This window comes from Vulpes lagopus, chromosome 2 (genome assembly GCF_018345385.1).
Source record: "Vulpes lagopus strain Blue_001 chromosome 2, ASM1834538v1, whole genome shotgun sequence".
Lineage (NCBI taxonomy): Eukaryota > Metazoa > Chordata > Mammalia > Carnivora > Canidae > Vulpes > Vulpes lagopus.
Window position 1 is genome coordinate 81,578,787 of NC_054825.1, and position 72,089 is coordinate 81,650,875.

The 72,089-nt window shown below is 35.8% G+C and overlaps 2 protein-coding genes and 2 pseudogenes across 2 annotated transcripts; 3 read left to right on the forward strand and 1 right to left on the reverse strand.

The window, feature by feature from the left end:
- The first annotated feature begins 5,751 nt into the window (after positions 1–5,751).
- On the forward strand, positions 5,752–6,676 carry LOC121479553 (annotated as a pseudogene).
- An 18,522-nt stretch (positions 6,677–25,198) lies between these two features.
- LOC121484893 (olfactory receptor 4N5) lies at positions 25,199–26,493 on the forward strand. The gene has a single exon (XM_041744685.1). The coding sequence runs from the start codon at positions 25,567–25,569 to the stop codon at positions 26,491–26,493; it is 927 nt and encodes a 308-aa protein (XP_041600619.1). The 5' UTR covers positions 25,199–25,566.
- A 15,899-nt stretch (positions 26,494–42,392) lies between these two features.
- On the forward strand, positions 42,393–43,328 carry LOC121477630 (annotated as a pseudogene).
- A 26,210-nt stretch (positions 43,329–69,538) lies between these two features.
- LOC121484892 (olfactory receptor 4F6-like) lies at positions 69,539–70,477 on the reverse strand. The gene has a single exon (XM_041744684.1). It carries the CDS (start codon positions 70,475–70,477, stop codon positions 69,539–69,541), a length of 939 nt encoding a protein of 312 aa, XP_041600618.1.
- Positions 70,478–72,089: the final 1,612 nt, after the last annotated feature.

Sequence of the window (72,089 nt, forward strand, 5' to 3'; positions counted from 1 at the left end):
AATAAAAATTAGAAAAAAAAATCTTTAAAAAAAAAAGTGGCAATGATTATGAAACTATATTGTGACTCATAGATATTCTTTGAAAATTGCATAAATAAAAATAGTTATTAAATATTATCAGCCTAAAGCAGTTGTAATATCAATGTATAGTTTCAAATTTTAAATCACTCAATACAATTTATTTTAACTTTGTCTTTTAAAATTTCTACTTCCTGAATATATTAATATTGTACCATAATACATGCAGTCAGTAGTAAATTTATAACATATGGAGATCTATTTTTATGTTGAAGATGTTAAGCTCAGAGAATCTGGAGATAATTCATCTACAAAATTACCCAAAGCTGTTCAAAGGAAGGTAAGAGGATAGTTTGGAGTAATAAGAGGGAAAACAAGCATCCATTAATTCAAAGATGTCTACAACTCCTACAGCACAACCAACCAAGCAACCAACACTCAACCAACAACATTACAATGTCCATTGTAATCAAGCCAATGCTCAGAGAGAATCACAGCATGTGCAGGGCCAGAAATAAAGTGTAAACATCTCTCCTGGTCATGCTTGGGCAGCAGCCTCTGTGCTCTAACAACTCCCACTGCAATTTGGATTTGCAGAGCTCCAACACATCTGCCCCCAAAGTAACTCACATATTTATAAAAAGAGCAGAAGATGGTATATAAATTCATACATAGAGCATCACAGAGAGTGAAAAGCAGATTTTCAATTTTGATTAACTCCTTGAACATATTGCTCTTCATACTGTGCCTTTAGAACAGGTGAGTGGAAACATCATCAAGAGGTAATTCAGAAGTTTAAGAAACTGAAGACACTATTTTAACTGATTTTGTGTTGGCTGGAAGAAAAAGGCTGAGACTTTTGAAACATTAAGTCCTCTCTCACTGGGACATCACTTTACTATTTCACAATGATCTAGGACCAAGAAGTTTTTTTAAAAATTTAAAGGATATATGCTCTCAAAATGATATTGAAGAGTAAAACTTGCCAGTGGATGGTCAATGATTAAAACTGATGAATAAAATTAAGAAAAGCAAATTATGAGCATCCTGGTAACTCATACTAGCACTGAAAACAATGAAATCATTAAAAATTCAATTATTTCTTTTCATCATTTCAGGTGCTGACAGTACATGTTAATAAGCATATCATAATGAGAGTTCAAGGAGAAGCAGGAAAGGGAGAATTAATGACCAGAACTAGCTAGGTAAAAATCTCTGTATAAAACTGGCAATTACACCATAAATATAAACAAGATCTTAAATAAATAAATAAATAAATAAATAAATAAATAAATAAATAAAAAGAGAGAATTCCTGAGGCACCTGGGTGGCACAACTAGTCAAGCATTCAACTCCTGATTTGGCTAAGGTCACGTTCTCCAGGTTGTAAGATTAAGCCCTGACCTGAGCCCCACATCAGGCTCCATGCTAGAGGTGAGGTCTGCTTGGGATTCTCCCTCTACCCCTCCCCCTGCCCGCCTTCCCTCTCTCCTTCTCATAAATAAATAAATAAATAAATAAATAAATAATCTTTTTTAAACAAATGGAGAAGTTTCTACAAAATGTTCTATACAAAGCAATGAATAAAAATGTGAATAATTCAGGAAACTCAATTATGAGTATTTAAAATAGTACAGAAACTATCAACAAACCTCTCTAACAGAAACAGAATGGCAAGCTTCCAGATACAAAAAAATAATCAAAAAATAAATTCAAATAAGGGACATTAAGAAATTTAAACCTAAGTTGAATTAGATATGCAGTATGTCATCAACTGTTTCACAGTTGAATATATTTGAGTAAAAGCAGCTGGATAGCACTAGTAAACTAACAATACTAAAGTAACATTCAATAATTTTAATAGAATAAAAGCGAAAAATGTATAATAGATGCATTGAATATAATTCATATACTCTGAAATTTACCAATTTAAAATACACATTTCAATTATTATTATTATATTCACATAGTCATGCAACAATCACCATAAAATTATTTTAGATCATTTCATCATCGCAGAAAGAAAACCTTGCCCACTTATACCCACTCCCCAGCTCAAGGTAGTCACTAAAGTACATTCTGTCTCTACAGATTCGTATTCACCAGATGTTTCATATAAATAAAATCACAAATGTGGCCTTTTGTGTCTTGATTCTTTCACCTCACATACTGTGTTTGAGATCCCTCAGTACTTTAGCATAAGTATTCATAACTTTTGAAAAACATAAAATCAGTCAAGATTGAAATTTTTCTTCTTTCTTTTTTTTTTTTTTTAATTTTTTTTTTATTTTTCTTCTTTCTTAAAGTGCCTTCAATGAAAGAAAAATATTTATTTGACTCAATTATATATACATATATATATATATTAAAGTCTTTATTTAAATTCCAGTTAGTTAACATACATTATACATACATTATAATATAAGTCTCGGGTGTAAATATAGCAATTCAAAACTTCCCAGTAATACCAGGTACTCATCAAGACAGGTGCATGCCTTTAGTCCTCACCACCGATTTAACCCATCCCCCCACTGACCTCCCTTCTGGTAACACTCAGTTCTCTATAGTTAAGAGACTCAGTTACTTTTATATTAAGTGATATATATTCTGTACACAGAGCAAGAGCAGAAATGCTCATATTCCACTAATTAATAAAAGAAGTCTTGGCCTGCCCCTTTCCTACTGGGAATTTATGTGGAAAATTCTCTGGATTGTAATCTTGAATTTCAGTGAATGATTCAGATTCAGCACATGCCATCTACCCACTCATTCTGTACCCAGCAAGCAGCTTACCCATATACCATCTCACCTAATACCACATCTCTTTAGGGTGGTCCTACATCTAACATACAGGAAATTTACTTAATTATACGGACCTAGATTTTTCATTTGCTAAATAAGATGTAAGAAATAAACAACTACAAAGTACATCCTTGTCTAATATATAATTATTTTTCCTTCAAATTCCTCCAAAACACATCATAAATTGAGTAAAAGTAGTTATAATAAACTATGCAATTGATTATTCAAGAGGAAGACAATTTTCTTCACTAATAAATTTTTGTCTAAAGTATATAATTTCTTTCCTTTCATTTATATTGCTTTTATTCACTCATAATGTAATAACAGGTATATTAAGTGTAGAACTAAAGAAATAATTTTAGAAACTTGATTGGGAAAAGAAGGAGAGGAATAAGAGAAACAAAAACTATCAGCATAAATGAATGCCAGCTTTCCTTCTAAAATAAAATGAAAAAGCTAAATAAAGCTGTAATGTAGATTTTATTTGTATTAATTGCATTATACTTAACTGTAGTCCTTTCATATCCAACTTTTTCCGTTGTAATTGTATCATGGGGCATGAAATTCTAAGTAGCAAAGATATTCATTCCCAAATTGTAGCTGGGATATTTATTTCATTTAATAATTATCAAGACTTGCATTTCTACAAAGTGCATTGAATTTTTAGAATTACTGTCACAAAGGTCTCCAAAGCAAAATGTCTGCTCACACCCAATAATCATGTAACACAGTCCTTCAAAGAGGGTGTGGTGGGTGGCTGTTCCTCCACACATTGTTATCATTCAACATCCACTCTGTCTACTGTTGGAGATTGACCATCTCTATTTCCATAATTTTCTTCTTTAGTTTCCCTAATTTGTATGCATTATCCAATTCTTAAAATATCTAAGATAGGAAAACAATGGAAGGAATTAAGATTGGATAATGGTGGTAGGACATCTTCACAAGGGCCTGAGTAGAAATGAAAACAAGGAGAAAGTTACGGTTCATTGGAGAAAAGAGAACAGACACTTATTAGTCACCTTCTTATCTGCATTCAGTCCCTCTTCTAAATGTATCACTTCTCCTACTCACTGCTCTTAATGTTTTCTTCCTAGTAATTCTCACATATTCTCCAAGCCTCATTTTTTGTTTACTGACCATGAGGATGGTGTTTATTTTTTAAGTGTTTTGAAGACATTAACAAGTGAACCTGAAGCCGTAGCTGAAAGTCACTTAGAATTGGTCTCCATCTTTTCAAAATTCTTCATCACATATACCATGTACTAACTTAAATATTTTTACTTGATTAATTGCTATTTTTGTTTATAATTATGTATGTGTAGATTGTCTCTAGAGGTGGGACAGTGATTCCTTCTGTATTTAAAAAATACAGTGTAATTAACCATAACACAGGAGGATCTCAACAGTTCACATGGAACATATGAACTCAATCGATACTTGATAAATTGATCATAAATATATGTTCCTTTAATTTTGGAGGCAATATGTATATTAGTATGGACCCAATTCAGGATCAGACTGACTGGGCTTGAATACCAGCTTTTACCACTGTTAGCTGCATTACTGTAAGTCATGAAAGACTTCTATACTATAGTTTCCTTAATGCAAAATGAAGATAATAATAATACTCCCCTCAAGGGATTGTTATGAGCATTGAATGCATTAATGTATGTGACATGCTTAACAACAGTTTAGCATACAGCAATCACTTAATAGTTATTGATCATTTTTGATCACTCTAGATCCTATGAACAATGTCTAAAAAGCCAAGTAAAGAAAATTTAGTATGATACTTTACAACCAAAACAAAATCTATAGGTTAAGTTGAATCATTTCACTATTTACTTCTTAAACACCACATACATACATTTATACACAATGCACAGACTTCTCACTGTGAATAATAGTAATGCAGGAGTTGAGAAAAAAAGTTCATAAAGATCTGAGGATGAGTCCATATTTCAAAAAATTCTCAGTATATTATACAATAGAAAATAAAAATCAAATCTTTTTTTAAAGATTTTATTATTTGTTTTTGAGGCAGAGAGAAAGAGAGAGCATGCGCAGGGGAGTGGATCAGAGGGAGAGGGAGAAGCAGACTCCCCATTGCTGGGCTCAATTCCAGGACCCTGAGATTATGACCTGAGCCGAAGAAGACACTTAACAGACTGAGCCACCCAGGCACTGCAAGAGCAAATTATTTTTAATGAATTAAAGGCTTTCCTTTATGTACAAATTAACCCCTAAGTTGTATGTGTGTGTTTGTATGTGTGTATGCACATTTACATTTTCTTTGTTTACTTCAGAAACATTGAAAGATCTTAAAATGACTTTGGAGATACAGGACAATACAATTTCCTAATCTTCCAAATTAGGAAATTCTATATTCCTTATATATTGTTGTAACATGATCTCAAGAGGTGACAGCCATTGTGATAATAAAAGGCAAAAAATACTAATGTAACTACTTATCTAATTTTTCTAAGTAAGAAAATTAGTGGCAGTCAAGACCAATTGATAAGAGTATCAATTTATAGAATAAAACAATAGAAAATAAAAACCTCCACTCCTTCAAATGCTTTTAATTGCTCCATAGTTATAAGAATGTTGTTTTAAAGTGATGTGACCCATAAAATAATTTTAAATTGTAGATGGTGATGCTGATATATTTAAAATTATATTTTCTCATATCACCAACTATTATCATCAAATAAAATAGAAAACATCAGTGCTAATTGTGGCTTTATTTATTTTTCATCTTTTTGGTCTTTTTCTTAAGTGGAACCCAGTGCAGGGCTTGAACTCAAGACCATGAGCTCAAGACCTGAGCTGAGATCAAGAGTTGGACAGTTAACTGACTGAGCCACCGAGGCATCCCTTTATTCTGTTTGTATAAAAGAACTTCTGGAGCCTTTGTGAATCAAGTAAATGGATCTTAAAAATGGATCTGTAGTGACTGAGTTTTTTTAACTAAGATTTTCTGGACGATGGGAACTTCAGATTTTCCTCTTTGTAACATTCTCCTTTATCTACAGTGCTACCGTGTGGGGAAATATTCTCATTATGGTCACAGTAACATTTGATTCCACCCTTCGTTCTCCCATGTACTTCCTCCTTGGAAACCTCTTTTTTTTGGATACGTGTCTCTTCACTGCCACCACACCTGATCATGGACTTGCTCAATGAACACAAGACCATCTCCATATGGGGCTGCATGACACATGTTCTTTATGCACTTGTTTGGGGGTGCTGAGGCAACTCTTTTGATAGCCATGGCCTTCGACAGATATGTAGCCATATGTAACCCCCTGCACTATCGGACAATCATGAGCCACAGGCTGATGAGTGGGTTTATAATACTATCATGGACAATTGGTTTTGTACACAACATGAACCAGATGGTTTTAACAGTCAACTTGCCTTTCAATGGCCCCAATGTCATAGACAATATATTCTGTGACCTTGTGATTAGGCTTGCTTGTATGGACACATATACCCTGGAATTCTTTGTCATTGAGACAGAGGGCTGCTCTCATTCATCTGCTTCATCTTGCTGCTTGTCTCCTACACTGTCATCCTGATCACTGTACAACAAAGATCATCCAGGGGGCTCGCCAAGGCTCTGCCAACACTGTCTGCACACATCATTGTGGTCACTCTGTTCTTTGGGCCTTGTATCTTTATCTATGCCTGGCCATTCAATAGTTTTGCAAGCAATAAAGTCCTTTCTGTATTTTACACTGTTACCACACCCTTACTGAATCCTATTATTTACACACTAAGAAATCAGAAGATGCAAGGGGCCATGAGAAAATTACAGTTCCAATGTGTTATCTTGACACAGAACTTCTAGATTTGGGCACTATATAATTAAGACAACTTACAAGTACTGTGCTAACAGAAGTTGAATAGGTTATATAAAATACATAGTTTCACTCTTCTTATGTTAGAGTGACCAGTGCAGAAGCAAAAACTGTGCAGAAAATAATAAAATATTTTAATTAATCCTTACTGCTGCTAAAACACATAATGATAATGAGTGACCTACAGCAAAATACACATTTAAAATCATTGAGCCCTTTTCCATAGATATTCAATATATATTTATTAGTGAAGAAATCAGTATTTTAAAATATGGTCAATACTAATAGAGATGATTTTAATAGATATGGATTGTTAATAACATTCATAAATTTATACTGTCTTTAAATGAGGTACCAGTACAAATCATGTGTGCAATAATGGGTACAACAATGGGAAAATATGATTCTAAACTCTTGATCCAATGAGAAAAAAATAAGAATAAATAATTAAATTTGACAGTAGAGTCAATGTAAGGTGCTAGAGAGAATGTAAGATACCAGAGAGAAGGAACCAATGCAAGGACAACTTCAGTAGAGCTACAAAAAGCAGCCTTGAAACCAAATGCTCCAAGACATATTATAAGTATGCACAGGTTTCCTTTCAAACCTCAATAAATAAATATGCTTCTGCATATGTCTTGATTTTAAGCACTGTATCATGTAACTTCTTTCCAAGTGCTTTACATAAAATTATACTTAAATTTGCCTTTGGCAAGCATGTAATCCTTATTGTAATTATCAGCTAAATCTGATTTGTTATTGTTGAAGAGGGGGTAGTGCATTCTAAGTAGGGAATCCCATTGTCATTGATGATAATCCTAAATATTCTCTCTGAATTCAAGTCACCAACATTTCTTGCTTCCTCTAGACAACAGCTTTCTAATTGATTCTTAACCACTGTATAAGTTCTTTTTACTCTCCTGAATGCATTCTGCACAAGCACCCAGTGATGTGATTAAAATGCAATTCTCAATTTTTCTTCCTTGGGTAAAACTATTTTAGTGACATTAAGAGACACAGGTTCATATCCTTCACTGGCCTTCAAAACCCAATCTGCCTCTGGAATCTACTAATATACCAATCCAATCTATTTTTTTTCATAATGTTGTATCATGTCTACTTTGTTTTAAGTTCTCAAAAGAATCAAGAATCTTAATTTAGGACTATTTCCAGACTGTTCCCTTCACCTAGAATGACCTTCCATTACTTCTACACCTAGCTAACTTCCTCCTAGAGGTATAATCTGGACAAAATATTAATTTTTAAAGTTTTTTTTTAAAGATTATTTATTTGAGAAGCAAGGAGGGGTAGAGGAGGAGGGAGAGAGAGAAAAATCCCAAGTAGACTCTGTTGAGCGTAGAGCCCAACTCAGGGCTCAATCCCACGCCCCTGAGATCATGAGCTGAGATGAAATAAATAATCAGAAGCTTAATTGACTGAACTACCCACAAGCCCCTCACAATCTTACATTTTAGAACACTTTTCCTGTATGTCCTTGGCCAGTTCACATTTCTTTATTTTACTTATTTACAGCATGCTGTGATTTCCATCCTTTGCATAAATTATGACATAATTATTTGCAGTTAGAGGTTAATGTCAGCTTTGTTTTTAGGCTATAAATTCTATGTATCTCTAGTATCTACCGTATATATTGGCACTCAGCAGTTTAAACATATTTATTGAATGAAGAAAGAAAAGATGAAATACTTTATATACTGGTGGAATATTATTTAAGTTAACCTACAACTAAGGAATATGTGCACTTTATTGTGAGATATTATCTGTTAAAAAATTGCAATACAGAGACACCTGGGTGGCTCAGCAGTTGAGCATCTGCCTTTGGCTCAGGGCATGACCCCGGGGTTCCAGGATCAAGTCCTACATCACAGGGAGCCTATTTAGCCCTCTGCCTGTGTCTCCACCTCTCTCTGTGTGTATCTCATGAATAAATTTTTAAAATCTTTTTAAAAAATTACAATATATAAAGACATATATTGCTCATATATTTTAGTAATTACAGGGATGAAAGCCTTGTACTTAAAGAAAAGGAACAAATACCATATGATTTCACTCATGTGGGATTTAAGAAACAAAACATATGACCACAGGGGAAGAAAAAAAAGAAAAAGAGAAGCAGGCCATAAGGGACTCTTAACTATAGAAAACAAACTGAGGGCTCATGAAGGGAGATGGATGAAGGATGGGCTGGATGGGTGATGGATATTAAGCAGAACACTTGTTGTGATGAGCACCAGGTGTATATGTAAGTGATGAATCACTAAATTCCTCACCTGAAACCAACTTTATCATTTAGGTCAGCTAACTAGAATTAAATGAAAACTTGTAAAGAAAAAAATATGAAGAAAAGGAACATAGAATACATGAAAATTTCAGGGAAGTGGAAGAAAATAAAGTAAGTTAAGAACATTTGCCAAAAAAAAAAAAAGAATATTTGCTATAAACCTTATATTCTACTCTTATTTCTAACACAATAAACATAAAATTTCAGTCTTACTTTATAGCACACTCTATATTAAATAAATCATGACCATATAAAGTATAATTCCAATGGTAGATGGGATCGTACTCTAAACTGATAAAATATTACATAAGATTTTTGTGTCTGTAGCATAGCACAACCAAAATCCTGAAATCCCTCTGGTTACAAAACATCTAAGACTGCTAGAATCATGTAAAATAACTGTTAAAATCAATTGAAGTGAAAATATCAGTGAGGGTAACAAAACATGAGAGACACCTAACTCTGGGAAATGAACAAGGGGGTAGTGGAAGGGGAGGGTTGGGGTGATTGGGTGATGGGCACTGAAGGGGGCACTTGGCGGGATGAGCACTGGGTGTTATGCTATATGTTGGCAAATTGAACTCCAATTAAAATTTAAAAATTTAAAAAACAAAGAAAAAACACAAAAACTTAAAAAAAATGAGGATATTAGGAAAGAAGAATCCTTTCCCAAAGGATAAAAAAAATCAATTGAAGATTTTAAAAGAAGGTAAATGTCTCACTTGAGGTCAGTATGAAGCTTCAGCTCCATCCCAGGAGGATAGACCAGCACTGAACCATTGCCCACTCTGAGAACATCTACAGAATTCTGCTGCCTAGAGATCCTATAAACTTGGGAGAGAACTGAGGTTTGGGTTTTGCACCATAACAGAGTGCCATGCTCAGTGCACAGATTCTGGGAAGAGAGAGGGAGATTATTAGAAGAAAGCCTGCCTAACAGAGAAAACAGAAAAAAAAAAAAGTTACCCAAACTTGATTCTGGATATAGATGAAAATAAATGGGTCCTTCACAAGGTTGGGCTTGTCATCACATTCTTTGTATGTTCCCACACATAAGTGTGAGAATTTTCTTTTAACTTGCTACTTAAGGAAATAGGTTCAGGCATTTGACAAAAGTAAACACAAATACTCAGTGGAAAAAAAATGTTCCTTGAAAACAGATTACACTGAACTCTCACAGAAATGTATAAAATAATATAAATAAAAACACTGGGTGCTATACTATATGTTGGCAAATCGCACTCCAATAAAAAAATATACAAAAAGTAAATTAAATAAATAAATAATAAATTTTAAAAATAAAAATAAATAAAAACTAACTATCAAAAATCACAAGACAAACAAACAAAAATATCCCAGCAATTAGGACAGTCAGGAGAAAGTGAAAAGACCATGCATGAAATGGGAGAAAAATACTTATAGTCATGGATCAATCAATGCCCAGAAGTCAGTGGCATTTCTATACACTAACCATGAGACTGAAGAAAGAGAAATTAAGGAGTCAATCCCATTTACCATTGCACCCAAAGCATAAGATACCTAGGAATAAACCTAACCAAACAGGGAAAGGATCTATACCCTAAAAACTATAGAACACTTCTGAAAGAAATTGAGGAAGACACAAAGAATTGGAAAAATATTCCATGCTCATGGATTGGCAGAATTAATATTGTGAAAATGTCACTGTTAACCAGGGCAATTTACACGTTTAATGCAATCCCTATCAAAATACCATGGACTTTATTCATAGAGTTGGAACAAATTATTTTAAGATTTGTGTGGAATCAGAAAAGACCCCGAATAGCCAGGGGAATTTTAAAAAAAGAAAACCATATCTGGGGGCATCACAATGCCAGATTTCAGGTTGCATTACAAAGCTGTGGTCATCAAGACAGTGTGGTACTGGCACAAAAACAGACACATAGATAAATGGAACAGACTAGAGAACCCAGAAGTGGGCCCTCAACTTTATGGTCAACTAATATTCGACAAAGCAGGAAAGACTATCCACTGGAAAAAAGACAGTCTCTTCAATAAATGGTGCTGGGAAAATTGGACATCCACATGCATAAGAATGAAACTAGACCACTCTTTTTCACCATACACAAAGATAAACTCAAAATGGATGAAAGATCTAAATGTGAGACAAGATTCCATCAAAATCCTAGAGGAGAACACAGGAAACACCCTTTTCGAACTCAGCCACAGTAACTTCTTAAAAGATACATGCATGAAGGCAAAAGAAACAAAGGCAAAAATGAACTATTGGGACCTTATCAGATAAGAAGGTTTTGCACAGCAAAGGATACAGTCAACAAAACCAAAAGACAACCTACAGAATTGGAGAAGATATTTGCAAATGACGTATCAGATAAAGGGCTATTTTCCCAGATCTATAAAGAATTTATTAAACTCAACACCAAAGAAACAAACAATCCAATCATGAAATGGGCAAAAGACATGAACAGAAATCTCACAGAGGAAGACATAGACATGGCCAACACGCACATCAGAAAATGCTCTGCATCACTTGCCATCGGGGAAATACAAATCAAAACCACAATGAGATACCACCTCACACCAGTGAGAATGGGGAACATTAACAAGGCAGGAAACCACAAATGTTGGAGAGGATGTGGAGAAAGGGGAACCCTCTTGCACTGTTGGTGGGAATGTGAACTGGTGTAGCCTCTCTGGAAAACTGTGTGGAGGTTCCTCAAAGAGTTAAAAATAGACCTGCCCTACGACCCAGCAATTGCACTGTTGGGGATTTGCCCCAAAGATTCAGATGCAATGAAACGCCGGGACACCTGCACCCCGATGTTTCTAGTAGCAATGTCCTCAATAGCCAAACTGTGGAAGGAGCCTCGGTGTGATCGAAAGATGATGGATAAAGAAGATGTGGTTTATGTATACAATGGAATATTACTCAGCCATTAGAAACGACAAATACCCACCATTTGCTTCAACGTGGATGGAACTGGAGGGCATTATGCTGAGTGAAATAAGTCAATCGGAGAAGGACAAACATTATATGTTCTCATTCATTTGGGGAATATAAATAATAGTGAAAGGGAATAGAAGGGAAGGGAGAAGAAATGTGTAGGAAATATCAGAAAGGGAGACAGAATATAAAGACTCCTAACTCTGGGAAATGAAGTAGGGGTGGTGGAAGGGGAGGAGGGTTGGGCTTTGGGGGTGAATGGGTGATGGGCACTGAGGGGGGCACTTGATGGGATGAGCACTGGGTGTTATTCTGTATGTTGGAAAATTGAACACTAATAAAAAATAAATTTATTTAAAAAAATAAAATCACAAAGTCTAAAAACAAAAAAGGGAGACATGGATCCAGAATATGTAAATAACTCTTACAATTCCAGAATTGAAAGAGAAATAATTAAATAATAGGCAAAGGATCTAAGTAGAAACGTCTCCAACAAAGATATTCAAAGGGGCAATAAGCACATGCAAAAATGCTCAATATCATTAGTCACTAGGCTATACAAATAAAATCACAGTAACCTATCACTTCTTATCCACTAGGATGGCAATAACCAAAACGACAGATGAGAACACAGAGCAATCAGAGCTCTAGTACATTCCTGATGGAATGTATAATGATGCAAACATTTTGGAGAGAATTTTAGCAGTTCCTGAAAATGTTAAACATACAGTTACTAGAAGACCTAGCAATTTCACTCCAAATATGCATGCAACAGAAAACATATGTCCATACAACAGACTGAACATGAATGGTTATAGAAGCTGTATTCACAAAAGTAAAAAAAACACAACGAAAAAAACACTAAAAACTCAGTGTTCATCTCAGTTCAAACTGAAAAACATAGTCATCAAAATTATGTCATTTCATTAGACAGAGCTCTAGTCTTATTTGACAAGGTAATTTGAGGAAAATAGATTCCTGTCACAGTCTTGTTATAAATAAAAATGAAAGACTAATAAGAAGAATCACAGAGGTTCTATTCATCTAAAAACATTTTAATTTTAATTTTTAAAAGATTTTATTTATTCATGAGAGACACAGAGAGAAGCAGTGACACAGGCAGAGGGAGAAGCAGGCTCCATGCAGGGAGCCCGATGTGGGACTTGATCCTGGAACCATGGGATCATGACCTGATCCAAAGGCAGATGCTCAACTGCTGAACCATGCAGTTCCCCAAAAACATTTTTATTTTTAATTGAGAAGTTAGTTTGCCTTCCAAAGTACAATGTGGAATGCAAAATGTTCTTCCTTTTCTCCTATGGTGATCTGTTTTTTTCCTCAATAGTAATGCAGCTTTTGTTTTAAGACCTTGCAGACTGATTTTGAGTTCTAATTTCTGAATTTTGTATTGACTCCTCTTGGCCTAGAAATGATAAACTAATTGACTTCTCCAAAATATCAGACATCATCTAATAAAAAGGAAAGAAAAAAGAGCAAGAGAAAAAAATATATATATACACAAATAATGAAATGATAGCATCTATTTTTGTCCTGTCACATTAACATCATTGTATTGAAGCAAGCTTGACTTCTATTAGTCACCCTATATTTCATATAACTAGGGTCAAAGTTACTAAAAAGAATGACTTTTGAAAGTGGTGCACTGCTATTACACAGGGATATTTTCTTAAAATTTTTCATTTGTAACAAAAACAAACCTAACTGTAAAGTAATGATGTATTACTAAGTTCAAAATAGCATATGGATTCAGGAACTAAAATAGAAGAAAGAAAAGGAATCTTCTGGAATGCTAGAAAGCAGAGAGCAATCCTGAATCATGGAGGATATGGCTGGAATAACAGCTTTAATAAGGCAGGCTAGCCTAGGGGAAACAGGTATCAGAGAATAACCTCACAGCTGCCCCTGTAATATTCTTATAAAAGCCTCCACCACAGCCACCAAACCTGCCACTGAAACACCAAACTTACTAACCAACTCACCCATCTTCCCTATCACCTCTGTAAGTCTTTTGGATTTCTTCTCTCCCTCTCTCTTTTTCTTTTTTCTAAGCTATTGATTTCTTCTGCTTTCAATATCAGCAATTTATGATTAAATTAAAAGAGATTTTCAAGTCACAGGTTGTGATACACTATCAAGACCTCTATGACTTGCCTAAAATATTAAAATATCATTGTTATCTAGTCATTCCTTCTTTATTAACCTGAATATAAAAGATAGACTGTTTGCTATTACATCTTGTAAAAATGGAGATAGTTTATTTTTCAAAATTGAGTTACCTTTTTAAAATTTCAACTTAAATAGCTCATTTTACTAAAGTTGAAAACATGAAAAAAGATTAATAAGAAAATAAAACCATCCTAGAGAAAGGGGTTTTTCATTATTAGGATTTGGAGAGGTGTAACCTATACAGTTCCCAGTGGGTAGCAATCTAGTTGCAATCTCATGCATTGCTCCAGAAACATTGGAGGATAGAAAACAGAAGTGCCTTGCATAGCACGGTGACATGTTTGGTGAAGTGTCTTCAGAATAAATATGGAGTATGGAAAATATAAGTTTCCTTAAAGGCATGGCTCAAGAATAATGTAGACAGAATATTTATAGCACCAGATGATTATTTTAATCCTGTGTGTGATAATTTGTAGGAAGACAGAGATCCTAAGCAGAAATACTTATATCTGTTTTCAAAAGATTTTAGAAAAAATAGGGAAGGCCCAGGACAGTCCCTCCAGCTCACAAAAACAAACAGAAAAAAAACCTCATGAGAGAAATAACTTTATTTTTAAAAAAGATTTTATTTATTTATTCATGAGAGACACACAGAAAGAGAGAGAGAGAAAGAGAGAGAGAGAGAGAGAGGCAGAGGCACAGGCAGAGGGAGAAACAGGCTCCATGCAGGGAGCCTGATGTGGGACTCAATCCCAGGTCTCCAGGATCAGGCCCTGGGCTGAAGGCAATGCTAAACTGCTGAGCCACCTGGGCTGCCTGAGAAATAACTTTATTTTTTTTTTATTTTTATTTTTTAATTAATTTTTATTGGTGTTCAATTTACCAACATACAGAAAAACACCCAGTGCTCATCCCATCAAGTGTCCACCTCAGTGCCCGTCACCCCTTCCCCTCCAACACCCGCCCTCCTCCCCTTCCACCACCCCTAGTTCGTTCCCTGAGTTAGGAGTCTTTATGTTCTGTCTCCCTTCCTGATATTTCCCAACATTTCTTCTCCCTTCCTTTATATTCCCTTTCACCATTATTCATATTCCCCAAATGAATGAGAACATACACTGTTTGTCCCTCTCCGATTGACTTATTTCACTCAGCATAATACCCTCCAGTTCCATCCACGTTGAAGCAAATGGTGGGTATTTGTCGTTTCTAATTGCTGAGTAATATTCCATTGTATACATAAACCACATCTTCTTTATCCATTCATCTTTCGATGGACACCGAGGCTCCTTCCACAGTTTGGCTATTGTGGCCTCAAAGAGTTAAAAATAGACCTGCCCTATGACCCAGCAATTGCACTGTTGGGGATTTACCCCAAAGATTCAGATGCAATGAAACGTCGGGACACCTGCACCCCGATGTTTCTATCAGCAATGGCCACAAGAGAAATAACTTTAAAGAATAAATCAATGATGTGGCTCTGACCCCCCTTTGATAAGTCTCCAGCAACACTACAGACAGTGCCTAATAGAATCCTGGCTGGAAGAAAGGATCTCCAAGAATCTTAGAAGTTTTGTCCACATTAGCTAAAAACACTAAAAACAGAAAAATACCTGTCTCAGAAAGAATTATGGATGTGGCTCTTGGAGCATGAAGTATACACAAAATGATTCCTAAGGTATGCATGAGGCTTTTAAGAGAAGTATTCTGGCAAAGCAAGAGTTAAATTGGACTAAAAAGGACAGAAAGTGCAAAATAGAGTCCTCTTAGAGAAAGGCTTAAAAGGACTCTGCAAAGAAGATGACCTCCAAGTAGCAAACATTTGAAAAGTTGCACATCAGGGATATGTAGGCCAAATCTTCAGGGAGATGTCACTACACACTGACTTGAATTGCTAAAATTAGAAGACTAAACATACAAATTATTGTGAAGATACAAAACAGTTGTTTCTCTCATATATTGACAGTAGAGGTGTAAAATATTATAGCCACTATAGAAAAGCGGGGTCATTTCTCAAGTATTAAAAATATCCTGACCCTATATCCCAGCAACCCAACTCAGAATTGTGCACACAAGAGAAATGAGAACAGATGTCCAGGAAGATTTATACAGGAATGCTCAAATTAGCTTTATTCATATTTCTCCCAAATTCAGGGGAAAAAAAGACCTCTTCAGTTGTTATATATTTAGAAAATGGAATACTTATCAGCAATAAATGTGGATTAATCTCAAAAGAAATATATTGAATTTAAAAATCCAGGTACAAAATTATACATATTCCATGGTCCAATTTATGTTATTTTCAAAAACACACAAACCTAATCTATGTTAATAAAAATAAGTGGTTATTTCTGGGGTCATTGGCTGAAAAGGAGTTCAAGGGAACTTTTTGATATATTGGAAATATTCTATATTTTATTTTTTATCATGGTCAGAATGTACATATATGCTCAAAAACTCATCTAATTGTATACTGAAGGTTTGTTCATTTTATTGTATATAAATTACAACTCAGTAAACTATAGAAAAAAGTACCATGTACCTGCATACATACACTAATATTGATCCTCTAATTTTATTTCTGAGAGTTTGTCCTTGATATATTCAAAGAATGACACATTTAGTTTTAATTATTGCAAAACACATTGGGATAGCAAAAAAAATATAAATAGCTTGTATTTTCCTCATTAGGAGAAAAAATTAAAGAACTGAATAGTATATTAAGAACTAAATAATAAGCAGCCATATAAAGAGTTAGGAAACTTATTAAGCATTAACACAAAAACTTCTCCAAGATATACGGTAAGTGAAAAATAAGGTACAAGACATTGTGTAATACATTTCAAGTTTATGTTCAAACGAGGAAAAAAGGAATGTATATAAATATTACTTAGTCACAATTTTGAAATTTTACATAAAAATTGGTTGTTTCCTCACTTGTATCATGGGTTATGGATATGGACTATGATGGGAAGATTCCTCACAGAACATATTTTTTTTTACTTTAAAAATATGTGTAACTATGCAAACATATTTCCTATGCAAAAATTAAATGTATATTTAAAACAGCATGTGTTTTCCTATTACTAAACTCATCTTGTCTGAGTCATTTCCATGTTGTTAAATTGCAATTCTAACTCTCCCATGCATAGTATTGCAAAATCGTTAAACTGTTCTCCTTACTTTAACACTTGCCTTCTTCAAATCTGTTCTCCATGGTGGCCAGAGTGGCCTTGAGATTGCCAAAGCCCTATTGTAATGACTAAATGCCACATCCCGTGTGCAGCTGCTGCCTACCTCTCAGACATGACCTTATACTTTCCCCCCATTTGCCCATCACTTAGTCACCACTAGAGTCTCCTTTTTGTTCCTCAAAGCACCAGCTCCCTTGTCTTCATGCTCTTTGTTCTTGCTCTTCCCATTGCCTGTTAGGCCCTTTCCTCAGACCTCCTCAGGGCTAGACATCTAGTTATTTAGCTTAAATGTCACCTCCACAAAAATAGACTGTTCCAACATCTAACTCAAAGAACATCCTACTTGTCCCCATTCATTCTCCAATGTAGAGAATTCTGTTATATTCTTTCATTTTTGACATATAAACCTATCTTCTTTGCTCTTTGACTGGCTCCCTCCATTGGAATGTTAAATCCTTGACACCAAGGATCCTGTGTACCATAATCACTGTTGAATTACTGACCCACCCATACAACAAGCCTTCAAATGATAGATACTCAAAACGCCTTTCCATGGTTTCTCCTTGGGAAATATCTGTGGCAGTTTCCCAAAAGTAATCATCATGGGTAAAGCCAGGACTACAGTCTTGTATTCTGAATTCTAGTCTTGTATTTTCATCACTACTGGATGCTTTGTGTAGTAAAATAATTGAGGCATCATGAGATACACCTCTTAAAACACACACACACATATCTTTCTTTTAATACTAAAATAAATAAATAAAATTCTAAAATAATACTAAATAAATACTAAATACTAAATAAATACTAAATACTAAATAATACTAAATACTAAAATACTAAAATACCAAAAAGCTGCCTAAGATGAAAAAGCTTTCTCAGCTGAGAGGAGAGGCCCACTATAGACTAGTTAAATCACCAGATTACTTTTAATTACTTCTAAGCATTGTGGTCAATTCTGAGAAGGGAGACCTGGGAAAGTCTGTATAATTAGATGAAGCAACAAGGACAACACCAAAAACAAAAGCAAAAAACAAAAAAACAAAAAGACTTCTCTATTTCTAAAGATCTCTCATCCTTTCTCTTCCCCTCCTTCCTCTAGTTATCTACCAACCCTCCTGTTTTGGTATCTGCACATGTGGTTTGTGGTATAGGCATCTCTGGAGGCATGGTTTCTCTGTCCTTTCATCTTTTCTCCATTTTGTCCATATGTATCTTATCATTTCTTTTCTGATGCTCTACTCTTTTTTCCAATTATCTTATATTTCTAGCTTTCTAATCTTTCAAGAAGCGAAATTAGCTATTTGCAGCAATAGGAAAAAAACTGCAAACAATATTATCTCCATCTCTTTACCTCTTTCCTCCATTTTTCATCATCTCCCGCTACACTGTTGTCTGAACTGGACATAAATTTGAATGGCTGTACACCTGACTGTATATTGTATTTCTTTTGTAAAAGTTAAGTTTGTTACTATTTTTAATATGACTCAGATTTATCCCATCTTGTCTCTTAATGAATGACGAAGAAACTAAAATAAATGGATTTTTCATGATTATTTTTTAATGTAATATTCTTTATTTGAAAAAGAGAAAGACCTTCATTTACTAATGCAGAATACAGGAACTACATATTCAAAAAAGTGAATAATAATTAATACCAAGATCGTAATAGAGTAATTCTTTGAGAGGTCGAATAAGTGTATAAGACATGAAGTTCTCTTATTAGAGGGGAGTTATTCCTGAAAAATCTTTTTTTAGCCTTATACAATCTATCTACCTAACTTTTTTGAATCCCAAAATATGCAGATACTAACATACTCAGCACTGAGTTAGTCTCACTATTAACCTCTTAGTAAACACCAATGCTTTCTTATCACTTATATGAATTATATAAAAAGATATAAAATAACCTCCTCAGGCTTACTACTTTCATTATGCTTAAAAACATGTGTACCATTCCATTTTCATTGCCACTGTTAAAATATCAAGTTTAAAATAGTGACATGACCCAGTAGGGGTCTTAGCTGACACATGTTTTGAATATTTTTAATCCTTATAATATTCTTATCTTTTTCTTCTTCTAATTCTACTTGACATTCTATTAATTCCCATTGGAAGCACTCTGCATGCTTCAGGTAGCTAAAACCCCAAAGCATATTCCCTATTGCATCACAAATTAGAGAGCAGATTTCAGAATTTATGATGTCCTACCATGAGGACATATATTTGAGGAAAAATTCAGAAATGAACAGGTAATCTTTTCATCAGAAGGAAGTGGATAGCCCCTTGTTTGAGAGTAGCAGTGGATTCCTAAGGAGGTGAAAAATTTTGGTCATCCTTCATATTGGAAAGAAATTGAGAGGAAGAATAGAAAGTAATATTATTTGTCTGGTACATCTGCTACCTTAAAATGCATAAAAATAGAGTAATCCTGCAGAAACAGAAAAAAAAGGTAAGATCTAAATTCAGACATATAGCATTCTCTACCTTGTCCCTCAAAATACACATCCTACAAGTCCTCCTGATGCGTAGTATTATACTAAAAGGATTTAAAATCTTTAACTGCACTATTATAAAGAAATGTAAATGTCAGAGCTTTGGGAGATTTTCTACCTGGATTTACATTTGAGTATCACACAAATTACCAGGTTTTTTTTCCATTGTAAATCAGAGATAAGACAAAGAAGAAAATTGGGAATCACAAGTTAGAACAGGTAGGCTGAGTCAGAGACAAATGTCACTGATTTCACAAGTTTACAAACCTCTTGGTTACCACACTCCGCTGTCATGAGTTTCTTCTCTTGCATGTGGTCCTAATATGAGGCTCAGAATTAGGGATCTTAAAACAAGGCAGACTCGATTCACAAATCCTAACTGAATTATATAAAAATATCTAAAATAACCTCTCCAGGCTTACTACTTATGTTGTCCTTAAAAAACAATACAAATAAACAATTACCTCCTTGAAAACAACACAAATTTTTAATCTCAAAATGACTCAGATTTAGGCAGTCACCACCTCTGGGATTAACTCCAGCACAGTGACAACAAAATCTACGGATACAGGGTCCACTTAGCATTTTTTACTAGAATTTGTCTAATCACTGAGCACTTTCTTAGTTCAGTTTGTATAGACGTGATGTGGCGACTAACCATCTCATTTGATCTTCATGTCAGCCCTACGCAGTAGAAAGAGTGGATATATTACTTGTCCCTTATGAATCAAAAATTCAGATTTTAAAGGACGTAAGACTTGCCTAAAGTTATATGCTTACCAAATTGCAGAAATAGGAACATAAACAAGATATAATAATTCCCAAAGGAAAGTCCTTCCTGGAACATTCATGATACTGTCTAAAACTACAAAATATTAAAGAACAATAGAGGTTTCCATCATCCAATTTAGCTATCCCATTGAATTGGTAAGTAGCTGTGTGGGTGAATATTTGTGTTTTTCAATAAACTTTTATATAACCCTCAACTACAGTATCAGTTAAATATTTTTTTATGTTCTTCAGCTTGATCCACATTTTTCAAAATTCATAGAAATGAGTAAGAGTGTTTTTTAATAATCATAAAAAGGGTATGAATACAGAGGCAGAAACCACACTGTTATTTTTTTCTTTTCTTTTTTAAATATTTATTTATTTATTTTAGAGAGAGAAAGAATGCTCACCCAAGGGAGGGCCAGAGGGAGAGGGAGAGAATCTCAAGCACATTCCCTGCTAAGCCCTGAGCTCTATGCAGGGCTCTCAATTCCACATCCCTGAGATCATTACCTGAGCCAAAATCAAGAGCTTGCCACTCAATCAACTAAGTCACCCAGGCACTCCAAAAACCACACTGTCATTTTCAAATATTCATTAATTGGATTTGTGATGGCAGGGGTAGTTTTAAGGAGATTTACTTTAAAGCACAAAAATAAATCAATTTATGCTTATCAGCATGATTTAGACAAAATATTCGAAGAATGTGAGGTAACTAATAAGTGGGTAAGACTAAGTAAATTTCAAAGACGATAATGTTCAAGAAAAAGGTCCAGTGAAGACCCAGCCAAGCTTTATAAACTGTAGAAAAATCCAATGGAATGGAACACTTAGGAAGTATGTACTGTGCTCCTTCTACCTTGGAAAAAAACAATCTATTGCCTCAGAATTAATGGAAACACAGGCATTGGATATAATGAAGTAGAACACATGCACAAAACAAAGTGAAAATGAATTAAGGCTCAAAGAATGTGGGCAAATGAGAGAAAGAAAGAGAATGAACAGAATGCAATGAGGAAGGAAAAGCAAAAGGTTGATGGAGAAAAATTACAAATAAATAATAAAATAAGCTAAGGCAAATGTAAAAAGAATAACATAGCAAATGAGTGTGCAAAATAGAATTAACAGGAAGAGAATGGGCAAATAGGAAAAATTTTTAAAGGAGCAAGAGGGAATGAATGGATAGAGATGAAGGAGGAGGTGCTAGAAAGGTGCTCAGTCCCCAAAACCTGGATCCAGGAGCCAGTCTGAGAGCAGCTGGAATCTAGACATGTTCGGTGTGGCCTGTGGATGCCAGGTGTCTGCATCTCAGAAGGAGGTAAGGATGTGAGTCCCCTCTCCACCTGCGCATCTTCAGTGCCAGATGTGTTTTTGTATCAGCTGAAATAACAAGGAAGGTCAGGGATGATGAAGACATTCAGATCTCTGGCCCAGCCCACACTGACAATGCTTCACCCTCCCCAACTACAGCAAAACACTGGTCACTGTGAGAGTCATTATTAGGGCTTCTTTCCTCAGGAATTCATTTCATGTAGAGTAATGTCATCAGATGAATGTCTGTCCTCAGTCTCTTGTTGAGCACAATTTGGAAATCACAGGAACAGAAGGTATGTAACTGAGAACAGGAGAAGGAAGTATATGAGAGAGGGGAAGTGGTCTGCAATTCCATCGATTAGTAACATGGGGTAGAGGGGGGTCTGGGGAAATAGAAGCAGAGGAAGAGTGAGAGACTGTGACTCTCAGAGTGCTCCCTGAGGCTTGGAATGGTCAACTCAAAGACGCATGAAGTAACTGTAAGTGAGACCTGGAGAGCACAAAACCTAAGAACCAGCAGAAGGAGCTACTGACTTACTTTCCTAAGAGCAGGTTTCTAAAGGAAGAGTGAGGAATGGATGTGGAGGTCAATAGGTATCTAAGTGGGTAAAAGACAGAAGGAAGCTCCTAAGCAATTTCAAGGACACCAAAGATAATTTTTCCCCATTTCTTTTGTTTTTAGTTTTTTTTTAAATTCCAGTTAGTTAACCTACAGTGTAATCTTACTTTCAGGTGTACAGATAGTGATTAAGCACTTCCATATGACACCCGTCGTACTTACCGGTGCTCATCACAGTAAGTGTAGAACTTAATCCCCATCACCTATGTAACCCAGTCCCTCCCACCTTCCCTGTGGTAACCACCAGTTTGATATCTCTTGTTAAGAGTCTGTTTCTCTTTCTTTTTTCCCCTTTGCCCATTATTTTTGTTTCTTATACTCATTATACGTGTGTTTATACATATGTGAATAAGTATCCCACACACGTGCCCATGTATTATAAATTCCTTTCCCATAATATTTGGCTGCTAGTTAGAAATGTTACTAATCACCTAGAATATATGTTCTGATGTTTCTTAGATGTGTGTCTGAAAACATCAGCATATTGCCTACATTTCCCATAAATTTCTTTATGGACTTTTTAAAGTTGATATTCCTTTAGTTTTTCTTTTTTTCCTCTCTTCTTATCTTCTCTTTATAGAAATGCCATCAAAAATTTCTGTCAAATTTCAGTCAGGACTTTCTCCTTCTCCAGTTTTCCCCTCCACCTATAATAGCACTTGAAAAAGAACAAAAAAAGATTTATTGAGGGGTACCTGGGTGATGCAGTCAGTTGAATGTCCAATTCTTGGGTTCAGCTCAGGTTGTGATCTTGGGTTCTTGGAATTGAGCCCTGCATCCACCTCCATGGTCAGTTGAGGGAGTCTGCTTAAAGATTCTCTCTCTCTCCCTCTGGCCCTACCCCCTGTGCCTTTTCTCTCTCTCTCTCTCAATAAAAAAACACATCTTTTTAAAAAAAGATGTATTGAGCTATAATCAACATAGCACACCATTTGCCATTTAGGGTGTATACTTCAATGGTTTTAAGTGTATTTTCATTATGCAAGTATTACCGTGATAAATTTTAGAGCATTTTCATCACCTCAAAGAGAAAATTCATATTAGCAGTTACTCTTTATTCCACCAATAGACCTAGGCAACCAGTTTTCTACTTTCTGTCTCCATCAATTTACCTTGTTTGCAAATTTTCAAAAATTGAATAGAACAATACATGGTCCTCTGTGCCTGGTTCCTGTCAGATAGCATAATGTTTTTTAGTTTCTCCATGTTGTAGCATGTCACAATCTGTCATTCCTCTTTATTGTCAAACTGTATTCCATTGTATTCATAGTACTTTTAAAAACATTACATATAATTCAAAATCCAGACAAATTTTGTTATATATCACATTATATATCATATTGTTACAATTAGCAATCTTTCATTTTTAAACAATTCACACCAACAGTCAGACATGAATAAAAATCACAATATATGAATCTTTACTTATAAAATACATTTCTACAATTATAGTAATATACAAATTAGAAAATAACCATTAAATAAATCTCTAAATAGAATTCTTATTTAGACCAGATTACAGCCTCAAGAGGGGAAATATTTATGCAAGCAAAATTGTGATTAACTACCTAAATATTATCAAGGTATAGACAATAATTATTAATGTCCTAATAAGTTTAAACTGAGGAATACACAGCTTTATTTTTCTTACCACTTGTGAATGAGAATGAAGAAAAGAAGTAATTGCAACACTAAAAATCTTAACTGCAATTGCTTTTTTTTCTCATCTATTCAATGAGTATGTCATACTAAATATTCTACATGGCCAATTTCAATTCTATCATGTTTTGATTTTGTTAGCTGAGATATTCAAAATATTTTATATATTCTGATAAGTTTTTTTGAAAATATTTGTGGGAAGGATATCATTTGGCTATCATTCTGAGATCTGAGGAAAGAGTAGGTAATGGATACATGGCAAACAAATAAAACTGGATTAGTTAATTGGGATTTTGGGAGCAGCTTGGGTGGCTCAGCAGTTTAGTGCCATCTTCATCCCAGGGCATGATCCTGGAGACCCAGGATTGAGCCCCACATCAGGTTCCCTACATGGAACCTGCTTCTCCCTCTACCTGTGTCTCTGCCTCTCTTTCTCTCTCTCAGTCTCTCTCATGAATAAATAAATAAAATCTTTTTTAAAAATTAGGATTTTTGAAAAGGGTGTGTAGTGGATGCAGGATTGGGAGCCAACCAAGGGTGTACCTAGAGGAATACCTCTGTGTTAGCAGAATGTAAGATTCTTATTTGAGACCCTAAACCAGTTTGGAACAAAGGTGCACAAAGGCACTGAAGCAGAACAGTGCAATAGGAACAAGTAAGGAACACACATTTAGAAAACAAGACATAAAGCTACCAACCAGGAACTGGGGATTTTATAGGAACCAAAGAAAAGAAGCACTTGGAAAAGCACTGTGCTCTGTGAGAATGAAGAGAACTGACCAAAACCCAACATCAAACCTAAATATTAGACACAGTGCGCCAACACTATTCAAAAAAAAAAAACAAACAAAAACAAAAACAACCCTGACAAATACAATAATGATTAACTTTTGTTTTAATTATTTGTTTTAAAGATTTTATTTATTTATTCATGACAGATACACAGAGAGAGAGTCAGAGACACAGGCAAAGGGAGAAGCAGGCTCCATGCCGGGAACCTGATGCGGGACTCCCGGATCTCCAGGATCCTGTTCCGGGCTGAAGGCGGCGCTACACCACTGAGCCACCGGGGCTACTCTAACTTTATTTTTAATCAGGAAATTCTGACTACACCTCAAGCAATATAGCCAGAGTCCTAGAGGAGTACAATTATATAGAAGCACATGGGCAAGTGGGAATAAGTGTGGTTATGAGAACAACATCTTAGGGGGAGATCTAGAAGGGAAGAGTAGAAAGGTCAACTCAAAACGTCACCTGTTTTGGGACATGCATTTTTTTTTTTCAGATAGGCAAGTGTTTGATGTGGTAAATGTTTTTCTCTGGAAAAGAGCTATGGAGTAGATGGAAAGGTGCTCATAACAGATATACTTTGTTCTCTGTTATTCTGCAGACAGAGGGATGGAGACAGAGAACAGCACAGTGTTGACAGACTTCATTCTCTTGGGTCTAACCCAGTCTCAACATGTTCAGCTCCTGGTATTCGTGCTTGTCTTAGGTTTCTATCTCATCATCCTCCCTGGAAACTTCCTTATCATCCTCACCATCAGATCAGACCCTGGCCTCACAGCCCCCCTCTACTTCTTTCTGGGAAACTTGGCTTTCCTGGATGCATCTTACTCTTTCATTGTGGCTCCCAGGATGCTGGTGGACTTCCTCTCCAAAAAGAAAATAATCTCCTACAGAGGTTGCATCACTCAGCTCTTTTTCTTGCACTTCCTGGGGGCGGGGGAAATGTTCCTTCTTGTTGTGATGGCCTTTGACCGCTACATCGCCATCTGTCATCCCTTGCACTATTCCACCATCATGAACGCTAGAGTCTGCTACACCTTGCTGCTGGCCCTGTGGCTTGGGGGATTTGCTCATTCCATTGTACAAGTAGCCCTTATTCTCCAGTTGCCGTTCTGTGGCCCCAACCAGTTGGATAACTTCTTCTGTGATGTGCCGCAAGTCATCAAGCTGGCCTGCACAGACACCTTTGTGGTGGAGCTCCTGATGGTCTCCAACAGTGGCCTGCTCACCCTGCTGTGCTTCCTGGGACTTCTGGCCTCCTATGCAGTCATCCTCTGCCGTGTGAAGGGACACTCCTCTGAAGGGAAGAACAAGGCTCTTTCCACATGTACTACACATATTATCATTGTGTTTCTCATGTTTGGACCTGCCATCTTCATCTACACTCGACCCTTCAGAGCCTTCCCAGCTGACAAAGTAGTTTCTCTCTTTCACACAGTCATCTTTCCTTTGATGAACCCTGTGATTTATACACTTCGCAACCAAGAAGTGAAAGCTTCCATGAAGAGGTTATTGAGTCGTCACATGGCTTGCTGAATGGAATAGAAGGATAGGACAAGCAACAAAGGAGAAAATATAGCTGGAATTAATGAAATCATTTATTCATTAATGCACTGAATCAGTCAGTCATTTTACCCAACACTACATTTATTAAGTACTTGCAATTTTCAGGCACTATTCTAGGTATGTAAATAGGCAGGTAAGATTCCAGGTCTCTTGGGGTTATAGTCAAGTGGATAAACATAGATTAAACTATTATATTAAAAGCAACCCATGATATCCAAAAGAGAGAGTGAACTGAAGAAAATAAAAATAATTTTATGATAGAGTTTGACCAGGAGATGGTAGTTACTTTGCTTTTGGTTGTTAAGCAAGGTCTTTTAGAGTGGTGGTTAGCTGATATCCAGACATCTTGAAAGAAATACCCGTGGAATTACATGGGGACAGAAAATTCTAGAGAGAGGATGAAAAGTGCAAGGGTACAAAGATCTTATGAATTGGTACATTTCAAGATGACAGAAAGGAATGTAGTAGTTTGTCAAATATGTTGATATATGTAATTAAGTATATACTAAGTACTGACTGTACAAAAATAGTATGATGCCTTGTTGGGTTTGTATAGTTTTATATATATATATATGGAAATGCTTGACAATTATTCTATATAATAGATCTGTAATAGGATTATTATTGATATGATTGGATTATATTTTGCTTTCTTGTCAAACGTTCTATATTTATTCATATTTTTTTCACATTTTCCCCTTCCTTTTGGATGCATCCTACTTGGTTTAATTGTGAAAGACGAGGAAAGAGATTTTTTTCATAAGGTCTCCAGAAAGGAATGCAACTCTGATAACTCTGAGTGTAGCCCAAGGAGAATTTAAAGAATTATAAGATAATAAATTTTTGCTATTTTAAGTCAATGAGTTTGTGGTAATTTGTTACAATGCAAGAGTAAGTTGCTATAACACAATCTGGTTAGATAGTAATATATTAACAGTTTTTCTTTCACTATCCTTTTATTTTTCATCTACATAGGTCTTTATTTTTAGTGGTGGTAATATATATCTATCCAATACAATAATCGTTGCCTTTAAATACATTGTTAGTTCATTTACAATATCATGATAATAGACACAATTCACTTAAAATTGATGATCTTTATATTTTATTATTTGGAGTTTTTCAGTTTTGTATTTTTTTTATGTATTTTCTTGGATACTTGAGTGTTACTTTTATCTTCTTTCTACCTTTTAGTTTTTTTCATATTAATAATCTTGACTTCTTAGCTATCTTTTTCTTGAGGTGCTTAGTGTTTATTTTAGGGTTGCAAATACATACTGAACATTTTACTGTATCACAGTCTAACTTCAAATTTTATCTTTTCAGATATCATGTAAGAAAGTTACAATAGTGTACTTCCTTCTCTTGGCTCTGATGTTTATATTGTTTTATATTAATGTCTATGATTATTGAGATAATATATTAAACAATATATTGCCATTATCTTTGCTATGTATAGTCATTTATCTTCTAAAGAGATTTATATAATAAAAATTATTTTTATTCTCCTGTTTCATTTGTATAGTGCTACTGCTATGTCTTCATGTTAACTAATCTTTTCTTCTTCAATGTCATCTTTGTTAGTAATACTATCCAATGCACTTTTTTCACATCACAAGTAGAATAGTTCAATTGCACATTTCAATTTGGATTTAAGAAAAATCTTCCATGATCCTTGTATAGTAGCAGTACTACTTTTTCAAGTGATCAAGGTAAATGATCCTTTATAAGATGGTAACACCTTTCTTTGCCTCTGTGCCTCTGGGAAAGAAAATTGAAAAGTGATTGAGCTTAAAGCTAATAGAAATCTTACTGAATTACTGGTGAAAGCATATCCCAGAACTAGAACTAGAGAGCCTGAAGCTGTGGAAAAGAAAGCATAAATTCTACACATGTTTTACAGGGAATGAAGATATATATGGGGAATATTCCATGAAGGCCTGCAGATTTTTCTTATTGGGAACAAATTATATATAATGTCAATAATTAAGAGTGTACACTACATCCTAGAGGATGCCATCACAAGATAGCAGCATATGATTTGAAAACTGGGATGCCCTCTAGTAAGTCTTAATATAAAACAATATAGAACATGAAGAATAGCTCCATCTCAAAAGACAGCTGAAGTTCTATGGTCACATGGTCCTTTCCTCCTTGGGCATAGTGGAAAGACAGGAGCTGATTTCCACTCATACATAATTCTCTGCTGCACATGGCATAGGCTTGCTATATAATCTTATGAAACTAAATTATGATTCTCCTATGAGGGCATGGAAAACCTTATAAATGGTCTGTTTCCCAGCATAGATAACTTCAATACTGTAGAAATTGCCTGGACCTATGGCCATAGCAGTAAGGCTACATTCACTTTGTACTAAATCTACTAGGCTGCTTTTCCTGAACTAAGTTCACAAACACTAGAATCCTCAGATAAATCAACAAATGAGCAATATATATAAGCTGGAATATACTGCCTCTAGAACTTGGAGAAGACTACCAGACATTATGCTTTCTTCTTAGTGGTATAGTGATTGAGGTGCAAGATGCAATACTTTAACTTTTAAGCTGATGTCTCAGCATACTTCCCTATATAAAGCCCCACAAATTTCACAAATGTGGCAGGACCCTGCCATCTTCAGTGAATGAGGTTTTTGTCCTCATACTTTATCCTTCACAGTGACTTAATCTGTGAAGGGAAAATGTTGTTTTTCTTATGACCTATTTAGGAATATTGAAAATTCACTTAACTTTCCTTAAGTAACTGTATATCACATGTCCTTGACTAAAACTGTGTTATTAGCTGTGGGTCTGCTAAAAATTAAGCAAGATTACAGTGTTATAATTAAATTAGACAGGGTTTTATTTTCTAGTGTAAAACAAATTCATAGCATCTTAGTCCAATGTTGCTATAGTAGTGCCACAGTATCACCAGAGACTCCAAAACCTCCTGTATGTGTGCCCTTTTTAAATAATTTGTCACAAAATGTCTATAAAAATCACCACACCACATTTGTATTCTAGAAAGACTGCATAATAAAGGATGTGTGCCATTATAGGCCCACTTTCCTTCCAATCCATCCTTTTTATTTCTAAAAGTTTGCTCCATATTATAAGCAGTCCTTATCCATGAAAACTGCATTTCCAGGACCTTAAGTCATTTGATCTCCAGGTGTTTACAAGTAAGTGTCACTAGATTAACATAGGGTGGGAAGAAAGGAAAACAAAGAACACACACACACACACACACACACACACACACACACACACACACACTGCCTTAGCCCAAACATCTGCAGTACTTCTGTGGCTCCCTCCGGAACTCAGAAACACTTCCATGGCTCTAGCTCTCCTAGTGAAATGGGCCACAACACTTCCAACTTTTGTATATAAGCTTTTATAACCAGAATGATGGTCTCCCAAAGAAGTCCATACCCTAGTCAGGGAACTTATGAATAGGTTGTCTTATATGGAAAAATGAACTTTGAAGATGTGATTGTTTATAAACCTTCAGATGGCATGATTACCCTGGATAATCTGGGTGGACTCAATCCAATGAATGAGTATTTAAAGACACTGAATCTTTCATGAATCCATAGAAAGAAAAAAGAAGCCAAGTAGGATGAGACTTGAGGAGGCTTTGATGCACTGTTTCTGGCTTTGAAGAGGAAGAAGATATGACCAAGTCATGTAGGCAATGCCCAGAAAGTGGGAATAACCCCTGACTAAAAATCAGTAAGGAAATATTATTCTACAACCACCTGGAACTAAATTTGGCTCATAGCCAGCATGAGTCTGGGAAAGTTTCTCCCTCAAAGCCTCCAATAAAAAATATAGTTCTGCCAACAACTTGACAGTATCCCAGTGAGACCAATGTTGGATTTTGGACCTACATAACTTGAGATACCAAGTTTGAGTTCGATGAAGCCTCTATGTTTATGGAAATTTGTTCAGGGAGAAGAAAATGAACATATGACCACACCCATGGGCTGTGGCAAGACTGTCTTCTCTTGTCCCTCCAGCTTAGATTTGGTGGTTTCTTCCAGTAGATGCTCACCTTTGGTTTCCCTGGACATTTTCTGTTACCAACTCAGATATTTTGTCACTTGAGAAATCACTTAACATCCTTCTGTTTGTACAATGTTTAACTGATAGCATTAAGCTATAAGCATTTATATTATTTAATATTAGTATAAAAACTAACACTTTTCCGATTAGGCCTGGGTAAATATGGAGTTGGGGAGAGGGAAAGAGCATTACTCTCCCAGGAGTCAGCCCTTATAAAGAATTTTAAGGAAGTACCTGCCTGATAATACTGTTTACTTTTATGTTATTGGCCATTATTACTTGCAGGGAAGGCTGCACAAATAACACTTAATGAATTGAGGTGTCTGTTACTAATGAAGAATGGGAGAAGGATACTCAACAGTCTTTGCTACATGGTCTAGCCTCATTGCTAACCTCGTCACTGATGAGGAAAATGAAAACTGTGATTAGCCCCAAATAGTGAGATGCAGCTTTGTGCATGGGACTGGAGATTCCATGGAAGTACACAGACACCTGATCCCAAGAAAATGAGCTTCCATTTTCAAGAAAGAAGGAAGGGTCATGTTTGGGAGATTAACAAGTTCTGCAATAGCTTGTTATTATCACTGTCATTCAACATTGCTCTAAAACTCTAGTTAATGGCATGAGGTACAAGAAATGTATTAGAAAAATATGTTATTAATGTTTGTAGATGATTTTTACAAGTAACCTGAAACAAAGAAGACAATGAATTGGGAAAAAATTACAAATAAGATCTCCACAGTGATACCATTTATAACTTTAAAATGGAAAAATGGAAACAAAAGCAATAAAATCAATTATTATAAAGAAAAAGATCACATTAAATAAAGCATCAAAGTAGGAAATAGGCAAAATTACATATAACAAAAGATGTGCTAAAAAATATGTTGGTAATAAAGGTGAGAAAATTATACCATAAGTAGGCAAACATTTCAAGTTACATAAAATCCTTTTGCATGAAAGACTCAATTTCGTAATTCTGTTCATTTTTCTACATTTCTTGTAAGTTTTATACTGTGATATCAAAGTATCAGTAGAACTTGTTTTAACTTTAGAAAGTAAATGTATGGATCCCTGGGTGGCTCAGCAGTTTGGCGCCTGCCTTCAGCCCAGGGCATGATCCTGGGACCCTGGGATCAAGTCCCGCGGCAGGCTCCTTCCATGGAGCCTGCTTCTCCCTCTGCCTGTGTCTCTGCCTCTCTTTCTCTGTGTCTCTCATGAATAAATAAATAAAATTATTTTTTTTAAAAGAAGAAAGTAAATGTAATTTAGAATAAAAGGATATGAAACTAGCCAAGAAAATAGTGACTGAATAAAACAATGAGGGCAGACTTGATCTTCCATATATTAAATATACTATAAACATAATGAATAGTAAAATATGTAGTATTTCCTCAAATATTATCAAAGAAAACAAAACAATAATGAACATACCTAAAGACTGGTCTATTGGCAAATTTAAAAGGTTATAAGCAAAGCATAAAAAATTCACTAAGAATTTAGTGGGATGAATTATTGTTATTTAATAGCAATGATAAAAAATTATCTCACATTATTAGTCAATAAATTCCAGAGAAAGTAGAGTTTAACTGTGAAAATTTCAGCCTTAATGTAATTTAGAATTAAAATAATCTGGAATATTTATATTTTCCTAAACATCACATTTACCAAAACTCTCTGTAGAAAACAAACTACAAAAAAGAATAAACCTCATGCAATGCTCATCATTCAACTTTAGTCCTCTATTTCCACTGCCCACCTGAGTATTGAATATTGTTTTTAAAGTATTATCAATTTTGTGAATAAAAAACGGTGTCTCATTTCTATAGTGTCCAAAGTCTATTTTAACAATCCCAATTACTTTTTTTACCACTAGTCTCTGTGGAATCTAAAACAATCAAATGAGTTTTCTCCTTTGTGCCTCCTACCAAGGTACACATTGATATACTGCTGTCTTCTGAAGTTCAGAGCAGGAAATAAAATCACTGGATGATGAAGATTAAGCATCCATCTCATGTTGATGTTACTTCTGAAGTCCAAGTGCAAACTGGTAGGTTACTTATCCTGACCTGTTAGTCTACCTACAGACCACATCACATGATTTTCAGTAATAACCTTAAATGTATCCATAAGTGATAAATACAAATGCCAAAATGATAACTGAAGGGAGAGCTGATAGGGGAAAATTAAACTGGAACATATCTGATTTTTGTTACAACTGGGAAAAATACAAAAATCAGAAACACTATACAAATGACTACTGGAAATTAAGATAATAATCCAGCAATAGGGCAGCCTGGGTGGCTCAGTGGTTTAGTGCCGCCTTCCGTCCTGGAGACCTGGGATCGGGTCCACGTCGGGCTCCCTGCATGAAGCCTGCTTCTCCCTCTGCCTGTGTCTCTGCCTCTCTCTCTCTTTCTCCCTCTCTCTGTGTGTCTCTCATGAACAAATAAATAAAATCTTAAAAAAAATAATCCAGCAATCCAAGCCAAATAAATTATTCTTAGAGAAAAAAATCTAGGGATGTTCAAACTGTTTAACTATCCTTATCAGTTTGAATAATCTTACTTTTTGAATTATATATATAAAATTCAAATATATATATAATTATTTATATAATAATTTATCCAATTATTTAAAAAGAGAGAGAAATTGTAGAAATGCAAGGGTAAAGTGTCTGATTCATGACTTTAAAAATCATAGAATGTCACCACTCATAAAATACTGATACTGTCATTATACTTGTTAGGAATTATTAGAAAAACATAAGAAAATTCAACTTTCCCCTGGCAACAGTCTGAAAATGGATAAGCAGTTAAATGCTCATTAAACTGAAAAAAAATTTTAGAGATAGCATCATCATCAATGACGAGGTTAGCAATGAGGCTAGACCATGTAGCAAAGACTGTTGAGTATCCTTCTCCCATTCTTCATTAGTAGGTGCCAACCCTGTCCAAAGCAATACAGGTACATGGCTAGAGATACAGACCTGGTCCCTGTTGCAGAGAGAGTAACCAACAGGAGGGATCTATGTTCTGTGTGGTGGTCTCAGAAGACCACTTTAAGGGGAGACAGTCATACCAACACATTTAAAAAGCTCTAGAATTAGACACTTAAGCAGGGAAAGGAGCACTCCAGGCAAAGGCCAGTGCACCTAGATACTGTTAAGTGAGAAGGAGTTCATAAGTATTAAAGACGGACCTTTATAAAGGAGATTGATGAATAAAAGAGAGAGTATCTATTCTTAGGTTTTATAGAAAGGAAAATACCAGCATTTTCAGGCTAGTGGATTCCTTTTTATTGTCAATATAAAGTCATTAATGTGCTTTGAGAATGAGAAGGTTGGGATCCCATGTATATTACAGTTTGGTATATCTCCATCCTCTTAAGTAAAGAATATAATATAGCAAAAGTAAAAGCAGAGGGAATAGTTAGTGGGCTCTTTCAGATAGTAAGCATGAATTTATTAAATACAATAACATTAAGTAATATTTAAATAACAACAACAATAATGATACATGAGTTTGTGGAACATGTAAAGACTTCCAAAAGCAAATAGAAAACCTAAAATTACTTGAACATCTTGGGGATCATCTCTTTTGATGTACTTTAAAAATTAATTAAATTCTCAGTTTTTAAAATATTTTAATATGTTTTTTGTTTTTTTATCATGAAATTTATTTGAGTATAATTGAAACACGTATTACATAAGTTTCAGGTGTACAATATAGTGACTTGACAAATTTATACATATCCTATGCTCATCAGAAGTATAACTCCATTCGTCACCATACAACACTATCACAATATTATTGGCTCCTCCTTATGCTGTGCCTCTTATTCCCTGTGACTTGTTCTTTCCCTAACTATATGCCTGCATTTTCCACTCACCTTCACCTATTTTTCCATCCCCTTACTGACCTTATCTCTGGCAACCATCATTTTGTTCTCTGTATTTATATGTCTAATTTGCTTTTTGTTTGTTTTTTAAAGTCATTTGTTTTATTTTTTAGAATCCACATATGAGAAATAATATGGTATTCGTCTCTCTCTGACTCATTTCACTTAACATAACCCCTTCTAGGTCCATCCATGCTATTGTAAATGGCAAGACTTCATTCTCTTTGATGGCTGAGTAATATTCCATTGTCTATATATACTATATCTTCCTTATCCGTTCATCTACTAATGGACACTTTGGTTGCTTCCATATCTTGGCTGTTGTAAATACTGCTGCAATAAATGTAAGGGTATATATATATATATATATATATATATATATATATATATATATAAAATTAGTGCTTTCATTTTCTTTAATTAAATACCCAGAAATGGAATTATTGGATCACATTGTAATTGCATTTTTAATTTTTTTGAGATGTTTTCCTTAGTGGCTGCATCAATTACATTCCCACCAACATAATACAAGAGTTCCTTTATTTTTAAGTCCTCACCAACACCACTTGGTACATCTCTTTTTGATTCTAGCCATTCTGACATGTGTAAGGTAATATGTCATTGTGGTTTTGATTTGTATTTCCTTGTTGATTAGTAATGTTGGTCATCTTTGCATGGGTCTGTTGACCATCTGCATGGCTTCTTTAGAAAATATCTATGCAGGTCCTCTGCCCACTTTTTTCTGAGTTTCAGTATACTGTACTTAGCTTTTTATTTTATTTATTATTTTAATTTTTTATTTAAAATCAATTTACCAACACACAGTATAACACTCAGTGCTCACCCCATCAAGTGCCCTCCTCAGTGCCCATCACCCAGTCACCCCATCCCCCTACCCACCTCCCCTTCCACAACCCTTTGTTTCTCAGAGTTAGGAATCTCTCATGGTTTGTCTCTCTCTCTAATTTTTCCCACTCAGTTCTTCTCCTTCCTCCTATAATCCCTTTCACTATTTCTTATATTCCCCATATAAGTGAAACCATAAGATAATTGTCCTTCTCTGATTGACTTATTTCACTCAGCACAATACCTTCCAGTTCCGTCCACGTTGAAGCAAATGGTGGGAATTTGTCATTTCTAATGGCTGAGTAATATTCCATTGTATACATATACCCCATATTCTTTATCCATTCATCTTTTGATGGACACCGAGGCTCCTTCCACAGTTTGGCTATTGTGGACATTGCTGCTATGAACATTGGGGTGCAGGTGTCCCGGTGTTTCACTGCATCTGTACCTTTGGGTAAATCCCCAGCAGTGCAATTGCTGGGTCGTAGGGGTAGCTCTATTTTTAACTCCTTGAGGAACCTCCACACAGTTTTCCAGAGTGGCTGCACCAGTTCACATTCCCACCAACAGTGCAAGAGGGTTCCCCTTTCTCCACATCCTCTCCAACATTTGTGGTTTCCTGTCTTGTTAATTTTCCCCATTCTCACTGGTGTGAGGTGGGATCTCATTGTGGTTTTGATTTGTATTTCCCTGGTGGCCAGTGATGTGGAACATTTTCTCATGTGCTTGTTGACCATGTATGTGTATGTTTTTTTTGGTGAAATTTCTGTTCACGTCTTAGGCCCATTTCATGATTGGATAGTTTGTTTCTTGGCTGTTGAGTTTAGTAAGTTCTTTATAGATCTTGGAAACTAGCCCTTTATCTGATGTGTCATTTGCAAATATCTTCTCCCATTCCGTAGGTTGTCTTTTAGTTTTGTTGACTGTTTCTTTTGCTGTGCAGAAGCTTTTTATCCTGATTAAGTCCCAATAGTGCATTTTTGCTTTTGTTTCCCCAAGAAGTTGCTGTGGCCAAGTTCAAAAAGGCTATTGCCTGTGTTATCCTCTAGGAATTTGATGGATTCTTTTCTCCCATTTAGATCTTTCATCCATTTTGAGTTTATCCTTGTGTATGGTGTAAGAGAATTGTCTAGTTTCATTCTGCATGTGGCTGTCCAATTTTCCCAGCACCATTTATTGAAGAGACTGTCCTTTTTCCAGTGGATAATCTTTCCTGCTTTGTCGAATATTAGTTGACCACAGAGTTGAGGGCCCATTTCTGGATTTTCTATTCTGTTCCATTGATCTATGTGTCTGTTTTTGTGCCAGTACCACAGCGTCTTGATGACCACAGCTTTGTAGTATAACCTGAAATCTGGCATTGTGATGCCCCCAGCTATGGTTTTCTTTTTCAATATTCTCCTGGCTATTTAGGGTCTTTTCTGATTCCACACAAATCTTTTTTTTAAGATTTTATTTATTCATGAGAGACAGAGAGAGAGAGAGAGAGATAGACACAGGCAGGGGAAGAAGCAGGCTCCGTGCTGGGAGCCCGACATCGGACTTGATCCCGGGTCTCCAGGATCAGGCCCTGGGCTGAATGTTGCAATAAACCACTGAGCCACCCATGCTGTCCTGATTCCACACAAATCTTAAGATGATTTGTTCCAACTCTCTGAAGAAAGTCGATGGTATTTTGATAGGGATTGCATTAAATGTGTAAATTGACCTGGGTAATTAACATTTTTACAATATTAATTCTTCCAATCCATTAGCATGGAATGTTTTTCCATCTCTTTATGCCTTCCTTGATTTCTTTCATAGGTGCTCTGTAGTTTTGAGAGTATATATTCTTCCTCTGCCCGTTTTAATTGGACTGGTTGTTTTTTTTTTTGGTGTTGAGTTGTTTAAATTCTTTACGTATTTTGGATATTGACCCCTTATTGGCTTTATCACTTCCAAATATCTTCCCCCATTCAGTAGGTTACCTTTTTGTATTGCTGATAGCTTCCTTTGCTGTTCAAGAGCTTTGAAATATACCTTGAATATGAAATTTATATATTTTCCCTCCTTATTCCCTTCTTCATCTTTTGTCTTTGCTCTACTTTGGTTTGGCCCTAGACCATGTGTTCTTAATAGTTTAGATTTCTTCTGAAAAATTCTATGTGTACCATCCTATCAACTGGTTTGGGTAATCAAGCCAGAGCACCCAAATATTGTTCTACTATTATCTTTATGATTTCTATATTTAAGAATCTTCTTCTTGTAATCATCTCCTAAAATGCCACACTAAACCGTGGCATATATTTCCCCTCCATAAATATTGTTTTAAGATTGATTTTATTTATTTGTTTATTAATTTATTATTTATTTGACAGAGAGAGCGCAGGGGGGAGGGGGAGGGGCAGCGAGAAGGAGAAGTAGACTCTGCTGATCAAGGTGCCCAATGAGGGAGGGACTAGATCCTAGGACCCTGGGGTCATGACCTGAGTCGAAGGCAGACACTTGACTGTGCCACCCAAGCAACTCATCCATAAATATTTTTTAAAGGTTTATTTTTCATGGTAATTCTAATTGTTAGTGGCTGTATAAGGAACTAAATTTTTAAAAGAAATTTTGAGAGGGATCAAAAAGTATGAGAATAAGGAACTAAATTTTTTAAAAAATTTCTGGGAGGGATCAAAAAGTATGAGGATAAGGAACTAAATTTTTTAAAAATTTCTGGGAGGGATCAAAAGTATGAGGAATCTATTAACAATGTCTGCTATGGGCTTAGGAAATGAATGTGACACCAGATTTATTGTATATTTACTACCGTCACTTTCTTGTAAACTTTTCAAGAGAATTTTAATTGGAGCAACATGGAAAAGTTATATATGAGTAAATACAGAAAAATTTCTGTAGTGTATGAACTCATTTGCATTCATATATTGTTATGTCATTGGCCTTTAGAATTTTACTTGGTTAACTTCATTGTTTTATAAAGTTTTTGCTACAGATCTTTCTTAATACTTTTGAGTCATCATGAAGTTCTATATAATTAATAAAGAACTAGCAAAATGCTGTATCTTTAGAATTGTTGATTGCAAAATTCCACTAAGTAATTACTTATTGATTACCATTAATCATTTATTGATTACCAAGGTAAAGATTCCCTTGTTTGCTCACTCAAGCTCTCTCTACTCTCTCTCTCTCCCCTTAACATAGTAAAAAGAGATTTATCTCTGTTAAGAACTGCTCCGTAACATGAATTTCCTTATGTGGCTTGCTCAGTGTGGGCACTATTCTAATTTTACTTGAATAAATGAATTCAATTACCAAATTAATCATGAATATTCATAATGATTAAATCAAATTGATAGAATTAAAATCTCTTCAAATCTATTATCTATAATATTCATTTTCTACAAAGCATTCATCATGCTCCAAGCAAAACACTTGAGTTTGTCAAAGCACTTAATAGAGAAGGTTCACATGGCTGATCCACTTGGTGAATTCACCATCCACTTAAATAATGAGAGAGTAAGTCCTTGTTCTGAACTCTAGGGAACACTAGCATGTTTATGTTAATAATTCCCTTTGGGTGTTGATCACCAGTCAGCACATTATGTGTATGATTCTTGTCCTTTTTTTTTTTTACCTGCAAATGAATGTCACATATATTCATGGGGGTAAAAAAGATAAACAATATATATGCAGTATCTCACTGTGTCTGCATGTGTTTGAAGAGACCACTCCTCAGCTAGAACTGGTAGGTTTAAATATCAGTATTAATAACAAACTGCATTTATACAGTTTAATAAAAGAGAAATTCAGAACTGAATTTTATAGAAACTTAGAGCTGAATGAAAAGCATATTATCTGATCATGAGGGCAATAGTAAAAAATAATTTTGGTCAACTAGTAAATGGACTAATGTATCTATTTCCAGTAAGAAGAACCAGTCTGATTGATAAATAGCACTGACATTCCTGATTTTAGGGGTCAGATTTACAATTCAAGTTTATGTTTTTGCAATATTAAATTGATTTAGTTTAATCTCCGTGGGATAAAAAAACAACAACAAAATAATTTAGAATGTTGTAAAATAATAGAAAAATTAGATTTTTCCTGGGCTAAGTTTAGTAGCTGTGACAAGCCTAAAATGTAATCTAATAACATTTCAGATCAAGAAAATAGGAAACACTGACTTAATTTCATATCACGCATAACTAGTATGTAGATTCAATTACACACCAATGATGATGCTCTATCTTTATAATGAAGATAACTAGGTAATTACATCATTTATATTTCATAGATAGAAATGTTTTTATCAATGCTGCCTTCTTTTACCCTAGTAAAAATTCTTCTGTGGTTCTTACTGATTTGAATATCTTACAATCATCAAAAAAATTAGATAATGCTAAAGATAGAATTATATGAATGCACATACATAGGACCTACATGTACTTAATGAAACATACAAATATATTCTATATATATTACCCTGGGGTCTCATAGCAATCTGTGAGGTAGTAGTACAGGTATCATTTCATTTTTATGGAAAAATAAATAACTTTTCAAAAATTAAGAGTATATTTCTCTAGGAAATGTTGAGGCCAGGACTAGAATTTAAATCCTTATTCTTGATTGTCTTTTTTTAAAAAAAAAAAAAAAACATTTTACAAAAAAATTAAAAAATTGTTTAGCCTGATTCTTTTTTTAATATTTTTTATTGGTGTTCAATTTGCCAAAATATAGAATAACACCAGTGCTCATCCCATCAAGTGCCCACCTCAGTGCCATCACCCAGTCACCTCCAACCCCCGCCCACCTCCCCTTCCACCACCCCTAGTTCATTTCCCAGAGTTAGGATTCTTTCACGTTCATCTGAATATTTCATAAGTTATTAAGCAAAAAAAAAAGGGGGGGAAATTTAGAGAGTAGATTTTCCACATTCTGATTTGGTGCTCCAGAACTAGAATGTTGTGTAAGTATGTGCTTTTGTGATTAATAAATATGAGACTGGATCTGGGTGTTTGGTGTACATCACCAACAGTCTTTTTAAAAGAAGAAAAGAAAGGGGAAAAAAGCTGAGACCAAAAGATCTAAATCAAAATGAAATGTAGATAAAAGTGAGCCAACAGTATGAGCTCCATGTGGAAACACATACAGAGTACAATTGTTAAGGATGTATGAGCCAAGATGAGTCAAGTCAGTCTGCACAGTGTGATACTGTATCTGAGGAAAGCACTGGGTACAAGGATAATAAGCATTTAAGAGACAAGGAAACATAAAAACTACTTGTTAAAGGTCTGTTGTTTGTTCAGAGATCATCTATGCACACAACGTAAAGGGACCAGAAAGAAAACTCCAGTCGAGAGCCCAGCAATAATAGATTTAGGAAAACAGGCAAAAAGACTCAACAGTGGAGGTCACAAGTTTTATTCAGAAATCAATAATTAGATACACAGCACTATTCAGAAGAAGGAAGAGGAGGAGGGCAAAAAAGATGAAGACAAGGAAGATGAGGGGAGGAAGTAAGAAAGAAGAATAAAAGAACTAATGAAAGAAAAAGAATAAAAGAAGGAAGGGAGTGAGGAAGACCCAGACATTTCTGGGTTTCTGGTTTCTGAGAAACATTTATGGTCTTCTCCAGAAACTTTTTAGGAAAGTTGTTTTATTATAATTTGGGGGGCAACAAGAATATATGACAAGTTGTAACCAGATTAAAGCTTCAGGAATAAGTGAAATCATTGGTTTACCTATATAGGATAAAAGAGAGGGGTGATAATGCATTAGAGCTCATAGAAGCAATTTGCTGAAAAATATATCAACTTCCAGGCACCTGAGTATTTTAAGTTAGGAAGGGGGAAGATGCAAAAGATCTAATACTGGGCCCTAGCACCACAAAGTTACACATACTATCTACTTGAACTCAATCATTCGACTAATGGTCATTTGGCTCTTTTACTCATCAGCCTATTGAACTCATAACTCATCGACTCATAAACTATGACAGAAACAACAAATCACTGTGGAGATGGACCTATGCCTGTAAACTCTGTTTACAAATTTCTACAATGGGGGATCCCTGGATGGCTCAGCGGTTTAGTGCCTCCCATCAGCCCATGGCGTGGTTCTGGAGTCCCGGAATCGAGTCCCACACCAGGCTCTCTGCATGGAGCCAGCTTCTCCCTCTGCCTCTCTCTGTGTCTCTCATAAATAAATAAAATCTTAAAAAAATTTCTACAATGAATTTCTTATATTTTGTTCTTCTCTGGCTGAAAATAAATTTGGTAATGTGAATGTTGCTTGAATTAATTAAATGTATTTTTCAGAAATGTTCATCGTTTCTCTTTCTATAGGAATCAAATACTTTCTATATGTCTATATCTTCAATACTATCACAAGTTAAATTATCACTTTTTCCAGATTTTCTACATGTTAATAACTTTCTGAAAACCCCTACTAGACTAGATGGATATAATTATTTTTTTAATTGAAGTTCAATTTGCCAACATATAGCATAACATCCAGTGCTCATCCCATCAAGTGTCCCCCTCAGTGCCCATCATCCAGTCACCCACCCTCCCCCGTCCACCGCCCCTTCCATCACCCCTAGTTTGTTTCCCAGAGTTAGGAGTCTCTCATGTTTTGTCTCCCTCCCTGATATTTCCCACTCATTTTTTCTCCTTTCCCCTTTATTCCCTTTCACTATTTTTTTATATTCCCCAAATGAATGAGACCATATAATGTTTGTCCTTCTCCGATTGACTTATTTCACTCAACATAATACCCTCCAGTTCCATCCACGTTGAAGCAAATGGTGGGTATTTGTCATTTCTGATGGCTGAGGAATATTCCATTGTATACATAGACCACATCTTCTTTTTTTTTTTAAGATTTTATTTATTTATGAGAGAGAGAGAGAGAGAGAGAGAGAGAGAGAGAGAGAGAGAGAGAAAGCAGGCTCCATGCAAGGAGTCGGACGTGGAACTCGATCCCGGGTCTCCAGGATCAGGCCCTGGGCTGAAGACGGCGCTAAACCGCTGAGCCACCCAGGCTGCCCTATACCACATCTTCTAAAGAAGATGGATATAATTAATAATTCAATTAACCTGAGTTTGTTTTGTTAGGACTCACTAACACTTGGGGACTTGAGATTTTCTCTTTTTTTCATATTTTTGTTGTCCTATGCAGCGATTGTGGCAGGAAACCTTCTCATCATGGTCACTGTGACCTCTGACTCACTTCTGTATTCCACACCAATGTACTTCCTCTTTGGAAACCTCTCCTTTCTGGATATGTCTATTTCCACAATCACAACCCCTAAGATGGTCATAGATCTCCTCAGGGAGAACAGAACTATTTCTTTGTATGGCTCAGATGTTCTACCTCCACCTCTTAGGGGGCACTAAATGACTCTTCTCATAGTCATGGCTGTTGATCGGTACATTGCAATATGCAATGCAAACCTCTTCACTACACACCCATCATAAACTGCCAGGTCCTCGTGGGCTCTGTGCTGCTATCCTGGGCTGTTGGCTTTGTGCATATGATGAGCCAGATGATTTTTACTGTCACCTTGCCCTTCTGTGGCCCCAACATAGTGGACAATATTTTTTGTCCTTCCTCTCATTCAAAAACTTGCCTGCACTGAGACTTGTGTTCTGGAGTTGCTAGTAATTGCTGACAGTGGCCTGTTGTCTTTCACCTGCTTTATGCTCCTGCTCATTTCCTACACTGTCATTCTGGTAACCATCCGATGGCAATCCTCTAGTGCCCTCTCAAAGGCTCTGTCCACACTGTCTGTTCACATTACTGTGGTCACTCTGTTCTTTGGGCCATGTATCTTCATTTAAGCTTGGCCATTCAGTGGCTTTTCAGTGGATAGATTTCTTTCTGTGTTTTATTCAGTTATCACACCCTTAGTGAACCCCATTATTTACACTCTGAGGAACCAGGAGATGAAAGCAGCCATGAATAGTCTGAGAACCAAACACATCAGATTCAGACAGACCTTCTAGGCAACAATCATGATGATGAAGCTTTTTAGTGCAAAACTCATGTTTTTCAATTCAGAATAAGGTTTTTTTTAAAGACTTTTATTTATTTATTCATGAGAGACACACAGAGAGAAGCAGAGACACAGGCAGAGGGAGAAGCAGGCTTCACGCAGAGAGTCCGATGTGGGACTCGATCCTATGTCTCCAGGATCACGCCCTGGACTGAAGGCAGCCCTAAACTGCTGAGCCACCGGGGCTGCCCCGAGAATAAGTTGATATTAATTCACTTTGTAGATTTTTTTAAGATTCGTAATATATATTGAAATTATCAAATGTTCCATCCTTACATTTCTATATTTTTTGGTTTTATTGGAAGAATAAACATCTTAATTAAAATTCAATTCATTTAGGGTTAATACTTTTTTAATGTAATGAAGCAGAAAAAATGGCTTATTAACTATAGTTGGAAACTGAAAAATGTGCAAGACTAAATTTCATAAATAAAGAGGAATCATTTGGGAATTTATCTATTTTTAATTCAGATTAGGAATCTTCAGTTAAATTCTCTAGTTGACTAAATGTGTATAAAACCATATGAACTCTTGAAGTCTCCTAAACACTCACACATAAACTCACATGTCTATGGATTCTAATATGTGTAAGAATTATAACTTTTTTAATGAGGTACACTGGCTAATTTCTATGAGTAGATAGATCTAAGAATCATCTACTCACAAGAAACATATTTTCCTGAAACAAGTAGAAATTCCACTTGATGTATATATGAAACACAGCTCATTTTACCTTATTCCTTCATTCATGTTTGTTCACATATCTATTCTCGTGTATCTCTCGAGTCAAGTAAGAGCTTTACTAGTAAGTATGTCAACCCCCTGGACAAAGGAACATAAAGAAGACCCTCTATATGCCAATCACATCACAACAAAACAGGAAGTAGTCAAGCTGCCCACGTTGTATAAGGATAGTACTAAATTAAAATGTTTCATCCACGGTTCATGGATATTAGAAGAAAAAGACATTGTATGGTGGCCTCTTTGATATCAGATTCAAATTCCCTGCTCTCTCCCAAACTCTCAGCAACCTTTCTATAGGCTTTTATCCAATACTTTTTCATCATTGCCTTCTAAGCAATATGTGTAATATACTAATTATAAACTAAAGGGTGGTTTAAAGATGTATTTCTACCCATATGTGAACAACATATTTGGACTAAAATTTTGTTTTAAAAAACACATTGAAGAGGAACTAGGCCCCATTGAACTAGGAACTAGGCCCCTAAATCATTGGGCATATATATCTATTTCTTATGAAATATTTGAATCACAGATTTAAGCATAGATATTGATATAACATGTAGCTTTAACAAATTTCTAACATTTTGCCACATTTATTTGATTCTTTTACTACAAAACTAGAGTGTTAGAGATAATAAAGACCCTTAAGCAATCACCTACACCTATTTATTTTATTGTAATATGATCATCACTATCATGAGCTCCATAGGTACCATTCCTGGGTATGTTTTAAAAATTATGTCCCTCATTTTTCATATTGTGCATACAATTTTTTAAATGTTTTTACTTGATATAAATGGAATCCATATAAACTTATTATTGTATTTTTTTTTACTCACTTTATGTCTTAATGACTTATCTGTTTAATATGTGCTGCTCTGGTTCATTTTTTATTGTGGTTGAAACCATGTAACATTTTAAGCATTTTTAAGTTACAGTAGTGTTAAATATGTACACCTTGTTTTGTAACATATTTCTAAAATGTTTTATCTTGCAAAACTAAAACTCTATCCTTATTTATAAAATACTCCACTTTCTACCTCTTGTTAGCTCCTAGCAATCACCATTCCGCCTTCTGTTTCTAAGAGTTTGACTACTTTAGAATTCTTTAAAATTTTTTTTTATTGGAGTTCAATTTGCCAACATATAGCATAACACCCAGGGCTCATCCCGCCAAGTGCCCCCCTCAGTGCCCATCACCCAGTCACCACAAACCCCCGCCCACCTCCTCTTCGACTAACCCTTGTTCATTTCCCATACTCATTTACATTCCTTTCCCCTTTATTCCCTTTCAGTATTTTTTATATTCCCCAAATGAGACCATAAAATGTTTGTCCTTTTCCAAATGACTTATTTCACTCAGCAATAATACCCTCTAGGATCCTCCATGATGAAGCAAATAGTGGGTATTTGTCGTTGTCTAATGGCTGAGTAATATTCCATTGTATATATATACCCCATCTTCTTTATCCATTCATCTTTTGATGGACACCGAGGCTCCTTCCACAGTTTGGCTATTGTGGACATTGCTGCTAGAAACATCGGGGTGCAGGTGTCCCAGCATTTCACTGCATCTGCATCTTTGGGGTAAGTCCCCAACAGTACAATTGCTGGGTCGTAGGGCAGGTCTATTTTTAACTCTTTGAGGAACCTCCACACAGTTTTCCAGAGTGGCTGCACCAGTTCACATTCCCACCAACAGTGCAGGAGGGTTCCCTTTCTCCACATCCTCTCCAACATTTGTGGTTTCCTGTCTTGTTAATCTTCCCCATTCTCACTGGTGTGAGGTGGGATCTCATTGTGGTTTTGATTTGTATTTCCCTGATGGCAAGTGATGTGGAGCATTTTCTCATGGGCTTCTTGGCCATATGCATGTCTTCTTTGGTGAAATTTCTGTTCATGTCATTTGCCATTTCATGATTGGATTGTTTGTTTCTTGTTGAATTTAATAAGTTCTTTATAGATCTTGGAAACTAGCCCTTTATCTTCCAGATGATTTTAGGATAAGTTGTCAAATTCTACCAAAAAAATTTTAGAATAGCAATTTAAATAAAAATTTATAGATTAATTGAGAAAGAATAAAAAAACTTTATGATTTTGATTATTCCAATTCATCAATGTAACATATCTTTTTATTTTGGTTCATTTTATTTTATAATATTTGGTGATATTTTGGTAGGTTGTATTGTATTTGGATGAAACCACCAGTACAATGATGAAGGGAAGGCATTTTTCCCCTGAATTTATAGTGTTCATTTCTAAAATAATATTATGGACTCTACCCTCTTAAAATTAAGATATGTTTATTTAATTAATTTCCAAATTCCCTAATTTCTGGGTTGACGCTTTCATTTTTTAGCTGAATGGTCCTTAAGCTCCATGTGTTGGAAATCCTTCCAAACTTCTTGTGATTTAGTTCTAGTTTCAAAGCATTATGGTCTGACAATATGCAGGGAGTGATCCCAATCTTTTGGTATCAGTTAAGACCTGATTTTTGACCCAGTATGTGGTCTGTTCTGGAGAAAGTTCCATGTGCACTTGAGACGAATGTGTATTTAGTAGTGTTTGGATGTCAAGTTCTGTGAATATTTGTGAAATCCACTGGTCTAGTGTATCATAAAGCCCTTGTTTCTTTGGAGATGTTGTGCTTAGAAGATCTGTCGATTATTGAAAGCGCTGTGTTCAAGTCACCAAGTGTAAGTAGATTATTATCTAAGTATGTATTTACTTTGGTTATTAATTGATTGATATACTTGGCAGCTCCCATGTTCGGGGCATAAATATTCATGATTCTTAGGTCCTCTTGTTGGATAGATCCTTTAAGTATGATATAGTGTCTCTCTTCATCTCTTACTACAGTCTTTGGGATAAACTTTAATTTATCTGATATGAGGATGGTTACCCCTGCTTTCTTTTGAGGACCATCTGAATGGTAAATGGTTCTCCATCCTTATATTTTCAGGCTGTAGGTATGTTTCAGTCTAAAATGTGTCTGTATAGACAGGAAATAGACGGGTCTTGTTTTTTTATCCAGTCTGAAACCCTGCACCTTTTTATGGAGTCATTAAGCACATTCTCGTTCAGAGTCACTATTGAAAGATATGAATTTCGTGTCATCATAATACCTATTCAGTCCCTGTTTTTTGTGCATTGTTTCCTTGGGAATCCTCTTTCTTTTACAGAGTCCCCCTTACTATTTCTTGCAGAGCTGGTTTGGTGGTCACATTTCAATTTCTGCCTCTCTTGGAAGCTCTTTATCTCTCCTTCTATTCTGAATGAGAGCCTTGCTGGATAGATTATTCTTGGCTGCATGTTCTTCTCATTCAGGACCCTGAATATATCCTGCCAGCCCTTTCTGGCCTGCCAGGTCTCTGTGAAGAGGTCTGATGTTATCCTAATACTTCTCCCCATAAAGGTTAGGGATCTCTTGTTTCTAGCTGCTTTAAGGATCTTCTCTTTATCTTTGGAGTTTGCAAGTTTCTCTATTAAATGTCGAGGTGTTGAGCAATTTATATTGATTTTAGTAGGGGATCTCTCTATCTCCTGGATCTGAATGCCTGTTTCTCTTCCCAAGTTAGGGATTTTCTCAGCTATGGTTTGTTCAAATACACTTTCTGGTCCTCTGTCCCTTTCGGAGCCCTCTGGAACCCCAATTAAACGTAGATTTTTTCCTTCTGAGGCTGTCATTTAATTCCCTTAACCTAACCTCATGATCTTTAAACTTTTTTATCTTTTTTCCTCAGTTTCCCTCCTTGCCATCAACTTGTCTTCTATGTCACTCACTTGTTCTTCTACCTTGTTAACCCTCGTCGTTAGGACCTCCAGTTTGGATTGCATCTCATTTAATTGATTTTTCATTTCAGCCTGATTAGATCTAAATTCTGCAGTCACCAAGTCTCTTGAATACTTTATGCTTTTTTCCAGAGCCACCAGTAGCTTTATTTTTGTGCTTCTGAATTGGCTTTCTGACTTTGAATTGTAATCCAAATTTTGTAACTCTGTGGCAGAGTGGACTGTTTCTGATTCTTTTGTGGTGAGTTTTTCCTTCTAGTCATTTTGCTCAGTGCAGAGTAGCCTAAAACAAGTTATACTGGAAAAAGGAGAAAAAGAGAGAATTTAAAAGGGGGGGGAAACAAATGGAAAACAAAAAAACAAGGGGGAAGTATCCTCTGATTCTATATACTGTAAATCCCTCGACTTCCCCTGGAAGTTTCCAGTGCTGCTTGGTCAATAACCTGCTTTTCCCCTGTCCTTCTAACTGGTCTTCTGGGGGAGGAGGTTTGCTGTGCTGATTCTTAGGTGTGTGCACCTGGGGGAGCTGCCCAGCCCCCTTCCAGGTACACGGCTCAGTGGGAGCTGTTTATCCTGTCAGGCCTCTGCTAAGTCCCAGGTACAAGGTGACACCAGGAGGGACAATAACAGTGCGGGCGGCCAGCTGTCCAGCTCTAGAGTCAGCTTTCGCAGTTACTATGGCAGCTCTTAGTCCGCAGGGGCCTGGGTGCTCCGGGGGCCAGGGTGCGGATCTGCACAGCTCAGGGCCGCCGGCGGCAGAAGCGTCCCTGCTGTCCTGTGTCCCCCTGGCCCCTGCCTGTTCCGGGGGGAGTGTCGGATCTTGGGCTATGTCCCTCAGCGCCCTGGGCTCCAGGGCCTGCACCTGGAATCGTGCTCCCAGGCCTCAGAGCCCTCTCCACACGGAGCCACCACCAGAGCCTCGCCAGTTGCGTGCTCCAGCCCTTCAGGGAGCTTGGCCCGCAGTGTGTGGCGCGCTCTACCCCGGGGCGCATCTCCTCTGTTAGTGCCCCTGGGAGCCTGTGGACATCCCTGCCCCTCCTGGGATCCTGCCCGAGCTCCCTGTGAGCGCCTTTCCAAACGGGAAGATTGGTAAAGTTCCTGCTTCTCCGGGCCTGGGCTTTCCTGTCCTGGGGGCTCTTGCCACCTGGCCTTAGCCCGGTTCCTCACAGGGGCCCCTCCCCTCGGATGCTTTTTTATTTCTTTCTTTTTTTTTTCTGTCTTCCGACCTTAATAGAAGAGCAAACTCTTCTCGCTGTAGCATTCCAGCTGTTCTCTCTTTAAATCTCAGACAGAACTCGTAAGTTTTTAAGGATGATTTGAAGTTATCTAGGTAAGTTGGTGGGGACAGGTGACTTGGGGACCCTACTCTTCTGCCATCTTGAGTCCTTTAGATTTCTAACACTGAACCATGCAGTATTTGTCATTTTGTGACTGGCTTATTTCACTTAACATAATGTCTCCAAACTTTAACCATTTTGTAGTATGGAACAGGATTTTTTTTTTCTTTCTTAAGGCTGAATAGTAGTCTTATAGGTGCATGCCACATTTTCTTCATCCATCCACCCATTGTTGGATATTTAGGCTGCTTTTTCCTCTTGTCTATTGTGAATAATGCTGCAATGAACTTGAGTGTGCAAATATTTCCTCAAGATACTGTTTTCCATTTGTTTAGATATATACCCAGGAACCAGATTGTTGTATAATATGGTAACTCTGTTTTTAATTTTTTTGAGAAACCTCCATACTTTTCCAGGGCAGCTGCACTATTTACATTCCTACTAACAGTTCAAAAGTTTCCAATTCTTCCCTATCTTACATATCTGTTAGCACTTGTTATTTTCTGGTTTTGTTTTTGCTGTTGTTGCTGTTTTGATAGTGTCCACTCTAGCAGGTGTGAGGCAATACCTCATTGTGATTTTGATTTTCATTTCCCTGATAATGAGGGATGTTGAGCATTTTTTTCATATGCTTGTGGGATATTAGTGTGTTTTTCATGGATAAATGTTTATTCAAATCCTTTGCCCATTAAACTGTTTTTGTTATTAAATTGTAGAAGTTCTTTATATATTCTGGATATTAACTCTGCTTACTTTATTTGAATATAGTTGTCACACAATGTTACCTTAGTTCCAGGTATACAATGTAGTGATTCAACAAGGCTATGCATTATGCTGTGCTCACCACAAGTGTACCTGCCACCTGTCTCCACACATCATTATCACCATTGACTGTATTCCCCATGCTGTGCCTTCCATCCTGTGACACACTCATTCCATCACTGAAGGCCTGTATCTCCCACTTCCCTTCACCCATCTTGCCCAACCCTCCAATACTCTTTGCTCTGGCAAACATTGGTTTGTTCCATGCATTTTTAAACCTGATTCTGCTTTTTTGTTTGTTCATTTATTTTTGAATATTAACTCTTTATCAGATGTATAATTTGGAAATATTTTCTTCCATTCTATAGCTTGCCTTTTCACTATATATATGAACTGAAAATGTCTTCACTCCTATATTAACACTTTGTGATGTTTATAAATACACAAAATTTGAAATAGTTATTTAATTTTTTTTCCTTTAGGTTTGTGGTTTTGTCTCTATGTAATACATTTTTACAACTGATTGCCCAAAATATTCTGTGTTCTCTTTTTTATAATTTTAAACTTTTCTTTTATCAAATTTAGTTATTTAATCCAACTGGAAGTTAAATTTTGTATTGGTATCTGATAGGAGTCTAATTTATTATTGTATGGATATAAACAGATATACAAAGACCAGCTACCAAATAGTTTTTCCCTAATGATTGAAATGTCACCTTTGCCATATCAAGAATCCATTGAATGCTTGGGTCTGATTATGGCCTCTGTCAATCCTTCCATTGGTCATTTTGTTTCTCGGTGAAACCCTATACCATCTGAAACAGTTGTTATCAGTCATCATGAGTCTGCCTTTTCAATTGCTCTACTTTAAATATATCCCAGTTCTTGTCAATTAACTCTTCCAGATGATTTTAGGATAAGTTGTCAAATTCTACCAAAAAATTTTAGAATAGCAATTGAAATAAAAATTTATAGATTAATTTAGAAAGATTAAAAAAACTTTATGATTTTGATTATTCCAATTCATCAATGTAACAAATCTTTTTATTTTGGCACATTTTATTTTATAATATTTGGTGATATTTTGGTAGGTTGTATTGTATTTGGATGAAACCACCAGTACAATGATGAAGGGAAGGCATTTTTTCCCCTGAATTTATAGTGTTCATTTCTAAAATAATATTATGGACTCTACCCTCTTAAAATTAAGATATGTTTATTTAATTAATTTCCAATCTATTTAAAATCATAAATGATTGTTTAGTTTGTAAAAATTTATGCACACTTTGAGATAATTGTACCTTTTTTTCATTTAATCTGTTATACTGGTGGATTGACTTAATGTTGCCAACATTTCCTTGATTTTTTAGTTTCAACTCCAGTTTGTAATAATATGGCTTTTTTTTCACCTTTCATCTTTTCAAATTTACTAGTTGTTCTTATTTTTGTTGGTTTTAGAGTTGTTCATTTTATAACTTTCTTTCTTTTTCTATTGTCTAAAACAGTTTCAAATACACTAAGGAAACCTTATCTTTAGAAGTTGAGTATAAGCTTCTCCGCCTATCACCATCTTTTCTACACTGAAGACTTTTCACTTTTCAGGAAGGCTTCAACCTCATCTTCTGAGAGATGCCTTCCCTAGCCATCTAAACTTGAGTAGAACTCTCTTTTTTAGGACTCCAGAGCAGCCTAACTTTGTTTTGTAGTGGTTGTCATGTCATAAATTATTTAATCAAATCTTGCATCTATCTATATTTCCCATTGGGACATAAAGGAATCATGAAGTCAAGGACTATCTCCACCTTATTCACTAGAATATTCTTAGTGTGTGCCCACCATAAGGTAGTTACTTAATAAACACTGCTTGACTGAGTGACTGATTTGACTGCAGGCATCACTGATTTACTTTGTCAGATACATAAGCTCATTCTTCTTTGTAATTTTCAAGAGAAATTATTAGCCAAAAATTTGAGAGACACTCTTCTTCATGACAGGACTTAATTAATTAATTGCTTCTATATTTCATGCAGGAAGAAAAGATTTAGAACACCAGATGACATATATCAGTCATTTCCCCCCATGTTTTCTATTGTAACCCTTTTGTAGCATTGAGATAAAAACAATGCCTCAGTTTAATTGTACATTAGAGTCTATTTATTTTCATCTCTTCTTCCTGAATTAATTCTTGACTGCAATTCTCTCATTCTAAATGTATTTATGTCCCTTTAAATATGCCAATTTCTTTATGAAATGGCAACTATTATCTTATGAATCTACGTACTTTAAATTACAAAAATGCCATTCTATTTTCTTTTCCCTGAGTACAATTCATATTGTTTCATAAAGAGAGCTCTTTACTTCAAAGAATTGCTATTATTCAATAGTGAAAATAAATCAGTTTACTAGCTATTCACCAAATGATGGACAGCTAAACTGCTTATGATTTCCTATTATCATAAATGATTTCATAATTAATATTTGCTCAACAGCTCTATGTAGCTTTAGAATTTCTCTAAAATAAATACCCAGAAGAGAAAAAAATAAAATAAAAATAAAAATAAAAATAAAAATAAAACATTTACCAACATTATTTCACTAAATATTACAGACTGCTTTCCAAAATGAATTGAATTCCAACTACAGAGCAAAATTCCTATTGCTCATGTACTCACTACAAAATTTAGCATAACTTGCCTCTCTAAATTTTTGTTTCCATAAAATAATATCTTGTTGCTTTACTATGCTTTTTTTCTGATTATCAGGGAATTTAGTGCCCCTCTCATACCTATTAGCTATTCAAGCTTTTCTACCAATGACTCTAAGACTTGGCCCACTTAAAATAAGTTTCCTATGCTTTTTTTGGTGATTTGCATGCTGTACTTCTGCTCTGCTCAATACAGTAGCTAGTAACATATATGTCTATTTTTATATTTTTAAGATTTTATTTATTTGTTCATGAAAGAGACAGAGAGAAAGGCGGGGACACAGGCAGAGGGAAAGCAGGCTCCCTGCAGGGAGCCTGATGGGACTCGATATCACCACTCCAGGATCACGACCTGAGCCAAAGGCAGATTCTTAACCACTGAGCCACCCAGGTGTCCCCATATATGTTTGTTTAAATGCTAATTTGAATGTATGAAAATAAACAAAATTAAAATAAAAATGAAGACTCATTCAGATTTGCCTTATTCGGGTGTTTAATAGCTGTGGCTACCATATGGGACAAGACAGATATAAACCATTTTCATCATCATAGGAAGTTCTTTTGGGCAGCAGTGATCTAGATACAAATCCTTGTCATTTTAATATATTACAAATACTGGGGCCCCTGGGGGGCTAAGTGGTTGAGTGTCTCCCTTCGGCTCAGGTCCTGATCCCAGAGTCCTGGGATTGAGTCCCACATCGGGCTCCCCACTTTGTGCTATGAAACTTCTTTGCTACATAGGTGCTGCATCCCATAAGGAGATTCAGCCCCACTGTGCCCCCAAAATCCAGAAGTGGGCAAAGAGAATGTATCCCAGTAGTACTAAGGCTGGTCTTGATAACTAGTGGCTCCCATATCCCCTCTCAACTCTGCCTCCATGGTATGGAGATCTGCCCAGGTGGAGCACTGCAGACAAGAGGGGCATGGAAACCCTGCCTGAGGAGGATAATTTATATGAAGAGCAACACAGAAAATCTATGTCCAGGGTCTATTTTTGGCATAATTAAGGTTACAGTGGAAACATTTGTAATGACCCTACAAAAATAAAAATTATTTTAAAGGACCACTATGAGAAGGTATAGTCAACAAATAAGAACATTTATATGAAATGGACAAATGCCTGAAAATACACAATAAAGCATAGAAAATCCCGAGGCACCTGCATGACTTAATCAGTTAAATGTCTGACTCTTTATCTCAGTTCAGGCCTTAATCTCAGGGTCATGATTCACCCTGTGTTCAACTCCACTCTGGGCATGAAGTCTATTAAAAATATATATATAAAGACATGTAAAATAGAGATATTGTTAGAATTTTTTTAAACTTCCCAAAAGAAAACCCAGGCTCTGATGGCTTCACTGATAAATTCTGCCAAATTTTTAAAGAAGTAAGACCAATTCTTCAAAAACTCCTCCAGAAAATGGAGAAGTAGCAAACTGTTCACAACTCATTCTGGAGAGCAATTTTACCTTGATATGAAAGACAGCACAAAATAAAAAAACTCCCGACCAACATTGTTCATTGATACAGACTGAACTATATACTAAAGCAGAGAAACACACTTAATTTTTTTAAGACACTGTGAAGTTCTTTTTTTTTATGATTTTGTGAAGTTATTTTTTTATAATAAATTTATTTGTTATTGGTGTTCAATTTGCGAACATACAGAATACCACCCAGTGCTCATCCAGTCAAGTGCCCCCCTCAGTGCCCATCACTCATTCACTTCCATCCCCCGTCCTCCTCCCCTTCCACCACCCCTAGTTCGTTTCCCAGAGTTAGGAGTCTTTGTGTTCTGTCTCCTTTTCTGATATTTCCCACACACTTTTTCTCCCCTCCCTTATATTCCCTTTCATTATTATTTATATTCCCCAAATGAATGAGAACATACACTGTTTGTCCTTCTCCGATTGACTTACTTCACTCAACATAATACACTCACTTCCATTCACGTTGAAGCAAATGGTGGTATTTGTCGTTGCTAATGGCTGAGGAATATTCCATTGGATACATAAACCACATCTTCTTTATTCATCATCTTTCGATGGACACCGAGGCTCCTTCCACAGTTTGGCTATTGTGGACATTGCTGCTAGAAACATCGGGGTGCAGGTGTCCCAGCATTTCATTGCATCTGTATCTTTGGGGTAAATCCCCAACAGTGCAATTGCTGGGTCATAGGGCAGGTCTATTTTTAACTCTTTGAGGAACCTCCACACAGTTTTCCAGAGTGGCTGCACCAGTTCACATTTCCACCAACAGTGTAAGAGGGTTCCCTTTTCTCCGCATCCTCTCCAACATTTGTGGTTTCCTGCCTTGTTAAGTTTACCCATTCTCACTGGTGTGAGGTGGTATCTCATTGTGGTTTTGATTTGTATTTCCCCGATGGCAAGTGATGCAGAGCATTTTCTCATGTGTGTGTTGGCCATATCTATGTCTTCCTCTGTGAGATTTCTCTTCATGTCTTTTGCCCATTTCATGACGGGATTGTTTGTTTCTTTGCTGTTGAGTTTAATAAGTTCTTTATAGATCTTGGAAACTAGGCCTTTATCTGATACGTCATTTGCAAATATCTTCTCCCAATCTGTAGGTTGTCTTTTGGTTTTGTTGACTGTATCCTTTGCTGTGCAAAAGCTTCTTATCTGGATGAAGTCCCAATTTTTCTGTGAAGTCCATTTTTTCTTTTGTTTCTTTTGCCCTTGTGGATGTATCTTGCAAGAAGTTACTGTGGCCGAGTTCAAAAAGGGTGTTGCCTGTGTTCTCCTCTAGGATTTTGATGGAATCTTGTCTCACATTTAGATCTTGCATCCATTTTGAGTTTATCTTTGTGTCTGGTGCAAGAGAGTGGTCTAGTTTCATTCTTCTGCATGTGGATGTCCAATTTTCCCAACACCATTTATTGAAGAGACTTTCTTCCAGTGGATAGTCTTTCCTGCTTTGTCGAATATTAGTTGACCATAAAGTTGAGGGTCCACTTCTGGATTCTCTATTCTGTTCCATGGATCTATGTGTCTGTTTTTGTGCCAGTACCACACTGTCTTGATGACCACAGCTTTGTAGTACAATCTGAAATCTGGCATTGTGATGCCCCCAGCTATGGTTTTCTTTTTTAAAATTTCCCTGGCTATTTGGGGTCTTTTCTGATTCCACACAAATCTTAAAATAATTTCTTCTAACTCTCTAAAGAAAGTCCACGGTATTTTGATAGGGATTGCATTAAACGTGTAAATTGCCCTGGGTAACATTGACATTTTCACAATATTAATTATGCCAATCCATGAGTATGGAATATTTTTCCATCTCTTTGTGTCTTCCTCAATTTCTTTCAGAAGTGTTCTATACTTTTTAGGGTATAGATCCTTTACCTCTTTGGTTAGGTTTATTCCTAGGTATCTTAGGCTTTTGGGCGCAATTCTAAATTGGTTTGACTCCTTAATTTCTCTTTCTTCAGTCTCATTGTTAGTGTATAGAAATGCCACTGATTTCTGGGCATTGATTTTGTATCCTGTCACGTGACCAAAGTGCTGTATGAGTTCTAGCAGTCTTGGGGTGGAGTCTTTTGGGTTTTCTATGTGGAGTATCATGTCATCGGCGAACAGGGAGAGTTAGACTTCTTCTTTGCCAATTTGAATGCCTTTAATGTCTTTTTGTTGTCTGATTGCTGAGGTGAGGACTTCCAGTACTATGTTGAATAGCAGTGGTGAGAGTGGACATCCCTGTCTTGTTCCTGATCTTAGGGGAAAGGCTCCCAGTGCTTCCCCATTGAGAATGATATTTGCTGTGGGCTTTTCATAGATGGCTTTTAAGATGCTGAGGAATGTTCCCTCTATCGCTACACTCTGAAGAGTTTTGATCAGGAATGGATGCTGTATTTTGTCAAATGCTTTCTCTGCATCTAATGAGAGGATCATATGGTTCTTGGTTTTTCTCTTGCTGATATGATGAATCACATTGATTGTTTAATGAGTGATGAACCAGCCTTGTGTCCCGGGGATGAATCCTACTTGGTCATGGTGAATAATTTTCTTAATGTATTGTTGGATCCTATTGGCTAGTATCTTGTTGAGAATTTTTGCATCCGTGTTCATCAGGGATATTGGTCTGTAATTCTCCTTTTTGGTGGGGTCTTTGTCTGGTTTCGGAATTAAGGTGATGCTGGCCTCATAGAACGAATTTGGAAGTACTCCATCCCTTTCTATCTTTCCAAACAGCTTTAGTAGAATAAGTATGGTTTCTTCTTCAAACGTTTGATAGAGTTCCCCTGGGAAGCCATCTGGCCCTGGACTCTTGTGTCTTGGGAGGTTTTTGATGACTGCTTCAATTTCCTCCCTGGTTATTGGCCTGTTCAGGTTTTCTATTTCTTCCTGCTCCAGTTTTGGTAGTTTGTGGCTTTCCAGGAATGTGTCCATTTCTTCTAGATTGCCTAATTTATTGGAGTATAGCTGTTCATAATAGGTTTTTAAAATTGTATTTTCTTGGTGTTGGTACTGATCTCTCCTTTCTCATTCATGATTTTATTAATTTGAGTCTTCTCTCTATTCTATTTAATAAGGCTGGCTAATGGTTTATCTATCTTATTAATTCTTTCAAAGAACCAACTCCTGGTTCTGTTGATCTGTTCCACAGTTCTTCTGGTCTCGATTTCGTTGAGTTCTGCTCGAATCTTTATTAACCCTCTTCTTCTGCTGGGTGTAGGATCTATTTGCTGGTTTTTCTCTAGCTCCTTTATGTGTAAGGTTAGCTTTTGTATTTGCGGTCTTTCCAGTTTTTGAATGGATGCTTGTAATGTGATGTATTTCCCCCTCAGGACTGCTTTTGCTGCATCCCAAAGATTTTGAATGGTTGTATCTTCACTCTCATGAGTTTCCATGAATCTTTTAAATTCTTCCTTAATTTCCTGGTTGACCCTTTCATCTTTTAGCAGGGTGGTCTTTAACCTCCACGGTTTGAAGTCCTTCCAAAATTTTGTTGTGATTTAGGTCCTGGGTTCTGCTCCACCTCCCTGCGAGGCCCTTTCCGCCCGGGGAGGTTGGTGCAGCTCCTGCTTCTCCGGGACGGGGCTCTCCTGTCCTGGGGACACTCGCCCCGGCCTCAGCCCGGCTCCTCGCGGGGCCCCTCCCCCTTGGAGGCCTTTTGTTTCTTTAATTCTTCACTCCCACCCCTGTCTTCCTACCTTGATGGAAGCGCGAACTCTTCTCACTGTAGCATTCCAGCTGGTCTCTCTTCAAATCTCAGGCCAAATTCGTAGATTTTCAGGATGATTTGAAGGTTATCTAGGAAATTTGGTGGGGACAGGTGATTTGGGGACCCTACATTGAGAAACACACTTTAAATATAGAGACACTGATAGGTTAAATATGTGAGGATGAAGGAGAAGAACAAAGTTAGAAGACTGACACTACTCAACTTCAGACTTAGTATAAAGCTGCAGTAATCAAGACAAATATCAATGGAATGAAACAGAAGGTCCAGGAAAAGACATAAATTTAGGCAATTGATATTTGAAAGGACCAGAGGTAATGCAATGGAGCAAAGATAAGTCTTTTCAACAAGTGGTACTTGAGCAACTGGACATCCACATGTCAAAAATGGGGAGAGGGGGGGAGGTATCTACATAGACCTTATACTTTTCTTAAAATTTAACTCAAAATGGATCACAGATGAAAAGTACAAAAATATGAATCTCCTAAAAAAATAACATAGGAAAAAAAATCTAGATGACCTTGTGTGTGGCAATGACTTTTAAATACAGCACCAAAGGCACAATCCATGAAAGAAATAACTGACAAGCTGAACTGCATGGAAAATGAGAACGTTTTCTCTGCAAATGACAATGCCAAGAGAATGAAAAAACAAGTTACACTGGTAAATATATTTGCAAAAGACATATCTGATAAAGGGCTGCTATCCAGTATACTCAAATATCTCCTTAAAATCAACAACAAAGAAAAGAACCTGATAAAAAAAATAACAGCAAAGTATCCGATCAAAAGTCTCACTAAAGAATATATACAGATGGCAAATAAGTAAAAAGATGTTCAGCATCACGTATAATCAAGGAGCTAAAAATTAAAACAAGATCCACTATAGACTTATTGGTGTTATTAAATCTAAAGCACTGATGACACCAAACACTAGCAAGGATATGGAGCAACAGGTACTCTAATCTTGATGGGAATGCAAAATGGTACAACCACTTTGGAAGACAATTTGGCAGTTGCCTACAAAACTAAACAAACTCATTCCATTCAATCCAGCAATTGGGATGCTTAGTATTTACCCAAATACATTGGAACAAAATCCTCCATACTCAGGTTCACAGCAGTGTTTCTCATAATTGCCCAAACTTGGAATCAACCAAGATTTTCTTCAGAAGGTAAATGCATAAATAAACTGTGGTACATCTAGACAATGATATATTGCTCAGTGCTAAGAGGAAATAAACTACCCAGCTACAAAAAAAGGAAGACACTTAAATGCATATTACTGAGTGAAGAAAAAGTCAGTGTGAAAAGGGTAGATTTTGTAGGATTCTGTCTGCCATTCTAGAAAAGGCAAAACTGTGAAATCCATAAAATTAGTAGTTGCCAGGGGTTAAGAAAGAAGGAAAAGTAAATAGGCAGAGCACAGATGACTTCAGGCCAGTGAAATGAAACCATTCTGTATTATTCTACAATGGTGAATACATATCATTATACAGTTGCCAAAACCTAAAGTATGTACAACACCAAAAGTGAACCCCAATGTAAACCATGGGCTTTGAGTAAGAGTGATGTGTCAGGGTGGGTACACTGATTGGAAGGAATGTATCACTGTGGTATCGAATGTTGACCATGAGGGAGTTTGTGCATGTGGGGGCTCAGGAGGTATAAGGAAATTCTTTGCACATTCCACTCAATTTTGTCACAAATCTAAAACTACTCTAAAACTACTCTATAGAAATAATCTATTATTAAAGAAAAATTTAAAAATAAAAGGATGGAAATAATAAATGCCTATGAACATAAATCAAAATAAATCATCAGTGGTCATTTTAATATCAAAGTATATTTCAGAGCAAAGATTACTATCACTGGTAAAGTATGTCATTTCATATTGAGAAAGAAATCAATCAGAAGATAGTAACAATTATTTATGTCCCTGATAATAGAGTTATAAAACATATGAAGCAGAAAATGATAGAGTTGGAAGGAGAAATAATTTTTAAAAATATAATCAGAGTATTGGAAGGGGAGGTCATTAGAGAGGACAAGACCACCAGTTGACCCATGAGCTGGACCTAGGTAATGGCTCCTCATAAGTTTCTCCTCAGTATTTATATGTTAAATGAAAAATAATGTAAAACTTCACTAATGTTTAATGCATAGCTGCTTTATATGTGATTTTTCTTGTCTCCTTGTTCTGATTTATAGAATATGCAAAAGTTAATCTTGACTAGGGCTTCCCCAAGAGATGTCCAATGGAAATTATTTTCATGATTCTTGTTCTTCCCAGAATACAGAATAAAACATATTCACCCAAGGGATTCCTTCTAGTAGTGAATATATGTCAGGCTGAGGAAAAGGGCTTCCCCAGATATTGTCTCCACCCAACTGTGGATGTCGTCTCAAGCACACACCAGAAAAGAAGAGGAGAAAGCAATCTGGTCTTAGAGAAAATTTGTGTTTAGTAAGTTGTCTCACATTCTCTGTGACTGTCTTCTTTAAAATAATTCTTAAAATATCTGTATGTATCTGTATCACCTATGTCCACTTGCTTGGAGGTGAGTTTGGCTTGTGTAACTTCTGATCTTAAAGAAGGTCATACAGTTTATCTCCTCCCATCCTATTCCCAGAGGAGCTTCTATGGCCTTCTTAACAAAGATGCACATACCGCCACCATGTCTGCTTTGGAAGATCTCTGTTCTTTGATGGCTACTGGATAGTAGCAACTTCCAGCTATCTTGGCTCAAGTGGATCTTGCCATTGAAGAGGATAAAGTTTGTCATATTGGATAGAGTATTATATACTAAGATAACTTTCAACATAGAGATAGAAGTAAAAAATGGTTATATATCCAGTGAGAAATTATTAAAACTCAATTACTACAGAAATAAGATAAAACTACAACTTGAGAGAAAAGGAAGTCCTCTTAAGGTAGTAGAAGGAACTTGGAACTCACTTCCGTGAGTCTAAGTTTCTCCTATAAAAACATAAATGTTGAGACTTTTACAGTTTTAAGAGAATTGTTATTTAAAAAATCTTAGTGGATCAACACTGAATTTAGAAGAGCATGAAAAATGTTTTGGTATATTTTAATGCTCCTAAAACAGTAACTCATTTATCTCCTTTTCCTAATTTTTCCATTTTATTAATCTCAAGGCTATCATTCCTACTTTTGTGAAAAATCTCTGAGTTACTCTTGCCTCCTGTAGAGCTTCTTAAAATATGAATAATCCCTCTTGAACAAAAACAAAAGTGAAAAAGTTGCTAAACTCCTGGAAAGCAAGCAGCCCATCTGCAACTTCTTTTCATCTATATAACCTATAGGGTTGCTAATAATATGCTTGTTATTTAGAAAAAATGTAAGAGGTAGGCTTTTTTTTAAAGGTAGTACCATGTATTTTACTTATAGGAGGTGGTTGGCTGATCATTGATAAGCTTTGAATACTTTACTGCTTTAAGTTGCACTTTAATGAACACAGAAGGGAAATAAGAAGTTTGTACAACTGTATGCATGCTTAATTCTAAATATGTTTCCACTTCTTACTAAGCAATAGCCTTAACTTCACAAATTAAATTGTAATTCTGCAAACAACAAAATTAAATTTTGTGGCTGATTTCAGCAAGATTACATCTGTAATTACAAAAGAAATATGTTTAAGATTACATCTCTAACTACAAAAGCCATAATGTTTTTTCTAGCTCTCAGACTATAACTTCAAATGAACTTTTGAAAATCTGAGTTTGTCATTTCTTTCTACAAGTATTCAGAAGAATCCATTATACTCCACACTCCTTATAATCATCATTAGTAACAAAATGGTCAACTACAATAGCCATTGCTTCAGTTGGCACTTCCATACAAATAACACAATTATTCATGATGCCACTACCTGCTGGTAATGGGGTTACTAGCATGCCATTTCATATTGACAAGACTCTCAGGCTGCAGTCATTCCCAAGAACAATATCAAGCCAATTCCCAAACCCCATCCTTAAGGATCTGATTTCTGGGACAATTCTGTTACAAATTTATGAATTAGGAGACAAAGAAAGACATTCTTATTCTCTAAATAAAATTTAAAGATGGTTAGCTATGTATTGAAGAACTAAAAATAATAAACTTTTTAAAAGACTAAGGGATCATTTATAAAGCAACTGAAGAAAAATAGTATCAGCTTCAGGGCTGAAGGAATAAAGAAAGGGGAGAGTTTGGTACTGTAAAACTTAGAAGCTTAGAGAAGAACCCTAAGGACCTGAAACTCAGACCTATTAAAGAGGTCAGTGGCTGTGATGTAGGAAAATATGTTAGGGTTCAAAGCCAATGGTCAAGAAAGAATTCTTGAGATGTCTTTGATGCAAAGAGGTGATTTTATTAAAGCACAGGGGTAGGACTGTGTGCAGAAAGAGCTGCCCTGGGTATTGAGGAGTGGCCCATTGTATTCTTTCAGGTTGGGAGGGAGATAGGGATAGTGTAAGACTCTAAGGAATTTTGGAAGCAAGGTTTTCAGGACCTTAAGGGGCTAGGTATTGTTGGGAAAAGATCATTTATTATCATCTAATAAAACCTTAGTCATGAGACCCAGCAGATGTGTATTGGTGGATCATATGCTTGGAGGATGATCGCTAGTATGAATCTTGGAGGGTTTAGAGATAAAGGGAATTTCTAAAGGAATTTTTATAAGTTAAAGTAGACTTACAGAATCCTGGAGATCAGGCTAAGATTGGCTTCTGCCTTAGCAAAGTATGAACATCTAGGCAGTTGAGTCCTTAGAGGAAGGTCAGTCTGCCTGTTTCAAGGATTTGTCAATAGGCTATATAGGTAGTAAGAAAATCTAATAATTTTCTTCTGCCTTTGTTTCCCACATTAACTGGCTTTAGGATTTTTGAGAAGAAGCATTATTTCTCTAAATCAGTTACTGTAAAACAGCACCTCATTCTCATAACATGTTAAGAATAAAATGCATAACTTATGTAAAACATTTAACAATGTCTTTCACATAGTAAATGCACATGCTACAAAAGCTCCTAAAGGCTATCAATCATTGTTAGTGTTAAATTCAAAATGTGATGTTTTTCAAGACCTAAATGCCCTGCATAATGCAGTTTCTGTCTTCTAACACATCTTAAACCACTCTCTTCCTCATAATTTCAGTTTCTACAGGCCATGAATGGCCTTTTTTTTTTTTTTTTTTTTAACGAACAACTTCGACTTTTAATAAATGGAAACAATTTGCCATTCCAGGAACAACTGTAGGGAAGAAAAATCTTCCCTATAAAAATAAACTCATCAAAATTATAAATATACTTTTTTTTTTTAACTTCTGCGATTTAGATTGCTCCCCTGCAATACTACCCCCCCTTCACTTAGACAACATTCCGGTACCATCACTTATTGAAGAGAAAACAGTATTACAGCAAAGCTTAGTTTAATTTAATATAACAATTTGTACAATGATTTTTTTTTTTAAATCTCTGGCCATCGTGGCCTTTCTTCTTTTATGCATGAAAAATGCTGTTGGAACCAGTGTTTGGCAGAGAACATCAGTATCGAACTATAATGCACTGAAAAAAGATAATACAATCCTAGAAATATATATTACCAGAGAATATATGTATTTATAATTTGCTATTTGTTTCTTTGTTGTAGACAAGGGTTTCTTTAAAATGATACTGAAAACACAAAAAAAGAAAAAAATAAACTGGACTTCATCCAAACTAAAAGTAATTTGTGTGTCAAAAGATACATTTAAGAGATGCCTGGGTGGCTCAGCAGTTGAGCATCTGCCTTCGGCTCAGGGCATGATCCCAGTCCCCCCGATTGAATCCCACATCGGACTCCCTGCAGGGAGCCTGATTCTCCCTCTGCTTAGGTCTCTGCCTCTCTCTCTCTCTGCATCTCAAATGAATGAATGAATGAATGAATGAATGAATGAATGAATAAATAAATAAATAAATAAATATTTTCTAAAAAGATACACTCAAGAGAGTGGAAATAAAAGTAGTTGTAGGGGCACATGGGTCGCTCAGTCAGGTAAGCATCTGCCTTTGACTGGGGTCATGATCCCAGGTTCCTGGGATCGAGTCACATGTCAGGCTTCCTGCTTAGTGGGGGGCATCTGCTTCTCCTTCTCCCTCTACTACTTCCCCTGCTTGTGCTCTCTCTCTCTGTCAAATAAGTAAATAAAATATTTTCTTAAAAAAGTAGTTGTAAATTATTTCTGTGATGAGGGTCTTGTAGTCCATTAAATGGTGGCCCTCAAAAAGATGCATCTATATACTGTATCACAAATCCTAAAACTGTTAATTTAACCTTACTTGGGAAATTTTTGCAAATGTAATAAGGGTTTTGAGATGAAGTTTTAGAGAACCTGGGTTGTCTCTAAATCTAATAACAACTTTTCTTAATAAGAGACAAAGAGGTAAAGACAAGAACATAGAGGAAAAGACTATGTGAAGATGGAAGTTAAGGATGAAGTTATGCAATCATAAGCCAAGGGACACCTGGAGTCACTAAATTCTGAAAGTGGAAAGGAAGGATTCTTTCCAAATGTTGGGAAATATCAGGAAGGGAGACAGAACATAAAGACTCCTAACTCTGGGAAACGAACTAGGGGTGGTGGAAGGGGAGGAGGGCGGGTGTTGGAGGGGAATGGGTGACGGGCACTGAGGTGGACACTTGACGGGATGAGCACTGGGTGTTTTTCTGTATGTTGGTAAATTAAACACCAATAAAAAAAAAAAATAAAAAAAAAAAAATAAAGCCTATATACCATTAGTGAAAGGGAATATAAAGGAAGGGAAAAGAAATGTTGGGAAATATCAGGAAGGGAGACAGAACATAAAGACTCCTAACTCGGGGAAACGAACTAGGGGTGGTGGAAGGGGAGGAGGGCGGGTGTTGGAGGGGAATGGGTGACAGGCACTGAGGTGGACACTTGACGGGATGAGCACTGGGTGTTTTTCTGTATGTTGGTAAATGAACACCAATAAAAATTAATTAAAAAAAAAAAAAAAAAAAAAAAAAAAAAAAAAAAAAAAAAGGAAGGATTCTTTCCTAGAGCCTTAGGAAGGAGCATAGCCCTATCAATATATTGATTTTAGATTTGTAGCTTCCAAAATTGCAAGAGATTAAATTTTTGTTTTAAATCATCAAGGTTGTGGTAATTTGTTATGGCAGCCCTAGAAAACTAATACAGGTCTAAAAATAAAGAACTCTTAAAACTCAGTAAGGGAATCAAACTGGGTGACTCAGTTGGTTATGCACCCCAATCTTGATTTTGGCTCAGGTTATGGTCTCAGGGTTATGAGATCAAGCCCCTCATCTGCCTCCACATTCTGCAGGGTGTCTGCTTAAGATTCTCCCTCTCTCTCTATCCCACTCGTTCTCTCTCTCATATAAATAAATAAATCTTTAAAAAATATATTTTAAAAACTCAATAATAAAAACACAAATAAATGAATTTTAAAATGAACAAAAGATGAAATTACATTTCTCTCAAGAAGATGAACAAGTGGCCAACCAGGAAACACATGAAAAGAAACTTAACCCCATTAAGTCACTGGGGGAATGCAAATCAAAACCAAAATGTGATTTTACTTCACACTCATGAATTTGCCATGAGAGACTCCTAACTCTGGGAAATGAGCAAAGGGTTGCAGAAGGGGAGGCAGGTGGGGATGGGGTAAATGGGTGATGGGCACTGAGGAGGGCACTTGATGGGATAAGCTTTGGGTGTTACTCTATATGTTAGAAAATCGAGCTTCAATTAAAAACGTGCCATAATAAAAGATAATAAAATAACAATTATTGAAGTTACAGAGAAATTAGGATGCTCATACACTGCTGGTATGAATATGGGATGCTAAAGCCACTGCAGAAAAATTTGACGATTCCTCAAAATGTGAAACATAATGTTACTATATAACTCAGGAGTTCCACTCAAGAGAATTAAAAACAGGTGTTCAAACAAAAAAAATGTGCACAAATGTTTATATAAATAATATTCACAGTACCCAAAAGGTAAAGACAATCTAAATGTTGTTAACAGATAAATGGATAAGCAAAACATGGTACAATCAAATAATGGGATATTATTCAGCCATTAAAAGGAATGAAATTTTGATACATGCTACAGTATAGATGACCTTCAAAACATTATGCTAAGTGAAAGAAGCCACTTCCATTTATATGAAATATCAAAATAGACAAATCCATAGACGGAAAGTGGATATATGGTTGCTATGAGATATGAGGACAAGAGAATTGGGAGTGACTGCTAACTGATATGAGGTTTATTTTGGGTGATGAAAGTGTTTTAAGAAATAGGAAAGAAAGTAGGAATAAGAAATAGGAAAGAAAGTAGGAAGTGTTGTATTGGCCAAAATTTATAAAAGGGGAGTATAAATTCACTCATCACAGACTAAATTCCTCTATTCATTGATTTTGTATTTACATAAGAGAAAAAACTGAAATTATGTTAGAAATGTTGAAAGATTTCAATTGATTTCCAACAGTGGGCAATTAGAAACAATCTTCATTATCAGGTACAATGTACTTTTAAGAATTCATTTATTCAATAAGCTTTCATTGACCACCTACTGAAAATACCCAATATACACCAGATACGGTGTCAAGTTCTGTCATAAAACTCTCATGTGCCCTCAGGAAGTATACTCCTTAGTGAAGGAATCAGACCTTAAATAATCAATCACTGGTGTTTCCAGTTATGTTACATGTATGCTTGAAAAAGTGTATTCTCTGTTATTAGGTTAAAAAGTCTGATATATATCCATAGACCCAATATCTACTTTAGTGTGATTATATTTCTGATAATTATTATTATTATTTTTTAATTTTTATTTATTTATGATAGTCACACAGAGAGAGAGAGAGAGAGAGGCAGAGACACAGGCAGAGGGAGAAGCAGGCTCCATGCACCAGGAGCCCGACGTGGGATTCGATCCCGGGTCTCCAGGATCGCGCTCTGGGCCAAAGGCAGGCGCCAAACCGCTGCGCCACCCAGGGTTCCCTATTATTTTTAATTATTATATTTCCCACTTGACCTGTCCCATATGGAACATTGTTTTTCAATGCCTGTCAATAAATCTGTCCTGTTTTGTTGTTTTGCTAAATATACAACATTGTACAAAAGCTTGCATACTCAACATCATTTTTATTTAATCCTGATATATTTGAAAGATAGATTGGCTATACAGTAATTCTTATGTCATGTATTATTTCCTTGAGTCTTTTGGAAATATAGCTCCTTTGTTGTCTTACTTTGTGTACTGCTACCAAGAAATCAGATACCAATTTGATTTTCTCTTCTATTTAGGCTACTTCAGTTACTTTGATAGGAGGCTCAGAAGGCAGGATATTTTAAATATGTAATAATCTTATTAAAATATGCCTTGGAATTAACCATCTGGGATAAATTTCCCAACTTTACTAGAAGCTATTGTAATATGTAGATTCTAGTCTTTTATTTCTAACACATTAATAAAGGTTTGAAATTTTAATTCTATTACATTGTCTCATCTTAAAATTATACAACTATTGGGGTAGCCCTGGTGGCTCCGCGGTTTAGCCACCTTCAATCCAGGGCGTGGTCCTGGAGACCCGGGATCCAGTCCCACCTCAGGCTCCCTGCGTAGAGCCTGCTTCTCCCTCTGCCTATGTCTCTGCCCACCCACCCCCCCCGTGTCTCACATGAATAAATGAATTAAAAACCTTTTTAAAAAATTAATTAAAAATAAATAAATAAAATTATACAAATATTGAATACCATTTGCCTGGTTTTATACAACTTCCTCTCTGAAAATGTTTTACCTTTGTCTTTAATTAGGTTTTATTTTTTGGCCCTCTTCATCTTTGTTTCTAGGAACCTCCATGGTAATTTTGGCCATTCTACTGTTGTTTGGATATCTAGTAGTTTATTTCTCATTTCTGAAATGATTTTGTCTTATTCAAATATTGTTTTCAGTATAAGTTATCTCTTACTTTTTATTTCCAAATTGTTAGTCATTTTTAAATTTAATTTTTAAGTTCAATTGTTAGTCATTTCTAGTCAGAGATTTTGAATTTCTGATTCAGATATTCTTATATATTATATGTTGCAGATTTAATGACATTTCATTTATCATAGAATATTTTCATATAGTTTTCTCTGCTTCAGGGCTAGAATCATTATCAGCTTATGCCCAGGATTCAAGAGAAATGGATTTTAACAAAAAATTATGAAATCTTAAAAAAAAAAAAAAAGGCAGCCCAGGTGGCTCAGCCGTTTAGTGTTGCCTTCGGCCCAGGGTGTGATACTGGAGACCCCGGGGTCGAGTCCCACGTCAGGCTCCCTCTTTGGAGTCTGCTTCTCCCTCTGCCTGTGTCTGTACCTCTCTGTCTCTCTGTTTCTTGTGAATAAATAAATAAAATCTTAAAAAAAATTAAACTGACATTTCAGGTTGTCTCATAAAAAGATGTCTACATACTTACATGCATAACTCTCAAGAAAGTTTCTAAATGGGAGTTTTTCTTAGAAAGACTTCAGATGTTTAGCCTTAGAAGGAATGTTTATCTGAAAGCTACAAGATAAATTATCATAATTTTTATTTTCGAACATGAAAGGAGGAGACATTTTAATCTACTTCTAGATTATAAATGAGAAATACAATAGGAAGTACATAAGGAAGGAAAGCCCATCTAAATAAAAGAATAAAATTTCAAAAACCAAAGCTTCAAAAGGCATTGTCAGACCTGCAAGCCTAAAATCATAGTGTTAATGCTTGATCATGAAGTGGTGTTCAGTACTGCATTGTATCCATGGTTGAGTGATACTACATATGAATTCCTTCTCTTTAACATTTCCTAAATCCCATCCTAGTTCTATTCTTTTTAAATAAATGTTGTTTAATTCACGTCTTTCTAAAGTCAGCACACATTTAAAAGTAATAGTTAAAAGCAAAGTTGAGAAGAAGAAGATATAACTTTTCCCTCTTAGAAACCAGATGAAAATATGATCTTAACTACTAATAATTATAACTATTTTGTCTACTTTGTTTTCTGCATATGTGAATATCAGATAATATTTAATCTACAACAAAAATCATATTTATGTAACAGAGTGTATATGTTAGTATTAGTAATAATGGAAAGAAAAAAGCAACAGCACACCTGAATCAAGCCTGCTTTACTTATGAAAAATAAGTCGTAAGAACAAATCATTCTCTTTACATGAGCATATGCTCCAACCTCGTAACACAGAAATATATTTTTACACCATTGCTCTGCAAATACAGCACTGAGACTACAAATTCATAAAACTTTTTACATTCTATGGACTATTCAAAATGTTAGCCATACAAAACATGTATTTTCAGTATTGGGAATTTTAAAATCTGCAAATAGTCTTAGATAGATCGATAGATAGATAGATGATACATAGATGATGATAGATAGATAGATAGATAGATAATAAAATCACACTATTGTCCATTAACATGGAATAGACTACCCAAGATTTTTGAACTGCTGAAATAAAATTCATTGTCTTAAGATGGTATATACTCCTTTAACATTTATGCCTTGCTTTCAGAAGGCATCATTTGTTTTCTCATGAGTTATTTAGGAGATCATTCTCAAACTCAGGAGCTGACTACTCAGTCTCTTCAGTGCCATCTTCATGTCTTTGTTCCTCAATGTGTAGATAATAGGATTCAGAATGGGTGTAATCACAAAGTCCAAAATGGCAAGAAACTTATCCACTGGCACTGAGGGAAATGGCCACACGTAAACAAAGATGCACGGTACAAAGAACAAAACCACCACAGTGATGTGCGCTGACAGAGTTGAAAAGGCCTTAGACAAACCACCTGAGGAATGTTTCCAGACAGTGACCAGAATGAAGACATAGGAGATAAGCAACGAGAAGAAGGTGCCCATGGAAATTAACCCACTGTTGGCAGTCACCATGAACTCCATTCTGTAGGTGTCTGCACAGGCAAGTTTGATGAACCAAGGAAGGTCACAGTAAAAGCTGTCTATCTCATTAGGACCGCAAAAAGGCAAATGGATAACAAAAGCTAACTGGGTCACTGAATGAATGAGGCCAACAGCCCAAGCACCAGACAGAAGCAAAATGCACATCTGCGGGCTCATGATAGTCAGGTAGTGGAGGGGCTTACATATGGCCACATATCGATCTAAGGCCATGGAGATGAGCAGCACCATCTCAGATCCACCTAGGACATGAAGGGCAAATATCTGGATGACACATCCTTGAAAGGATATGGTTCTGTGCCCTGACTGAAGGTCAGATATCATCTTGGGAACCGTTAAGGTGGAAAGACACAAGTCAATGAATGAAAGATTGGCTAAAAGGAAGTACATAGGGGAATGTAAGTAAGGATCAAAGGTCACTGTAAAGACTACAAGGAGGTTTCCCAAAACAATTGTTACATAAAACACTGTAGAGAAGGCAAGGAGAAAATGCTGCACTGGTCTATAGGTAGAAAGTCCCAAGAATACAAACTGAGACACTTCAGAATAATTTGCTTCATACATTGGCTTTGCCTGGTGATACCTAAAAGACCAAAACCAAAATAACAAAGAAAGAGTTTATCAAAAATTATTATTTAAAAACACAGATTTGAGCTTTCATTAAGTCTGGTTTTAAGAAGAAATCTCCAGTAACAGTCATAAAGTGCTTTATAAAAATCGTGTTAATTTATCTATTCAGCTAATATGCATAAATATTATAACTAACAATCCTATTGAGGATCTACCATGTGCGTCATACTATGTCAGGTTTTGAGGTAAAACACTGATCTTGACTTCAGGAGGTTTACAGGTTAATAGTGATTGTAGACAATAAATAGTTTTAAATACAGATAGAACTCTGATAATAGATTGAAAGGAAAAGACAGTGTACCATAAGAACAATGTGACTCATTCAACTGGTGATTGCTCAGATTCTACTTAACAAGGAGTTGTTACTACTAAAAAGTAGAATCCAGACTATGGAAATGCCGTGTGCAAATATCATGAGACAGGAAGGTTAGGAGGGCAAGAGGATGAACAACTGAAATCAGGCTGTAGTAATAGGCCAGACAGGATGGAAATTTGTATATATGAATTGAACTTTGCCTTATATCCTAAGAGCAATAGAAAATTATTAAGGATTTTAAGGAGTAGCTTGATATATTTCTGCTGTCAAATAGTCACCAAAGCTGCAATGCAAAGAATTGAGTGGAAAGCCTAAAGAAAACTTAGTGATCTCTCAGATTACTGAAGAATCATTTCATACCAGTGTGGACAAGGTGAACTATTCAGTCAACAGTGTTGGCACAATGAATGAAACATGGAAAAAATGCAGGTCTTTGCCTTTAAACATGAACTCAAGGAAATTTTTAATGAATATCTAAATGTTAAAAAACAAAAGAAACATGTAAATACTTAGACATTAAGATGGAAAATTCATTCTTTTTTTTTAGAGGGAGGGGGGAGGATCAGACAGAGAGGGAGAAAGAGAGTCTTAAGCAAAGTTTATGCCCAGTATGGAGCCCAAAACAGGGCTCAATCTCACAACCATAACACCATGATCTGAGCTGAAATCAACTGACTGAGCCACCTAGGCACCATGGAAAACTTCATTCTTAACATCCTTCACTAACAAATGAAGAGGAAATAGTTGAAAGTAGCCAAGACATTAAAAGCAAAACCAGGGCAGCTTGGGTGGCTCAGCAGTTTAGCACTGCCTTCGGCCCAGAGCATGATCCTGGAGACCCGGGATGGAGCCTGCTTCTCCCTCTGCCTGTGTCTCTGCCTCTCTCTCTCTGTCTCTCATAAATAAATAAATAAAATCTTTTTAAAAATAAATAAATAAATAAATAAATAAATAAATAAATAAATAAATGCAAGATCATATATGTAGTAATACATAGATATAGGAAGATAGTATATATAGACATACATATTAATATTTTTATATGGAGATATAAGCACTATAAAGTAAAAGTAAAATCACTGTGAAAAATATCAAATGATTGACATTTTTAATATGAAATTATTTATTCCAAATGCATTTCAAAAATGCATATACCAATTTTAAAATGAGTAAGACATATTAAAAACAAAATGCCTATTAATCAGAATCATATGAAAAGTAAAACAGTAA

Bases quoted from the DNA above. Each gene is read 5' to 3' on its own strand.
- LOC121484892 (XM_041744684.1), bottom strand. From the start codon at position 70,477: ATGTATGAAGCAAATTATTCTGAAGTGTCTCAGTTTGTATTCTTGGGA.
- LOC121484893 (XM_041744685.1), top strand. From the start codon at position 25,567: ATGGAGACAGAGAACAGCACAGTGTTGACAGACTTCATTCTCTTGGGT.